We start from the raw sequence: 72,089 nt of genomic DNA, 5'->3' as shown, positions 1-72,089 counted from the left end.
CTGACCTCTCGGAGACGGCGAGAGATTCACAACTGAGAAACGGCGAATAGCGTGAAATGTTGAGCCACTTAGTCTGCTGCCACCACGACCCAGACCTGGATAAGCATGGATGAATATGAAATAGGTCTTTCCATGTGGTCATTATATACAAACTATTCATTCAGTTCATAGAAAATGTGCTACACTGTGATATATTGCAGGATGGGGCTATAAAATGACCTATGAGATTAGATTTTTGTTATATTGCACAGTCCTGGTGGCAATGCAGCTGTCCACTGTGTCCACACAAGTCAAACGATGATATGGCTTGTTTTTGGTTTGATTACCAAGAGTAGTGAAGACTATTTTCAAAGTCATGGCTGAAAATGTAGGTCATTTTGAAAGAAGTTTGAATCCATCGTGAAATGATCTTTTTTTTTAATATTTCAACCTTTCTTGAAAATTGCTGTCAGGAATATTTTGTAGTTATTGAATTGAAAGTCGCCCACATGGATGAAGTGAATATTGTTCTGTTGGACCTGACGGTTGGAATGCATTTGGAATGGATCTTGCGTAGTGTAATTACTGTATCTGGATGGATTGATAGCCAATATTTCCACCAACTTTCATCAAACCTGTGCAGAAAATTGTTATTCTTGGTGTGATATTTATGGGCTTTGTCTATTTGATGTTGTTTGTAGTCACTTCTGTATTCTTATAATCACTAGCCTGTTCTTTGTGAATGTGTTTTGTAATTAATTGTACAGTTGTGTGCTTTCAGCATGTCACGGCGGTCCTTTGGGCGAGTTGTACCGATGTGTTGAGGAGAAGATACGAGTCAAAGTTCACATCAGAACCTTTAAGGGACTCAGGGGAGTGTGCTCAGGCTTCATTGTGGCCTTTGATAAGTTCTGGAACATGGTGAGTTCTCGTAGGTTCATAGTTTGAAGCTGAAATACGATTAAATGCCAGTTTTACTGTCAGTGTTCCTTTTGATTTGTTGGTTAGGCGATGGTGGACGTTGATGAGACGTACAGAGATCCTCTCCTTGGAGAAGCATTATACCATGAAAAAGCACTCACTATTTCACGGGTATGTATGAGTTTTTCCTACTCTGTTGCAACATTTCCTACCCTGTAATAATTAAACTCAAGAAACATAAATATTGATTTTTGTTGTTCCTTTAACTACCTACCTTAGAAAATTGAGGTGAAAGCAAATAATGAATATGAGCTCAAACTGCAGACTCAGCAGTAAGTGTCCTTTTTTTAACATCTAAATTGGGTAAATGGCTTAGGAGTTACAGCAGTCTGTGTCTGCACAATGTTTTGGAGCGTTTGATTGAATAGAAGCAGGTAATATCGCCCCAAGTACTTCAAGATTAATTCCACTGCTTTTTGACAGCAGGTTACTCTTTAATAAATGCGAGGGAACCCATTTGTAAACTGGTTCACTTGCACGAGAAAGACTTAAGGAACAATACATTGCATACCAATTGGATTTAGTGAAAAGTCAGCAAAAATAAACGTATCCTCTTGCTTGCGTGAAAATGCGCTACATTGATGGTTATGGCACTTTACTAAGAAGTTTAGGGGAAAAAAAAAGATGCTGGGTGTGTGTGTGTTTTTTTTTTTTTCCTGGATACAGCTGCATGTGGCCACATGTGCTCCATTCTCATTTGGACAATAGAAACAAACAAACAAACAAAACTTTAACACCCAGAAAAGCACGTTATATGGACACGGGGCCTTAAAAGTCAACTACTCCATGGAAGATATAATGACTTCTTGAAGCATGAATGCGTCATAAAATCTGGAATTTGGCAACAGATAACAGGATTACACTTTGTTTCATTAAAGTTGAATGTACACCACTGATTAACTTTCTGCATCATGAATATGGACAGGGATGTGCTCTGTGTCAGATCATGGAGTCCGTGTCTCGTACCGCCTGTAATAAAGAAGACAGATGAGACACATAATTAAGTCAATTTATTTGACAAAGTCCAAAGTCAAAAGTGCTTAGAGCATCTGATGCAGATGGAAAAGCGCTATATAAATGTAGTCCATTTATTCCAACAAACTCCACATGTCCACCTGAGAGGTCCAGTGCCCTTCCACTTTCTGGTTCCTTCTCTGTGATCCTGGCTCATTTTTCTCTATTCATCCTACTCTCATTCAGTTCCACCTCAGGGTGCAACAGGTAACAATACAAATTGAAAATCAATTTCACAGTCATGATTATGATCACAGTGATACACGGACCCCTGAATCGATCTAAATGTGAATGAGTTTGAGTTTGACATTATAAATTGGTTGAGTGAAGCTGCTAGTTCCACATTTTCATAGTCTTGTAAAAGTGCATAGGATGCTGCAAGGCTTTTGCAAGGCTGGTCACAGGAATGGTAACTTTGGAAGGTAAAAACATTATCAAAACTAGAAGCACTCAGAGAGTGCAAACCTCCGCCAAGGCCATGGGGTCACTGACGCCATAACATCTACACGCCGTGGAATCATTGAACCTAAAAAAGTCTAACAATGATGTTTGGTCAGTAGTAAAAAAAAGTTTCATCTGCTGTGACTGGATAGCATGTATCCTTAGTGCTTGGCATCACAGTTTATTGCAACTTGCACCTTTCCCAGAAGCTACTGTCATCTGAGCACTGATATTGATATTGCATGTGCTGATAGACAAAAACAAATAAGAGACAAAATTCAATTTATTATTCAACTAAACTGCAAATATATGAATTTTTTAACATTTATGAAACACTTCTCTAAACAAGGCCATAGGGTCACAGACCCTAAAGAGATTCCCTCCTTGGCACAGTGATCTATTCAACAATTCAGAGTTACAACCTAAACTATGATACATACACTTTTCTTTCCTTTATATTTGGCATCCTTGACCATGAAAACATGCCACTAGAACTTGGAATCACTTTTATGTCTTTATTAGTTCAAAAGGTATTGTATAAAAACAATTTTTCGGTAATGGCGGTTTTCTTCTGGATCTAGCTCCATAACATTTGAAGCTGCATCAAATCTGATGACACCTTACTGAATCAGTACAGATTCAGCTACAATTTGGTGTTAATTGTGCATCTCTAGCTTCATTTGTCACCTCACACTGACACATTTTCTATTTTCCTTATATTTTTGCATATTCTGGATCACCAGATCCGTAATCCAGATCCGATCATCACCAAACTTTGTTGTTTGATACAACATTTGATTATGTTACACCTAATTTTTTTCAAGCCTTTCTGCCTTGTTTTTGTGGAGTTAAAAACTAGAATGTCAAAATTCCCCCTATCCTGCAATGGTGAAGAATCCTTTAAAAAAAATTCCTGGATCCGGATCATGATCAGGATCACCAGTAAAATTTAATCACTTGTTCCTCTTGTCATTTCCAACCACTCCAGAAAATTTCATCAAAATCCATTCAAAACTTTTTTGAGTTATCCTGCTGACAAACAGACAGACAGACAAACAAACAAACGTGACCGAAAACATAACCTCCTTGGCGGAGGTAATGACTGATAGTTGTAGGTGGTATATTGGATAAAGGTACCCATTCATTTCACAGCTTGTTAATATTGTAATTCTGGGTTAGAACAGGGAATTTCTGCTATGCCAGCAACATCTGGCTGCTTCTTCTGGGCTTGTTTTACGCTGCACTTTCTGTTACTATATATAGTGCTGCCCTCTGTGGTGAGCAGAAGCAGGGCCAGTGTGCCGCCGTCACACAGATTTGAAGAAGGTCCCAGTTTTTCATGAAATAGTAAGAAGGTAATAAGTGGCATTTTTGACTGTTGCATAGTGGCTCTATGCAACTCGTTTTTTTTTTTTTTTTTTTTTTTTTTTTTTGCTGTTTGTCAGTTTTTGGTCGCATTTTTCTCTACGGAGCTCCCCCTACAGCTCAAGAGTAGATATATCACAAAACTGTCATAAAAAAAATTCACTGCTGTGGAGCAACAATCCACCGATATACATGGAGAACAGAGAGTTTGTCTCAACATACTTACAAGTGCAGCAGCAACAACTCCTGGTCTGCATCCGTTTTCAAGCTTCTTTATGTTTCAGCTCCCAGTATTCCAAGAAAGCCTGACCGAGGTTGACCCGCGTGTGACCTCTTTTTCTCCTTCTCTCTTCCTCCAACAGTGTCCCCCCCCCGATGTGCAATTACCATGAACATGTGTAAGAAATAAAGCCTTGGCTTGTTCTCGAAGTTGCTACTTCACTGATGCCTCGATACGGGGGGTGTGTGTGTGGGGGGTGTGTGTGTATGTGTTGTTGTCGTGCCGTAAAGCAGTTTGTGTTTCTCACGAGACTCGAGACTCATTCAAAGGTCACTGGATCGGTGTCCCTAAAGTTGCAAGATGTGTGTGTGTGTGTGTGGGGGGGGGTTATTCTCCCCAAAACAAATCATTTAGTAATTACAATTCCTCCCAAATTGTACAGTTTAGGTAAAAATGTTGCGTAATGCCTCTTTAATTTATTACACACTGTATTTACTGCATTTATGCATGACAACTCTATTGTCTTACCTGTCTTATTGTCACCCAGTAGGTTTAATTTAGATCAATAAAACACTTTTAAAACCTGTTTGTACAATTTGACTTTTACCTTTAAAAAAGCAACAACAACAATAAACAAACTAATGTGCATTTTATAGTTTCTTTTCGTTTACTATTTAGGCATGAGAATACAGTGCATCCGGGAAGCATTCAGAGCTTCATTTTTTCCACATTTTTTGTTACAGCCTTATTCCAAAATGGATGAAATTAATTTTTTCCCTCAAAATTCTACACACAATACCACAAAATAACAATATGAAAAAAGTTTTTTTTTTTTTTTTTGAGAGAGAGAGAGTGAGTTTTGAAAATTTATTAAAAAATAATAAATCACGTGTACATAAATATTCACAGCCTTTGCCGTGAAGCTCAACATTGAGCTCAGGTGCATCCTGTTTCCACTGATAATCATTGAGATGTTTCTACAGCTTAAGTGGAGTCCACCTGGGGTGAATTCAGTTGATTGGACATGATTTGGAAAGACACACAGTTGACAGTGCATGTCAGAGCACAAACCAATCTTGAAGTCAAAGGATTGTCTGTAGACCTCTGAGACAGGATTGTCTCGAGGCACAAATCTGGGAAACGATACAGAAACATTTCTGCTGCTTTGAAGGTCCCAGTGAGCACAGTGACCTCCATCATCTGTAAATGGAAGAAGTTCAGATCCACCAGAACTCTTCTTAAAGCTGACCGCCCGTCTAAACTAAGCAATCAGGAGAGAAGGGTCTTAGTGAGGGAGGTGACCAAGAAGCCAATGGTCACTCTGTCAGAGCTCCAGAATTTCTCGGGAGAGAACCTTCCAGAAGGACAACCATCTCTGCAGCAATCCACCAATCAGGCCTGTATGGTACAGTGGCCACATGGAAGCCACTCCTTAGTGAAAGGCACATGGCAGACCACCTGGAGTTTGCTAGGAGTGGCTTCAGGACAACTCTGTGAATGTCCTTGAGTGGCCCAGCCAGAGTCCAGTTGGGCTTGAGACCAGAAGATCTTCGGTTCAAATCCCAGCCTGACTGGAAAATCACTAAGGGCAAGGTCTTTAATCCCTTATTGCTCCTGGTGTGTAGTGAGCTCCTTACTTACAACCCCAATTCCAATGAAGTTGGGACATTGTGTAAAATGTAAATAAAAACAGAATACAATGATTTGCAAATCCTCTACAACCTATATTCAATTGAATACACCACAAAGACAAGATATTTAGTGTTCAAACTTTTAAACATTGTTTTTGTGCAAATATTTGCTCATTTTGAAATGGATGCCTGCAACACATTTCAAAAAAGTTGGGATGGGGCAACAAAAGACTGGGAAAGTTGATGAATGCTGAAAGAACACCTGTTTGGAAGCAGGTGAGTGTCATGATTGGGTATAAAAGGAGCATCCCCAAAAGGCTCAGCCATTCACAAGCAAAGATGGGGTGAGGATCACCATTTTATGAATAACTGCCTGAAAAAATAGTCCAACAGTTTAAGAACAATGTTTCTCAACGTTCAAATTGCAAGGAATTTAGGGATTCCATCATCTACAGTCCATAATATAATCAGAAGATTCAGAGAATCTGGAGAACTTTCTACACGTAAGCGGCAAGGCCGAAAACCAACACTGAATGGTTGTGACCTTCGATCCCACAGGTGGCACTGCATTAAAAACCATCATTGTGTAAACCACTGTCAGTTAACACAGTTCGTTGCAACATCTACAAGTGCAAGGTAAAACTCTACCATGCAAAGCGAAAGCCATACATCAACAACATCCAGAAACGCCACCGCCTTCTCTGGGCCCGAGCTCATTTGAAATGGACAGACGCAAAAGTGGAAAAGTGTGCTGTGGTCTGATGAGTCCACGTTTCAAATTGTTTTTGGAAATCATGGATGTTGTGTCCTCCAGACAAAAAAGGAAAAAGACCATCCAGATTGTTACCAGCGCAAAGTTCAAAAGCCAGCATCTGTGATGGCATGGGGGTGTGTTAGTGCCCATGGCATGGGCAACTTACACATCTGTGATGGTATCATCAATGCTGAAAGGTACATCCAGGTTTTGGAGCAACACATGCTGCCATCCAAGCAATGTCTTTTTCAAGGACGTCCTTGCTTATTTCAGCAAGACAATGCCAAGCCATATTCTGCACATCTTACAACAGCGTGGCTTCATATTAAAAGGGTGCGGATACTAGACTGGCCTGCCTGCAGTCCAGACCTGTCGCCCATTGAAAATGTGTGGCGCATTATGAAGCACAAAATACAACAATGGAGACTCCGGACTGTTGAACAACTGAAGTCGTGCATCAAGCAAGAATGGGAAAGAATTCCACCTACAAAGTCTCAACAATTAGTGTCCTCAGTTCCCAAATGCTTATTGAGTGTTGTTAGAAGGAAAAGTGATGTAACACAGTGGTAAACATACCACTGTCCCAGCTTTTTTGAAACGTATTGCAGGCATCCATTTCAAAATGAGCAAATATTTGCACAAAAACAATAAAGTTTATCAGTTTGAACATTAAATATCTTGTCTTTGCGGTGTATTCAATTGAATATAGGTTGAAGAGGATTTGCAAATCATTGTATTCTGTTTTTATTTACATTTTACACAAAATCCCAACTTCATTGGAATTGGGGTTGTATGTACATGTGATTTCCTAGTTTTTAAATTTTTAATACGTTTGTAAAAATTAAAAAATAAAATAAAAATAAACTTTTCATCGTCATTATGGGGTGTTGTGAGTAGAATTTTGAGAGAAAAAAAAAATGTACTCCATTTTGGAATAAGGCTGTTTTGGAGAGTAAAACTACACATCTCACAACTCGCTCCATTGAGGTGTTTGTGATTTATGCATGATCACTCTGAAGTTGTAAGCATTATGGTGCCCATCAGTCAAAATCCTTGGATATTGAATGTTGGCATTCTAGCCTAGCCTAGATCCCTGACATACTGGCAGGTGTGATAAAAGCGCGTATAATTGTTGTTATCCTTTCAGCTGCTCCCATCGGTTGGGAGCAGGCTTCGACAAAGCAGACTGACAGAGCAAGCACATGTAATTCTGAACTTCATATTTAAAGGTGACAGCCAGTCCAGGGTCTGAATGAGCACATGGGTAAAATCCTTGCTTCCTGTATCTTTGCTTTGCTTCCTGTATGCTGAACTTCATCTTTGTTCTTTGTGTAATATAAACTACAACTTCCTCTGTCGGCTGTATTATATATTTATTGTGGTTCAAACCCACCACCCGACCGCAGCTCTAAATTCAACTGCTGGCTTCTTTTGATGTGCAGAAGGGGCGTCCTGTTTGGCTGAGTTGGCAGAGATGCACATCTGTGCATCAAAAAGTGTTGTTTGATTACCCATAATTCTCTCCTCTGCATCACCTCTGCCTGATACAGATGTGCAGCAGTACATAAACACTGACCTTTACCCTGACATTTCGTTCTGCTCCTGATCCAGTGTTGAAAGGTTTTCTGGATATTCTCTGATATATGGCCCAACCAATATAATTTCCTGGAAAATAGAAGCCAGTCCTACGTGAATGAATTGTTTTTCATATGGAAAATGTTCATAATACAGCAAAATTTCACATTAATTGCAACTGATTTCTTGTGTTTGGTTTGGGTGTGGCCCTGGCCTTCTCTGTAGTTTTCTTTAGCTGATTTGACCGACTGATGAACAGGAAATTCAGATAATTCCTTCGGAAATTTGGACAGGACTGTACTGTTCAGCATATTTCTGTGGAATTTAAGTATCCCTGAGCCAGGATCAGGGTGTTTGTGTTCTGTTGTGCAGTTTTGTGCATGTTTAAAAACCCAGAGTCATTGTGTTGCATCAGCAAATATTGTAGCTGCCGTGTTCAACATCAAGTCATGAGAATATTATTTCAAACAATGTTAACAAACGTCATCAGCATACAACAACATATTTACTGTATAAGTAATAATCGTTAAGTTAGCATGGCATTAGTGTCATCGTCATAACTTTATTGTTGCATCCACGTTTGTTGTAAATGACAAGAAACAAAATATGACACCATTTGCCGTCAAAAGCTAACAATGTTCAACTTTACCACCTGCCGCAGCCACAAGGACAAACCGGATGTTGTATTAGCTTTAACAAGGGGGGACGACAGAAAGTGAAAGACGGATTGTTTAAGTGCAGAGAGTCACCCGGTTTTAATCAGGGAAATGTGAATAATTTATGTGAGATTACAGAGAGGAATTAATCTGTAACTTCACAGAAGTTACATTTTTAAGGTACCATCAGAGCCAGTTTTATTTTTAAGAGAAGTCTTTCAAGTAGTAAATTATTGTCCATGTCATTAACAGTGAACCAAAGTGTCAGTGACACAGCACTTATCTATATATTAAAACCCAAGTGGCCTCTGTGCATGTGTATCCATGCGTGTGTATGGCTTTGTTCACAGAGAAATGGGAGCACTAACATCAAAACACCTCTTTCATAATGCATTCTCCTTCTGATCGTCTGGATAGTTATATATATTTTTAGAATGGTTTTTGATTTTATTGCTGCTATTTCAATGTATGTATTTAACTATGTGTTGTAAGGCGAGCTTAAGTTTCTTAAAAGGCATCCTTAAATAAAATGTATTATGATTATTTGCCATTTTTGTATTTTGAGTCAAGGATGAAACCCACCAAAATGGAACATTGATAGGACTAATATTTTTGGAGAAACTACGGATATCGGCTAACAACAGTGAACAGTGGATATTCATAATTACATTCTGGGCTCACACGCCATTCCAGCAGGGGGCAGTAAATCATCTATATATTAAAAGTGTAGTGGCTTCTGTGCACATGCGCATGTGTACCTTTGAATGTAGAGAAACTGTAGAGAGCTGACATTTGCCGTTTGGTATGCTTATGTATTTTGGGTTGAGGATGAACACCGTCAAAACGGAATGTTGATAGGACAAATATTTTTGGAAAAATTATGGATATTATGTAACAACAGTGAACAATGGACGTTGATAATTATATTCTGAACTCTCGTGCCATTACAAATCATTATAGAAACTTTGCATAATTTATTACCACCCTTGAAAAATGTCAGATACCTATTTTATAAACACTACCCAATCTAGAGCCCATGGATCCCCACGGGCAATACGCTAGTCTGGTTTTATTCTCCAAACTGTTTTCCCCAAACTGTGCAGTTGAAAAAATTGACATACTGCAAATAAAGTGGAGGAGGTGACGGTCTAGTGGTTAAGTGTTGGGCTTGAGATCAGAGGATCCTTGGTTCAAATCCCAGCCTGACTGGAAAATCAGTAAGGGCCCTTGGGCAAGCCTTAATCCCATAGTTGCTCAGGGTGTGTAGTGAGCGCCTTGCATGGCAGCACCCTCACATTGAGGTGAATGTGAAGCATTATTGTGAAGCACTTTGAGCGTCTGATGCAGATGGAAAAGCGCTATATAAATGCAGTCCGTTTAAAGTTTTTCAGCAGTCGCTGTCAATTTTAGCATCATTCTAGCATTTACACTGTTGTGTAAATACACTTTTGAATAAAACCTCGTGTTTGCTGTTGCAGGTGAAAGAAATTCTGCTGTATTAGTTTTTTTTTAATGTCCACATGTGAGCGCTGTTTAATGGAGGTTGGCAAACCTGTGAATACGTTACTGCCACCAAGTGGACAGGACAGGGTACCAGCAGACTGACAGAGCATCAAAGTCCTGGATTGAAACTGATATTTAAGTATACTATGGAAGTATTAGTATCAGTATACTTAAAGTACAAAAAGTTGTCCTTTACCTGTTTGCTACAGTAGTTTTTTTTCTTTCCTCACTTTCATCACAGCTGATCTGACCAGCTGTGTAAAGTCATGAGTTCTACACCACAAAATAATTTCAGTGGTCTATTCGGTTTGGTCTTCTGAACCTTTTTTGGGGTCTTGAGCTCAGCGGTGTGTTCTTTCTTATTGAGAACATCCCAAATGGTTAATTTGGACTACATTCATGGCCTCAGACACCAAGTTGTTCACATTTTCTATCACCACCAATACACTGTGGTGGCCAAGTGAAATTATTATTTTTTTTATTAATTTCCACACAGCTCTTCGAGAAGCTGAAGCTCCAGCAGAGTTCACCAGGCAAGGAGCCCGCAGCACAGCACAATACTGCAGAAGCCACAAAAATTCCCATTCCGGCTGGCACGAAAGGTGAGAGCTCCGCCGGGCCCAAACTATCAGACACACTTGAAACCAGAAGACAGGAACACGGAGCGCCATCGAAAGCCGAGGATCCAACGGCTTGTAAGAAGAAAGCATATGGCAAGGTGCATTCACGCCACATGAACCAGCTCTTCATCCGGGGTGAAAATGTCATCCTGGTTAACCTGGAGTCACTTTGATTGGTCTTTGTTCTCTTTTTGATGGTTGATCTGGAGATGAAAGCTCAGATATAAAGAGGACATTCTGCTTCAGACCAGCTGTCAGATTTGATTAGATTCAGAAGAATCAAACCGTTGTATCATATTGGTATGTTTCGTTTTTTTCTCTGCACACCAGAGATTTGATTGAAAAATTAAAGCTTCTATTCCTAATTTCTCGTTTCCTGTCGTCAGCCACAAAAGAAACTTAACTTTGACAGCGCTGCAGCTTTTATAACTGAGACTTTCCTCTTCCAGCAGGCGGCAGCAGCAGCCCGCTGGCACCATCTGCGAGCTCCTTGTCTCTTGCCGTTGCTTTTCCCCGTTAGTTTGAACTGGAACGACAGCGCAGTCTCAGCGGACTTCATAAATGCATTATGAATAATTGAGTTTGTGAAGCTCGAGATTGCAGATGGCACTCAAAAGCTGTCATTTGTCTTGACGTCTCAGATTGCTTTTACTCTTTAATGGGGACATTACCCATAAAAACACAATTTACTGCATCTCCTGGAAGTTATAAAGATGCTGCTGTTTTCTGTATGAACGGCAGAGCAGCACACACTACATTAGTAATTGTGCTCATGTGTCTGCTTTAAATCCGCATTTTAATTTCAATTAATTGACCCTCTTTCTCGATATTTGTACCATAAATGGGCCATTCTAGCAGCAGCCAGGTGGTTTGACATCTAATATACTGTTTCATATAATGTATCAAAGTATTATTAGTATAGCCCACTTAACCACCTTTGTCTCCAGAGAGAGAAAACGGGGTCAATTGTTTAATGTAAGCTGTGTTTTAGTCGTGTTTGTCACACGGGTGTGTTCTGACAAACTGTGCTGGAACAAGAAGGGCAGCACGCAGGAGGTAAAAAGAAGGGCCACACATGATAGAACTCCTCCTGTGTGTTACAACCGTGTAATCAGGCCAACCTCAATTTAAGCAGTTAAATTAACATTGATGTATACAATGTGCCTCTTTCTTTAAATACCACACCACCAATAGCCTCTCATCACTCATGGGTTAATACTCTTAGGTGCTTTTATGAACACTAAATGAATCAAGGAACATTACATACTGTTCTCTATTGTAACAGCCAAGTGGCCTCTGTGCATGTATGTAACTGGGAGAGGTGACATTTATGGAAGTGAATCTGTGTCATCAGAGTTTGAATTTTTAAGGTTGAAATTTTTTAGCATCAAAATCAGTTTGAAGTTGAATTTCTAAGGCTGAAGTTCTTTAGCATCAAAATAATCAGCCTCAAAAACTTCAGCCTAAAAAATGCACCCTAAAAAAACAAAACAAAAATTCACCCTCAAAAATACAAGCTAAAAAAAAAAAAAAAATCAACCTCAAATAAATAAATAAATAAATAAATAAAAAGCAGGGAGAAGCAATCGATTTAAGTAAACGTGTGCCATCAGAGTTATTATTATTTTTAGGTTGAATTTTTGAGGTTGAATTTTTTTTTTTTTGGTTGTATTTTTTGAGGGTGGTTTTTTTTTTAGGTTGAAGTTTTTGAGGCTGATTATTTTGATGCTAAAGAAATTCAACATTCCACATTTTGTTAAGTTACAGCCTTATTCCGAAATGGATGAAATTCGTTTTTCCTTCAAAATCCTACACACTGTACCCCATAATGACAATGAAAAAGTTTTGAGACATTTGCAAATTTATTAAAGATAACTAAGAAATCACATGTATGTAAGTATTCACAGCCTTTGCCATGAAGCTCAAACTTGAGCTCACTTGAGCTCAAAATTGAGCTCAGCTGCATCCAGTTTCTAGTGATCATCCTTGAGATGTTTTGACAGCTCATTTGGAGTCCACCTGGGGTAAATTCAGTTGATTGGACATGATTTGGAAAGGCACACATCTGTCTACATATAAGGTCCCACAGTTGACAATGCATGTCAGAGCACAAACCAAGCATGAAGTCAAAATAATTGTCTGTAGACCTCTGAGACAGGATCGTCTTGAAGCTCAAGTTTATGGAAGGGTACAGAAACATTTCTGCTGCTTTGAAGATCCCAGTGAGCACAGTGGCCTCCATCATCTGTAAACAGAACTTTGGCTCCACCAGGTCTCTTCCTAGAGCTGACCGCCTGTCTAAACTGAGCAATTGGGGTAGAAGGACCTTAAAAACTGCTCAGAGATAGGTGTTCCAAGCTTATGGTATCATATTCAAGAAGGCGTGAGGCTGTAATTGCTGCCAAAGGTGCATCAACAAAGTATTGAGCAAAGGGTGTGAATACTTATGTACATGTGATTTCTTTTTAAGAAATTTGCAAAAATTTCAAAAAAACCTTTTATGTTGTCATTATGGGGTGTTGTGAGTGCCTTTCATGTTGTCATTATGGGGTGTTGTGAGTGGAATTTTGAGGGAAAACATGAACTTGCTCCATTTTGAAATAAGGTGCTGCGAATACTTTCCGGATGCACTGTATATGTATATACAGGTGCTGGTCATATAATTAGAGTATCACGAAAGAGTTGATTTATTTCAGTAATTCCATTCATAAAGTGAAACTTGTATATTATATTCATTCATTCCACACAGACTGATATATTTTAAATGTTTATTTCTTTTAATTTTGCTGATTTTAACTGGCAACTAATGAAAATCCAAAATTCAGTATCTCAGAAAATTAGAATATTACTTAAGACCAATACAAAAAAAAAGGATTTTTAGAAATGTTGGCCAACTGAAAAGTATGAGCATGTACAGCACTCAGTACGTAGTTGGGGCTCCTTTTGCCTGAATTACTGCAGCAATGCGGCGTGGCGTGGAGTCGATCAGTCTGTGGCACTGCTCAGGTGGTTTGAGAGCCCAGGTTGCTCTGATAATGACCTTCAGCTCTTCTACATTGTTGGGTCTGGCGTGTTGCATCTTCCTCTTCACAATACCCCAAAGGTCAGGTAAGTTTGCTGGCCAATTAAGAACAGGGATACCATGGTCCTTAAACCAGGTACTGGTAGCTTTGGCACTGTGTGCAGGTGCCAAGTCCCGTTGGAAAATGAAATCTGCATCTCTATAAAGTTGGTCAGTAGCAGGAAGCATGAAGTGATCTACAACTTCCTGATGGCTGTGTTGATCTTGGACCTCAGAAAACAGTGGACCAATGCCAGCAGATGACCTGGCACCCCAAACCATCACTGACTGTGGAAACTACACTGGACCTCAAGCAACGTGGATTCTGTGCCTCGCCTTTCTTCCTCCAGACTCTGGGACCTTGATTTCCAAAGGAAATGCAAAATCTACTTTCATCAGAGAACATAACTTTGGACCATGCAGCAGCAGTCCAGTCCTTTTTGTCTTTAGCCCAGGCAAGACGTCAAGTCAGCAGTCTTCCCCATGATTGTGTAGCCTGCAGAACTAGACTGAGAGACCAGTTAAAGGCCTTTGCAGGTGTTTTTAGTTAATTAGCTGATTAGAGTGTGACACCAGGTGTCTTTAATATTGAACCTTTTCACAATATTCTAATTTTCTGAGATACTGAATTTGGGGATTTTCATTAGTTGTCAGTTATAATCATCAAAATTAAAAGAAACATTTGAAATATATCAGTCTGTGTGTATTGAATGAATATAATATACAAGTTTCACTTTTTGAAAGTTTTTGAAGAAAAAAAAAACTTTTTCATGATATTCTAATTATATGACCAGCACCTGTATAGCTTGGTGATGGCAAGCTATGAAAAAGACCTAGGCTTTGAAAATAAAAGCAGTCGACAAGCTTATTCGAGCTCCATGCAGTGTTTACCACAGTTCAATCAGCTACCTGGTAAATAAACTATTTTTCAACCGTTTTGGCAAAATTCATATAAAAAATTAGTTTGCTACAGCAAAGTGTTTTGGTGGTTCAGCGTTATCAGTTAATCTTTCAGTCAACTGATTTGGAGTTATTCAAGTTGGGTTAGGTGTGGCCTCCACTCGCTATGAGCAACTTGAAACCCACACAATGTTAAGACCTTGATAGAAGAAAGAAGCGTCGGCTTTGGCTACCTGCATGCAAAATCCTTTCTGCACAGTTGTGTGGAGGAATGACTCAAATATTGAGTTTTAGAACATAACAGCTTGTCGCAGTGTTGCCTTACTTCTGATTTCATACATTTCTCTGTGGAAACAGAATTACAAGATGACACCATTTAGATACTGCGCAAAAAACAAAACAAAAAACCTTTCAAAACACATCAGAACTCTACAGGGGGGAGATCATGCTGGATATTTTTTCCTGATATAGACTGGGTAATGTGTTAGGAACAACAACAACAGAAAAAATCAAAGGGAAGAAATGATTCGGCAGGCTTGTCCATCTTGCCAAAATTTCATTGCAGGAACTCAAAATGGTAGTAGTTTGTATGGCCTCCACATGCTTGTATTTATGCCTGACAGCATTGGAGCATGCTCCTAATGAAACAATGGGCCGTGTCCTGGGAGGCATCTCCTCCCAGATTTGAACCAGGGCATCATTTAGCTCCTGGACAGACTGAGATGCAGCCTGGTTGCATTGGATGGATTGAAGCATAACACCCTAGAGGTGCTCTCTGGCTTTAGTTCAAGTGAGTGCTGGGGTCAGTCAATGGTATCAATTTTGTCATTCTCCAGGAACTGCCTGCATACTGTTGCCACGAGGCTGGGCACTGTCACGCACCAGGAGGGACCCAGTACACCAGCACAGGGTCGAACAATGGGTCCAAGGATTTCATACCCAATAGCAGTCAAGAGGTTGTTTTCTAGCCTGTTAAGGTCTATGCTTCATTCCAGGGATATGCCTCCCCAGACCATCACTGACCCACCACCTAACCAGTCAAGCTGAATGATGTTGCAGGCAACATAATGTTCTCCACAGTGGGTCCAGACCCTTTCATGTTTGTTGCATGCTGATTAAACCTGCTCTCATCTGTGGAAAGCACAGGGCGCCAGTGGTGGACCTGCCAATTCTGGTGTTCTATGGCAAATGTCAATCAAGCTCCATGGTGCTGGCCAGCAAACACACCCTCATGAAGTTTGTGTTTGTTTGGTCAGAGACATTCACACCAGTGGCCTGCTGGAGGTCATCTGGTCAGCACTCATCCTGTTGCTCTTTGCACAAAAGAGCAGATGCCGGGCCTGCTGATGGGTTAAGGACCTTCTCTGGCCCTGTGCAGCGCTCCCAGAGTAACTGCCACCTCCTGGAATCTCCTCCATGCTCTTGAGACTTGGAAAACATGTCAGTGGCCTTCACCTGTAAAAACCATTCCTGTTTTGGGTGTTGCCTCATATTGTTGCGCCTCTAGTGCACCCGTGGTTAGTTTCATTCACACCAAAGCAGCTGAAACTGATTAACAGCCTCTCTGCTACTTAACTGACCAGATCAATATCTCAGCAGTAGAATAAACGTGATGCTTTTCTCTCATTAAAAAGGGTTCCTTTATTTATGTTTGAGCACAATAGTTTGAGGAACATGTTAAGATGGAGTAGATGTACTTAGCGACTCATTCACTGCATTTTATAGGGTACATGCCAGTGCTTTTTTAAAGAATAGGAACTTGGCCTTTCATTTGTCAGATTATTCATTTTTTGAAATTATAGAATTGCTTTTTTGTTTTGGGGGTGGGGGACCAAAACGAAACTGTAAACCCTTAAACAAAATGTAATTTTGCATGTTGAATACAGCAGCATCACTTTTGCTGCATGAAGCACTTTGAATGGGGCTAATGATACAGCACACCACATAACACACATCATTAACACATTCCAATCAGCTGTTTAATGTTGTACACGAAATCTTTATTTGTAAATCAAATTAAAATGGGAATACGGCAACATTTAATTTCCCAAAAAGATTTTTTTCTTCAGTATGTGCATACAATAGTGTTTCAGTAACAATGCAATCTGAGATCTCAAATGCAATTTGAAAGTAGAAAACAAAACATTAAATATGATTTTATTTCAGAAAAACAGCAAATGATTTGGTCATTGTAATGCTTCAGATTGGTGCAAAGCTACTACGTGTTACTGTGTTCATTCAACCTCAATAGCCCTTTGAGAGCAGGGAAGCACAAGTTTAACCCTCGCAGGGTTGCAGAATTCACAGCCTCTTCCTCAAGTCAACCAATCATTTCTCTCAGACAAACTAAAAGCAGCCAGGGTTAATCAGGCACTCATCACAGGGGGTAGGAAGCAGGCAGCACTCCAACCACAGAACAATGCTTCATATGTGCATGTTGAGAATGTTCCGTTTGTGCCATTTATTGATTTTGCATCACGCCATCTCCCTACTGTAACACATAGCACACAACAACTGGTAAAAGTGCTTCTTCTCACATATTCCAATGGCCCCAGCAAGCTATGAAACATACGGGTCGAGAATGACAAACGCAGGTCTTAAAGCAAACTATTTGTTTTGTATGCATGTGTGTGTACACACATCATACTGGTAAAGGCTGGAAAGCAGCACAGCCCTTAACAAGAAGCACCAATGACCATTTTTCGAATCTGTGCAGTTGTATCAGCACTGCAAGAGCAAAATAATTTGTTGTCCGAGTACTAAAGTTACTACCGGCCCCACACGTGCTCTGTGACATCAGTGAGAGAAACAAAATGGGTAAAGAGTGAAACTGTACAACTCCATCTGGTAACTGAACATGACTGTACACTTGGCTTGAGGAATAAGTAAATATGCATAGTTAGGTCCAAAAATATTTGAACAGAGCAAAGTTGTATTTCTCACCCACAAAATAGAGCGTAAAGATGTAAATAACCTGATATCAAGGTGCGTATCTTCAGCTTTGGTTTGTGGGTACTTGCATTATGTGTGAATCACATTTACGTATGTGGTCCTCTGTTTGTAAGAGCACAAAGTAACTGGACAATTAATCTGTTCAAATGCTTTATGACAAAAATGTCATTACATTATTACAAGTAAACAGATATCTGTCCATAGTATACTGTTGGAAAATAGGCTCAGGTCTTTCCAGTTTTGAGTCTCACTGATGTTTTTATATCTTTTGGTTACTTGGATGACATCCTGACTGATGACTCTTGTAGGGTGTTGTTCTTCTGGCCAGTTACCATGACTGTGTTTTTCAGCCATCGGGAAAAGAACTCACGTCAGTAGTTGATTTGGCCAGACATGCTTTGATTTCTGATAGGTTTACATTTTTAAGCCAAGGCTAAATGCTTATTTTTCTGGCAGTGACAGCTCTAAACGACATACTAACAGTTAACAAGATTCTAAATGCATCACTTCAAAAGAAATGATCAAGCTTTTATCTGTTTGCTTGTAAATGAAATGAGGTAGCCACGAAAGAACTGAGCACCCAACTGTTCCAACTGATCAGAGCAGACCACACAAAAAAAGTGCTCCGATCACTACCTTGTACAACATATTTTAATATAAACATCCACAAAGCTCAAAGTCTGCACTCTGAGCTCATACTTTGTGCTCACCCCCCCCAACAGGCTGTGGCAGACAAGAAGCAACTTCCAGCGTCAAAATATCAATGGACCCATCTCGTCGTACATGGTACAGCAGTTTCCTTGCGGTAGCTGCGCTTAACACTGCAGTCTCATCGTCTCCTTGGAAGAAGTTTACTGAAGATAAAAGGCAAAGGACCTCCAGGCACTCGGTGCTACAAGAAAGAACCCACACCCCCAAAGCATGATGCTTTTTCTACATACTGATTATCAAATTGGGAAACACACAGATTACACATTTCCTAGTATGAAAAATATCTATATATACACACACACAAAACAACAAAGGCCACAATTTATGGTCTTCTGATATAGGCACTCCAATCAACCAGCATATTTGACATGAAACCTCACTATTTTACACCTAACGAGTTATAATTTGAGCGTGTGGACAATTAGAAAGAAAAAAAAATGTCAGAAACTGGAAATGTGTTGTGTAAGGGTCTAAATGCATACCCGATTTTGGTCTGTGTGACAACTTTTTCCACATAGTCTCTGACGCTCATATAGGTACTTCATAACTTATTTTAAGAGTTACAGATTTCTATTTACAGGTCAAGGGAAGAGCAGAGAGGTAACTTGACATTCTTAAACACACATTAGAAAGTTAAAATGACTGTTCAACATATCTAGACTCATTCAGTAAAGTTATTCAGAATGTGTCTCAAATAATTATTCATCTACTGATAAATATATATAGTTAATCTGGTGATTTCACTTGATTGACGTTATAAAGCAAATCCCCCTGACATCATCATGGTGGCACAAAAAGTTTTCTTCTGCCTTAAAACCATCCAATAAGGCACAAAATCCGCAGTGTGCGTATGACCAACACCCAAGTCCAAACAGGCCATTGGTTCAAACGACACGCAATAATTTAGATTCATCACTACACAGCATTAATTTTAAAATGAGGGCTGCCGGGAGTTGGTTTATTGTATCTGATATTATTCAAGTACGCTTTGCTTACAGCTCACAATAATCCTTCACTAATTGACATCTCCATCACTTTCCAAAGCTGCCAAAGTCAGCAAAGGCATCCTGTTTAGGCTGCTGGACCATGACAGGGTTCATTCCCATAGCACCAGGCATCCCCATGCTCATACCTGCCTGAGGCATCCCCATGTTCATGCCCATTCCCATCATTCCCTGGTTTGGAATCATCCCCATGGTCATACCCATTCCCATACCAGCACCAGGGTGCATCATAGCATTAACAGGAGGTCTGATTGTTGTAGGTCCAAGATTCATGTTAGAGAATCCCGCAGAGAGCATGTTGGGTGCTGCCTGATTTCCTATATATAGAAAACAAACAAAAAAACAATCAATTAAACCGACAAACAGTAATGGAGAGTGCACCGTCTGGCTACTCTGTCACCATGTGTGCCAGATCAGCGAGCTTACCTTGTTGGAGGGTGTTGAGACTGGGTTGGCTAGGCTTGGGGGGGTGCACACCTGGACCCAGGAAGTCGAGACTAATATTAACAGAGGGATCTGACCAAGTGGAAGGGAGAGACTGTTTGGTTCCAGCACCTTGTGAATGTCCTGGCTGCACAGGCTGGATCAGGTTGACAGGCTGTGGTTGTAGAGGACCCCCTATGTTCTGCAGAGGCTGCAAAAAACACATTTCATGATAAAAAAAAAAAACAAAAAAAAAAACTAATGAAAAACAAACATACAGACATCCATATATCAGATTTATAACTGATACGGATAGAAAAAAGGTGAAAAAAAGGTGTTGTAACTCAACGTCCAAGCCACATACAGCAGCATTGAACACATCACCATTTTTTCTCAGTAAATACATTTTTAAAAGGTGCCACTGACATGAAATTTTCACCAGGTGTTGGTAGAAACACAAGTAATACAAAGAAATCAAACCATAGATCTCCATAAATAAAGTTATGTGCAATAATGTGAAAATTGCACAGGAAAAAGTACTGAACACCTGAGGAATTGCTGGTGCAAAAAGGCATGGAAAGCCAAGACACCAGGTGAAATGTATCAGTAATTGGAAAACAATGCTGCCCCTTGTCAGTGCAAATTAATATTAGCTGGTTCAGTCCCAACTGATGGCCTATTTAAAAAAAAAAAATATATATATATATATATATATATATATGAGCTTTGCAACCTTATTGTTGCAAAACATACTGATAGCACTGGTTACAGAAGGATTTCTAAACTTGTGAATGTTCCAGTGAGCTCTGTTGGGGCCATAATCTGAAAGTAGAAAAAACAACAAAAAAACATCATTTCACCATAAACCGGCCACAACCAGGGGCTCCTTGCAAAATTTCTGACAGAGGACTGAAAGGAATGAGAGCTGTCCAAGAGCCAAGGACCACATGTGGAGAGCTTCATAAAGGCCTGGAATTAACAGGTACAACTGTTTCAAAGTAAACAATAAATGATGCACTTAACCGCCATTGCCTGTATGCACACTCACTACACAAGACTCCATTGCTGAAGAAAAAGCACATTGAAGCTCGTTTAAAGTTTGCTGCACAACATTTAGATAAGCCTATGAAATACTGGGAGAATATAGTCTGGTCAGATGAGACCAAAATTTAACTCTTGATGCTATGATACACACGTTTGGAGGACAAATGCCAAAAAACACCATGCCAACAGTGAAGTTTGTAGGTGGGAACATCATGGTGTGGGGCTGTTTTTCAGCATATGGCACTGGCAAACATCATACAATTGATGGAAGGATGAATGGAAAAATGTACTGAGACATTCATGATAAAAATCTGCTGCCATCTACCAGCATGATAAAGATGAAACGATGGTGGACATTTCAGCAAAACAATGAGCAACAATACACACAGCTAAGGAAACACTCAACTGGTTTCAAAGAATGAAAATAAAGCTAACAGAATGGCCGAGCCAATCACCTGACTTGAATCCAATAGAAGTTCAAAGGAAAGAAGTGAAGATGGGAGTTCATAGGAGAGGACCACCGAAACTTCAGGATTTCAAGGCCGTGAGGGAGAATGGGCTAAAATCACACCTGGCCAATGCATGTGACTAGTTTCTCCATACACAAGGCATCTTGAAGCTGTCATTACCAACAAAAGCTTAATTATACAAAGTATTAAATAAATTTCAGTAAGTGTGTAATATTTTTTCCCTGTCATTCCATTTTATAATGTAATTTCTGTAGTTATTTGTTTGGATTTCTTTGCATGTATGGATTACTTCTGGTTGTTACAGACATCTGGTGAAAATTTCACATCAATAGCATCTTTAGAAATATATTTACTGAGAAAAACATGTTCAATACTTATTTTACCGGCTGTAATATTCATGCTGTCTTCACCTTATACAACAGTATCATTTTTAACACAAAGCATACTGTAAAGACTCAAATACAGGAGTTTGATGGGGGTGCTCTTGCTTTTTTTTTAAGTAGGTCAGCAACCTTTTAATACAGTCAGTCAATATGCAAAGGCTTTAGAGCTGAATGTTTGGCACTAAAACAGTTTTCTTCTTTGTCTTAAAGTGACTAATGAGGAGTGGTTTAGGGGGCAGTCTCTAGGAGACTAACATGGGGTGAATCTGCATGTTGACTCTTTGCTATGCTGGTCCCTCCTTTACCAATATCACCACATGCTCATCTTCATACAGGATGGTGTGAACCTGTGGAATGAATACGTATGTAACTTAACACAAATATACCTATATTCAGGTTTCATTGGAAATTTACACTTTATATAAACTGGAAAACTGTGCACTGTATCCTAACAAATATACCTGATGACAAAATGACAAAGGCAGTGGTGGTTCCATTCCGCTAATCTGCTACCTAGCAAAGTTAACTTGTTTATTAGCGGATTAGCTTTTCATATAACTTCGAAAACCATCAGAGGACCAATTAGCTTACGCTAAATTTAGTTGCGCTAACTTTTAGTCCGCTAACTTTTTTTTTTGCTGGCATAGCTAGTAAACTCTACCCCAGCAGAATGGGCCTGGCTGCCAGGCTGCTACAAAAAAAAAATTAATTTACAATTAACATACAGTGCCCTAGATGTGTGGCAGTAGACATGAAAAGCAAGGCAGGTTTGACATATGCACGGCCTCCCCGATCTGAACCCGAGTGGTGTTCAGTTGTTGGACTTCTGTGCTAGTCACAGTTTGTCCATCATGAACACCATGTTCAAGCACAAGGGTGTCCATAAGTGCACGTGGCACCAGGACACCCTGAGCCGGAGGTCGATAATCGACTTTGTAGTCGTATCATCTGACCTTCGGCCACGTGTCTCGGACACTCGAGTGAAGAGAGGGGCAGAGCTGTTGACTGATCACCACCTGGTGGTGAGTTGGATCCGCTGGGAGGGTAGGAAGCCGGTCAGACCTGGCAGGCCCAAACGTATTGTGAGGGTCTGCTGGAAACGACTGGCGGATCCCTCTGTCAGCGAGGTCTTCAACTCCCACCTCCGGGAGAGCTTCTCCCAGATCCCGGAGGAGGTTGGAGACATGGAGTCCGAGTGGACCATGTTCTCCACCTCCATTATCGATGCGGCTGCTCGTAGCTGTGGTCGCAAGGTCTCTGGTGCCTGTCGCGGCGGCAATCCCCAAACCCGGTGGTGGACACCGGAAGTAAGGAATGCCGTCAAGCTGAAGAAGGAGTCCTACTTATCTTTGTTGGTAGGTGGGACCCCAGAGGCAGCTGACAGGTACCGGCAGGCCAAGCGTGCTGCAGCCCGTGCGGTCGCAGAGGCAAAAACTCGGGTCTGGGAGGAGTTTGGGGAGGCTACGGAGGAGGACTATCGGTCGGCCTCGAAGAGATTCTGGCAAACTGTCCGATGCCTCGGGAGGCGGAAGCAGCTCTCCACCAGCACTGTTTACGGTGCGGGTGGGGAGCTGTTGACCCTGACTGGGGATGTTGTCGGGCGGTGGAAGGAGTACTTCGAGGATCTCCTCAATCCCATCGTCACGTCTTCCGAAGAGGAAGCAGAGACTGGGGACTCAGAGGCGGACTCATCTATTACCCAGGCCAAAGTCACCGAGGTGGTTAGAAAGCTCCTCGGTGGCAAGGCTCCTGGGGTGGATGAAATCCGTCCTGAGTACCTTAAGTCTCTGGATGTTGTGGGACTGTCTTGGCTGACACGACTCTGCAACATCGCATGGCAATTGGGGACAGTGCCTCTGGCTTGGCAGACTGGGGTGGTGGTCCCTCTGTTTAAGAAGGAGGACCGGAGGGTGTGTTCCAACTATAGGGGGATCACATTCCTCAGCCTCCCTGGTAAGGTCTATTCCAGAGTACTGGAGAGGAGAATTCGACCGATGGTCGAACCTCGGATTCAGGAGGAGCAATGTGGTTTTCGTCCTGGTCGTGGCACACTGGACCAGCTCTACACGCTCCATCGGGTGCTTGAGGGTTCATGGAGTTTGCCCAACCAGTCCACATGTGTTTTGTGGCTCTGGAGAAGGCGTTCGACCGTGTCCCTCGGGGCACCCTGTGGGGAGTGCTCCGGGAGTACGGGGTCCTTTGCTAAAGGCTATCCGGTCCCTGTACGACCGCAGCAGGAACTTGGTTCGCATTGCCGGTAGTAAGTCAAACCTCTTTCCAGTGCATGTTGGCCTCCGCCAGGGCTGCCCTTTGTCACCAGTTCTGTTCATTATTTTTATGGACAGAATTTCTAGGCGCAGACAGGGTGTAGAGGGAGTCTGGTTTGGGAACCACAGAATCTCGTCTCTGCTGTTTGCGGACGATGTGGTTCTGTTGGCTTCGTCAAATCAGGACCTCCAACGTGCACTGGGGCGGTTTGCAGCCGAGTGCGAAGCATCTGGGATGAAAATCAGCACCTCCAAATCCGAGGCCATGGTTCTCGACCGGAAAGTGTCCTTGCCTCAAGTGGAGGAGTTTAAGTATCTCGGGGTCTTGTTAACGAGTGAGGGACAGATGGAGTGTGAGATCAATAGACGGATCGGTGCAGCATCTGCAGTTATGCGGTCGCTGTATCGGACCATCGTGGTGAAGAGAGAGCTGAGTAGGGGGGCAAAGCTCTTGATTTACTGATCGATCTACGTTCCGATCCTCACCTATGGTCATGAGATTTGGCTCATGACCGAAAGAACGAGATCGCGAGTACAAGCGGCCGAGATGAGTTTCCTCCGGAGGGTGGCTGGGTGGCACGTCCCACAGGGAGGAGGCCCCGGAGAAGACCCAGGACACGCTGGAGGGACTACATCTCTCAGCTGGCTTGGGAACCCCTTGGGGTTCCCCCGGAGGAGCTGGAGGAGGTGTGTGTGGATCGGGAGGTCTGGGCAGCTTTGCTTGAGCTGCTGCCCCCGCGACCCGACTCCAGATAAAGCGGAAGAAAATGGATGGATGGATGGATGGATGGTTTGACATGTGTTGATTGATTTATAAGCCAAATTAATCTGGATAGTGTATCAACATTAATGTCAACTGTCAACTTTACAACTTGAAAATATAACATATCTTTTAGTTTTGAAGTAATGCGCCAATTCTGAAGATTTCATCATTACCACATGCAGATGCCAAAAGGCATTATGGGAAAATGAGCCTCCGCTCATCACTGGTTGGTTGGTTTATTTGTAAAAATCCACACACAATTTACTGTCATGTGTGTATTTGTTTTTAAAAATAAATGTGTATTTCTAAATGTCATTTTTTTATTTGTTAAAAAAAAAAGGCATTTACAAATTTGAAAATTCTGTCTGTTAGTGTTGTTCAGTGCAACAAATAGCAACTGTGTGCTATTTTGGCACTATTCACACTACTATCCAGTAGATGGCAGTGTTCTATGCATTTTGACACATCTGGGGTTGGCGGTGCTTAAACTCAAAACAGACTTGTCAGTAGCTAACAGTGTACCGGAATAAATACCAAAAGCTAGCGGCTAGCTGTTAGCTTCCACTAATTTTTTTAGTGGTCTATCGGTTTAGCATTATAAAAGTTAAGTTTTCAGTTAGCGGCTTTGCGGTTATCGAAGCTAAGTTTTTGGTTAGCTGTGCCCACCACTGGACAAAGGTAATAAATATATGCAATAAATCCACAGATGTTTAAATTAGCAATTCTGTTGCCACTGAATTGTAGGTTGTCAGTCACGAAGCCAAGCAATTCCATCACACATACTGGATGATATGACTCAATGCGCATGTCACATTCTTACAGTATTCTTTTGGTGATATGATCACTGCTCATTTGGTTACCTGCCTAAAGAAACTCTAACATCACGTTTCATCTTCAAACCGTGTTTACCTGTGATCTAGACTGGGGCAAAACTGTGGTGCTCATGTGTTGTGAGGTGCTCATCGTAAAGTTGAGACTCTGGGAGGAGGTTAGGGACTGTGGTGGGGCCATCAAACCAAACAGGTCTGCTGAAGGAGGACCAGAGACTGGAGCTGAGACTGGGGCAGGCCCTGCTGTCATGACTCCAAAAGGGTGATTTCCACCGGTGTCTGCCGACTGCACACCTGCTGGCATCTGACCTCCAGGAAAAGCATTCCATTCTCCAAAGTCTCCATTGCTGCTTGATGCTTGTGCTGACAACATGAAAACGGTGGTGAATGGGTGTGAGAAACAAGCATTTTCCATCTACTCTAAACAGTGACAGCTTCATGTAAGAGCTTTGAAAGTCAAGTTATCTAGAAGTTTTGCACAACAGTTATTGACATTTCATCACTGAATTTTGGTTCATTAGGGCAAAAGATAAAATGTAAATTGTTGCATTTTTGTATTGTGGTTTGTGTTCACACTGAGCTTTACAAATGAACCAAATGTGTTAACATTAACCACCATTAAAAATTAATTCATTATGAACCGACAAGTAAATAATTTACAGGTTAATCTTGATGACTGTACATTGTCAGTGAGAGAGAGAGCGAGAACTGAAGTTTGTTGTGACACAGCCAGCAATGGTGCTCTTAATGAATTTATCATTTTGAAATGGTATGGTAGTTAGTGTCATTATTGAGTCATACTGACCCTGAACCTCTTCCATTGTATATAATCACTGATAGCAAGAAATCAAGGGTCATGTACCATTACATCAGTGTAAAAGTATCAGGCATGTGCGAGACGAACAAAAATGCTTAAAGGGTCCTGGTTGGGGGGGGGGTCTGAGGGTTTTAGCCATGTTAATGCTCCCCACAACCATTTTCTGCAGTGAATTTGCAAGGAGAGACAGGGAAGATGGAGGCAGCTGTTTATCCAACTCTTTACAAGCTGGACAAAATCTGTCTTCATATGCCAGCAGCTTCTGTGCTGTGTGTGAGGGTCTCCTCCAAAACTGGAGAGAAGAGGAACAGACTCGAGCCTAACACAGCTGAAAAGATCTTGTTTTAAATAAAAATCTTTGAAGCCTCCAGTCCCTTTCAATTTGTACAACTATGGTCATAAGAGTCCCTAGTTGCACAGGCATTTCACAATTTATATCTGTTACATACAGTATTTTGTGAAGACACAATCACATTATAACACAAATATACGGTTTTATTGTTCCATGCAAGTGCTATGTTAAAGATTGGCCAGCAGATGTCGCCACATTTAATTGTATCAAATGCTTCAAAACACTGAACCATTTCAACACAATTGCTTCATATTGATTCAGTGGTTCAAAAGGCTTTGGTTTCTCTGTCACTAATAATAAGCAATAAAATGCATCAGCGATCAGTAATTATTATCGCATGTGTACGGATAGACTTACAATCATGAATACTTGCTAACCATGATGTTAAACAATGTGAGACATCTCCTTTGAAGTTTAAACACTAGCTTACTGAAGAAAGAAGCAGAGCAACTCACCTGAACGTCACAACGTCCAGTCCCATGGCTACCCGATGCCTGCTATTCTGTCAATGTTCCTGGCACCCATATCACCAGTTTTGCCACTTTCTATTGTCTTTCTGCCGATTTTGACTCATTTTGTTTTGCTTGGTGTCATTACAAAGCATGTTTTGTTTTTGTTTTTTTTTTTTTTTAGTTTGACTGCTTTACAGCAATTCACGCCCATTTACAGTAGCACTGTGTAAGAATATGATTGTGGTAAATTGTTTTTACGACATCTAACATGCGCTTTTAAACCATACCGATTTATAGCTCACGCAAAACACTTTGGCAGAAATGTAAAAATGTGTAAATATGCAAAAATACGCAGTTCTCACATGTCAGAGTATGCATCAGGGAGGATGGCTACATTGCATGCGTTACTGTGAAATATAGTATTTTAACATAATTGGGAACTACCTAAATACATGACAGAGCACTCAGATGGATCAGGCAAAACAGTCAAGTGTTACTATGGCTGCTCAGTAGTCTTAAATTCATTACATCTGGCATATCCACTTATTAGCACATTTTACACTTCAAAACAAAAAAGTAGAAGCTTCTTTGGAAGCTGATCCTCTCAGGTGGTCTTTCTAAAGTTGAACGGTCCACAAAATTTTAAACTAGACCAAACTCAAATGCAGTTTGTTTTGAAACAATAAATCAGTCAGCTGAGACAGCAGTGAGAGAATAAACACTCCAGTCTATCTTCATCTGGGGCCTTTTCAGTGACCACTGGTGCCACACTTTAAATTTGTATCAAATTGGCCCTCTGTGCCCCTCACTCAGCTTCCTCCACCCTCCAACTTCTTCCCATGTCTCCGTCTCCTTGTCATCCATAACAGGAGTTGATGTGTGTCTGTTCCTGTTATGCAGAGCAGGTAGCGAGCTCCATATGGCCAGGGCTCCCTCCCTGCATCCCTCTGAATATTCTAACAGTATGGCTGCAACACAGCACATATGTGCACACGCTAACCCACAAAGGGCGGGGGAAGGGGGCTGAATAACATAAAAAAAAGAGAAATAAAAAAATCTGAAAACCAACCAGGTCCAGAGAAGCCAGTAGATGCGGCAGGTGAAGAGAAGTCAGCAAATCCACTCATCAAGTCTGCAATGAGAAACACAAACACCAATTGTAAACAAAGTTCCAGGTGTCATTCTGCTGCAGTTAGCATTCCTTCAGTGTCCACAACTGCAGGAGGGGAGGGGAGGTGACAGCGGATAGGTGGAGGAGACCAAACATCTGTTCAGTGCTTCCACCCACTGCAATGGCCAGGGACTGCTCCAAAAACATCTGGTGCACTTAACTCCTATACATCAACTCCTTCTTACTGCCCCAAAAACCTCAAGTTTCAGTCGATACTCAGAACTCACTGTCCAATACTACGGGGTTAAATCCAGGCTTACCTTTGTACCCTCCTCTGCCTCAGCTCAGGCAGTTACTAGACACATTCCTCCAAGCGGTTGTTTTTTCAAAAGTACACCATATTTTGACAAATCTTAGGAAAATACACTTTCTTACTGTGCACAATAGGCATGGAACAACAACAACAAAAAAAGATCTAAAATTAGACATTTGTATAAGCTGACCAAGAATGTGGTGACAGAGATGCTTTTTTTTTTTTTATTATTTTGGACATGCTGCCGTCTTGGATTATTTGTTTTATTGTGGATTTGACACCACTGTGCTTGTTGCATTTTAATGTGTCATGGATGGCTGCAAAAGACTTTTAATGTCAGTGGTCCTTCCTAGTTAAATAAAAATACAATAAATACATAAAAAGACAACAAGGGGCCAATGAGTTATACAGTGGTCCCTTGCTATAACACGGTTCACCTTTCGCGGACTCGCTGTTTCGCGGATTTTTTTTAGTCCAATTTTGCATGCTTTTTTTTTTTTTTTATAACAGTGCATTGTGTTCCGCAGCCTCAACAAGCAGCCGATCGCAACACCGCGAAGGGAGAGCATGCACATTGTGTTCTGCGTGTCTGTTTATAAGAATCTTCTCGCCCAGAAGAAAAAAGAGCACCAACAACTACCCATAACTGTGTTCTACACTCGGAAAAAGACACCTGCAGCGAGGTGTGAGTCAGTGGAAAAAGACGTGACTGCGCAGCGGCGCCAGGACAAAGAGGCGCGATCAGAGGAACTGTGAAATACTGGTCAGTCACTATTAATAATTTCTTATGTGTCCAACCTCGTACGTTGATCGTTAAAATTAAATTTGTTAGTTCTAAAAGCCATCATAATTATTTATAGGAAAACGTTCTATTTTTATTTCTCAAACAAATGTTTGGGCCTGAAAACAGGTTGGTCTACTAAGGTTTGAACTTTGAGTGTTTACACACGAGAGAAAAGTGAGAAAATGTTAATGCCTGTTTGAGAAAAGTGTATAAAGTGTGTAGTGGGGGGTTTTACAGCCTTAAAACGTCTATAATAATTGTAAAAAATAACGCTGGCCACTTTGCGGATTTCGCATATCGCGGGCTATTTTTAGAACGTAACTCCCACGATAAACGAGGGACCACTGTATTACACTAACATGTGATGTAACAATTTTTGTTCCTGGCTTCTAAGTGTTATATTTCAACTGCTTATGTCTAAAGTCTATGGAAAAATGACTACATTCAGCACAAACTTTGATTTTATTTTATTTTTTTTTACGTTCTAGAAAGTTCTAAAAGTTTCTTGAAATTTCTAGATAATTCTGGAAACTTCTAGAAAATTCTGGACAGTTCTAGCAGTTAAAGAATATTCTAGAAGACTACTCAGTAGTAGTGAAGGCGAATCGAGAATATTCTTGAAAACAGATAAATTTCAAAATATTGTTCTGATCACAGATGCAAAGTTTCTGTGGAATAACAGCTATTTTCTATTTATTTAAGGCATAACAGGTTAGGAAAACACACTGTGTACCCAGGAACAAAACAAAAATAAAATTTTGTTACATAGTGTTATGGGTCTTTCACACTGCACGTTTAACGCCCTGAATGCGTGCAGTGTGGAAGGCCCTTCAGATAAGTATTGTGATGTTTCAGGAATATTGAGTACGATGAGAAGGCCAACAATTTTGTCTTATCTTGTTTACTCAATAGATCCACAATAAGGGGGGGGATATGGTTAAAAAACAAAACAATAATTAATAATAATTAATAATATAATTAATCACTTTTACAGCCAGTTTTCTTGAGACAAGCCAGGGAATGGACGCATGAACATTTCCAAGTGACTGAATATGTCCTGGACTTCATGTACATCAATCATAAAAGCTGATGTCACAGTGATGGAGTGAGGAAATAACGGAACAGGAGCAACAGTAACACAAGTAACAGAGGTGAAGTTTTGATATCTGTTCATATCCGTTTCTGTCCTGGAGAAATCCTTTTCTCTTTTGTTAAATGTTTGTCAGGCCGAATTGTTTTCTTTCACGCACCTCTTTATACAACAGGTAAAATTCTACATTATAATAGCCAAGTGGCCTCTGTGTGCGTATAAGCATGTGTGTGTATGGTGTTGATCATGGAGAAACTGTGGAGAGCTGACATTTGCCATTTGGCGTGTTTACATATTTTAGGTCAAGGATGGACACTGCAAAAATGGAAAGTTGATAGGACTAATATTTTAGAGGAATGAGCGATATTAGCTAACAACAGTGAACAACGGACGTTGTACTGCTATGCACCATGGAAGTTCTGGGTTTTAAATGTTATTGCGGTTCATGTTAGTTTAACGGTGATGTTAGTGTTGTTGATTTATTGTGTGTGTTTGTAGGTCAATTGCTTGAGTCAGTTTAGTTAAGTGTCATGTTTAATTAAGTGTCATGTTGATGTGTGGGTGTGTAAAAATAAAAGACAAAAAGCTCTGCATGCATGCATGCAACTTTGATTAGAGACAAACTAGGGAAAGGTGAAATTTGCCATTTGGTGTGCTTATGTATTTTGGGTCAACGATGAACTCACCACACAATGGAAAGCTGATGGGACTAACATCTTTGGAGACAGTATGGATATTAGCTTAATTTGCATGTGTGGATTACTTGGGTTGTTACAGACTGATGAAAATCTCATGTCAGTAGGACCTTTAAAAATATACTTACTGACAAAAATGGTGACATGTTCAATACTTATTTTACCCGTTGTATAGTGTGCTACCAATGTGTGAAGTTTACCAATTATTAATACCTGTGTGAAGCAGGTAGCTCTATGCGACAGGGGTGATATATAGATTATGGTTCAATCCCAGGTCTGTGCTTCACCCTTTCCGTCTGCAACCTTAGACAACAAACTTTATTTACATCAGTCCTTTACACATAACTGTAAATGGCACCACCCTTGGTTTGGGAAGTAAAATGTGATCGACTATCGTCTTGTGAGGGTGTCAAAATTTAGAATCCTTTCACCATCATTTCCCTCTGTGAGGTATTTGACAAAACCTGAACAACTCTTGATGTGGATGTATTCTGACAAATTGTGGCGCTAATGGGAGCCATTTTCCTGTTTTAAAGCAAAGCTGCCTTCATGGTGCACCTCAAAGACAAACTTGATTATTATCTCCAACAGAAAACAAGCAAGTCCAACTAAAAGAATTAACATTCATTTATTTTCTGCCACTTGTGTGACTCCAGATCAGTGTGGCAGTAGCACATGCCATGCTTCCCTGCACTCGGCCAAGTCCTGAAATCTTCCTGGGGATCCTGAGGCATTCCCAAGACAGCGTGTCCTGGATCTTCCTCGGGGCCTCCTCACACTTAGACATGTCTAGAAGACCTCCCTAGGGAGACGACCAAGGGCATTCTTACAATATGTTAGAACCAACCTCAGCTGGCTCTTTGCTGTAATTTATTGTATTATCCTTTTACTGACATTGTAGTTTTCATATGGGCCATGTTTTCAAAGTGGGCCATGGAAAAAAACCCTGAATTTTTTTGGCAAGGGCCAAGGGCTTGAAGCCCATGGTGGGAGGTCTGGGGGTTCTCCCCCAGACAAATCTGAAATCTCAGATCCATTTTGGTGCAATTTCAGGTCTACCCCCCCAATCAAAATTTTTTTGTTTGTTTGTTTTTGGGATCAGGTCAACTTTTCCACACAATTTGTATTGTGCTATCAGCCTTTAAGCCAAAAAACATACACTGTGGTTCAGAAAAGTACACAGTAAATGACAATTCAAAGAACTTAAAAATAATAATTCTCAGTATCAATTCAAATTAATCAATTGGAGTATTTATGTTATATTAATGCATCAACTTCTTCAACCTTAACGCACTTCTCAGTTTTTCTAGTTTTTGCAGGAGCTTTAGAGCTATTAATAATCTTTTTCAAATTCTTGGCCACCTTAAATCCTTATAAATGTGTTTTTATGTCAAGATTAGTTTCTGATTACTGTAAATTTTTAAGTTATTTTTTTTTTTCCTTACATCAGAAAACTTGCAATTAAAATAGTTTTAATAATTCAAAAAACGATTCTTTAGAAATATCTGATGCTCATCTGTAAATTAAAACCATAATTTATCTGTTGTTGAGATAATTTTCTGATTAACATAATTAACTGTGGGCATTTATTTTTAGACAGATAAAATAGCATGAAAAGTAATGTGTACATTAAATAAAAAATATGAAACTGCACTGTGCCATTTTCTTTGATTACTTAATAGTTTAAAAAATGTTTAAATAAAAAAATCTAAGTTATTTAAAGTTGAGACTTTTCTTGCAGTTATGGCAGTAATATTTATAAGTCTGTTAGCTTTATGTGGCAAAAATAAAAATAGGTTGAACAATTGAACAAATATAAAATGCTCACTCAGCTCGACAGTGATTGATTTAACCTGCAGCTAAAGGGCTAACATTAGCTGATAAACCTCAGCAGAGCACTAACGTCATGGATTATTTTCAATTACTCACTCACCTCAGACAAATTTTTGCCTGTTGCTTAAACTCAATCTTGTGGTTTTCGTCTGAATGCTAATTTTTAGCAGCTGGAAGCTTCGCCGTTAGCTCCACTTAATGTATCATTACTGGAAGAAATATGCAGCTCATAACTTTTAATGTCCACAACAAAGTAAACCGTTAGGGGAATCACTGCAAAGTTCCCAAAAATATAACTAAAACTCCCAAGACAAAATAACCCTTCTTATTTTGAGAACGGCGGCTTGCAAACCAACACAGTGCATTACTGCCACCAACTGTTTGGGCGTGGAACTGAATGAATGGATGCTAACACGTTACCAAAAATAACCCAGAGACGTTCACCACATGAGTAAAAACCCGGATTTCCAGTAATTTCCAGAAAAACTTTAATCACTGATAGATATATAATCATGCTAATAAAGCTGTTTGAAACTTCAAACTGGCTCCTTTAGCAGTGGCTCTATTCAAGTGTCTCTCCGGGATAGTGGAGCTTCTCACCATGTCCCGGAGTGCAACTCCAGATACCCAATGGAGGAATCTCATTCCGGCCACTTGTTTCCACAACCTTGTTCTTTCAGTCATCATGCAAAGTTCATGAACACAGGTGAGGACGCGAGTGGAAACAGAGAGTCTCACTTTCCGGTTCAGCTCTTTCTTCAGCACGACAGCCCTGTACAGCATCCGTAAAACACTAGATGCAGCCACAATCATTCTATCGATCTGACACTCCAACTTACCCCCACTCGTGAACAAGACCCTAACAAATTAAACTCCTCTACTTGGGGCACTAACTCTCCCCTGACTCAGAGGTTACAATCCATCCTTTTCCAACATAGGCTCATGGACTCAGATTTGGAGATGCTGACTGTCATCCCAAGAACTTCACACTCAGACTCAAACCTGCCCTATGATCATCAGAGGTCAGCCAACCGAATCACAACATTCACAAAAAGCAGACATGCAATTCTGTTCATAAGACAATGAGAGTGGTTGGTCATGCCCCCAAGACCTTTTTAATATTCTTACGAAGGTAAAGCGCTGGTCCACTATTTCATGACCAGGACAGAACACTGCTCCTCCTGATTGTGAGGTTCAACTAACAGTCTAAGTCTATTCTGTAGTACCCTGGCATCGGCTTTCCCAGGGAGACTGAGAAGTGTGACTTCTATGTAATTGGAACACTCTAGTCACGTTTTAAAGATGGGGACCACCACCCAGCGGTACTGTCCCAGACTTCCATGCAACACTGTATAGGCCATGACAGCCGATCCAGAGAGACAAGAACAAACGTATTTAAATAAAGTTATTTAAGGTTGGACACTGTACCTGTGGTAGCCGGCTGGCTAGGAGTTGAGTCTACCATTAGTAAGTCAGCCAGGCCTGTGCTGGAGGACTGAGAGGCTGTCATTTGTGGCTACAACAGAGAACAGATTCATGAAACTCAAGAGACAGTGGATAAACATCTGTACTAAAACACGTATACAGATACACCTACTTGTTTGGTGGTGTCAGGACTTTTGTCTCCCATGTAGTGAGCTGCAGCTCCCAAATCTACTTTCTTGGAAGGAACCCCGCCTCTTTTCCGTGTTGCTGTGGTCTCTGTTGCCTGGACTATCTGTACACTCTTTGTAGTAACAGTTTCCTCATCATCTTTGAACTCTTTTCCCGCCTGGCCATTGTGAGAAGAACGACTCCGATCCTCCTCATTGTCACTGTGCAGTGTAACAAACACACAAAGTTTGGTCGTATATACAAAAATGTAAGAGTGATTACAATCATGTACTGAATGTCAAGAAAACCAAACAAAGGTTAAATTCAAATCTTCATTGTGCCAAGTGTGTCAAAGAGTGTTTTTTGGGAGGGGGAGGTGGAATTTGTTGAATGTCAGATCTGAGAATGTGAAAGAGAGACTTGTCGATATAAAAATTGTGCCTCTCAACTATTTTTTTTTTTTGAAACCATAATCAGACTCAAGTTCACACTCAATGTACAAACTCATAATGTACAAATAGCAACTACCTCAGTACTGTTGCAACAACATCATTTACAGCAGTGGTCTCCAAACATTTTTTTGGCCACCTTTCTTCTGACATGGCCCAACATACATCACCCCTGCTATACTGTGTGGATACAGACTTGAGAAACTGACTGTTGTGTGTCTCTCGACTTGTGTCATTGGGAAATGTAGACAGTAAAAGGTTCAATTCCACTTCATTATTGAAAAAAACAGTCCATACAGTATAACAAGACTTTGTTTGTCTTCAGCTGCCTCTTCATGTGCGGACGTCTCTTTTCAGTCTTTATTTCACATATTAAAATGAGAACTGCTCAAATGTGACATCCTACATAGCTTCAGCTAACCTAAAGTCAACTAATCAAAAAATGTTTTTGTGCTCAATGATTTCAGAGAAGCAAAGTTTCAGAAAAATCAACATGATAAATCTGGAGAAAACGTTCAATGAGTTGCTGACTGTAAAGACAGAAACAGGAATCTCAAGTCCATTGGTCACTGAACCTTGGGAAGAAGCCCACACAAACGAGGAGATAAAACAGAAAAAGCTCAGCTGGAACCTAGGTCAGGACTTTCTCACTGTGAGGCAACATCATCAAACATGCCTCAGAGATTCAAAATGAATGCAGGGATCATAAAATGCTTTCGCTGTGAAGCGCATTCAAATACAATTAGCATAGAATAATATATTATAAAATGATGAAATAATATTTCAAAAACATTCATACATTTTTATCTTTATCCCACTTTCACCACCACTAAAGATATATTAGCAAAAACAATACCTGCCTTGCATGAGTTTTAACAATGTGTTTATCAGCTACGGACTTTCCTATTTATGATCATTAACCATGTAAACCCTATAGTCTTCGAAACATGAATGACTTACAATTTGATAAAAGGTTGTTAGTATATTTATTCAAAGGTTATGAAGTTTTAAAGACAGCAGGTACACTTTCTTATGTTCCGATAGTGAGCCACCCTTTGACCACATTTAGACAAGATTTTGTATATATAAAAATAACTAATAATAAAGTCACTGACATGATGGCTCTTACCTAGATCGGTCTGGCGAGTCATCTCGGTCCTTCTTCCTGAACCTGTTGAAGGTATCGTCAATGGTACTACCAATCTTGCCACTGATTTCTCCTAGCTTGTCACTGAAAGGAAACTGCCCTTTATTTTTGTCCCAGTCATCATCCCATTTTCCCCGGCTGTCACTGGAATCATATCGGTCTCCCGCTGGGGAACGGGGAATATTGCAATAAGAAAACAGGAGGACGAAGATGGAAAGAAATACAAAAATAAAACATTTGTAGACTTGCATATCATTTAATCAAAATTAAATCAAAGATTTAAGGACTTACAATATCCACGATACAACGAGCTGTCAGAGGATACACCAATGTATTTGTCTCTGTTCTTCTTTGCTTTTTTCCTCTCTTCCCTGAGTCTCTCATCATCCTGGACAAATTCGACCAGATCTTTCACCTTCTGACGTACATTTGTTCCTTGGTCCTTCCCATTTTCATCTAGAGAGATATCAATAGTGCATTTCTGAAAACTTCCCAGTACACCCAGCAATTCCAACAGCACTCTAAAACATACTTGGTTGGGGGCATGAAATCCAACAGGAAAAGTGGGTTAAGCATTCATTTTCGAAGCTTAATTTTCATGCATTGTGACATTGCAACTCAATAAAATTGTTCTTACAATACTGATATGCTGACAGCTTACAGAGTAAAAAGTAAAAGAAATGATGTGTAGTAAGTGCTGCAGCAAAAGATTAAGAATACACAGAACCTTACCTACAAAGTGGTAGCTTTCTAATGACCTCAGGTCATAAAGGTGTTCTCGGGCACTGGTAACAACCCTTTCTGAACCATTTCTGATCAGATGGGACAACAGCAGCAAAGACTGAGGATCAGAAACAACAGCGGTTACACCAGTTTTCCTTCCTGGGACCATTTTTGGTAGGTACTGCCTACTAAAGACTGAACAATGGATACTGATGATTAAATTCTGGATTTGTAGGCCATTCCACCAGGGGGTCGTAAATCATCTATATATTAAAAGCCAAGTGTGTATTTGTGTGCGTTTACCTTCCATCACGGAGAAACTGGGGAAAGCTGACATTTGATGTTTGGTATGCTTATGTATTTTGGGTAAAGGATGAACGCCATGAAAACGGAAAGTTGATAGGACAAATATATTTGGAGAAATTGGGGATATTACGTAACAACAGTGGGGGGGGGGAGATGATGTTATCACCATTAATCAGTCCCTGGTAACCAGACAAGCTCTGAACAAAGGAAATATTTCGACCTTGCCAGGTGTAAATGTGACGTCAACTAAACGCGCCAAATTTGTCAATTATTGGCAAAACATTCTCATTTTAATTTCCTGCACTTTCAGTTAAACTCATTATGGAAACTTTGAATAATGTCAGCTACCTATTTTATAAACACTACCCAATCTACAACCCGTAGATCCACACAGGCAACACGCTAGTGTAAACAATATTAGCTAAATAGTGTAAACAATATTAGCTAAATGCCATGATGACCTGGGTTGGCACTTGACTCGCCTTATTGTTGAACCACTGTCATTTATGTCAGGAAATATTCCACATGCAAAACAATTCCACACTTGAACTGGAATATTCCCAACAGCACAGCCTGTACTGTTCATGGGCTCAAATCGTCTGATCCACATGTGATAATGCATTGCCATTTATTAAACGAGAAGCTGCAATATTCCAAAACAGTACGCTTCATGCTGTGTACACAGACTCAAACTACAGCACCACGCTCGTACAGCGAAAACCTCTGCCAACACTAGTTTCTAATTCCACAAAGTTTTACCTTGAAAACAATTTTCAAGGTCAAAGTCCTGTTAGAAGTGGTTTTTCAGAAGCTAAATTAGAGGTGAGCAAATGTCAAGAGTATGTATTTTGTTCATACACTTGAATCAAAGTTGCTTTTGGTGTTGTCACGTTTTTTCCCCCCTTTCTCCCTCAACCTTTTCGGTTTCTGAATTCTTTTTAGATAATTTTCACAGAACATTGGTTATCTTTGCTATGCACAATTTCTCATCACTTTTTGATGCTTGGTTTCTGACTAAAAACTAGAAGATAGATAAACAGGCATAAAATTAAAACCTCCATCCAATTTTGGTGGTGTAGGTAAATCCATAACAGAAAAAAGAGGGACAGCGGCACTTTTGATTGAAATATAATGTATAAAGTACACCAAATGGGCTTTTCAATATTAAATTTACACCCACCCATCTTCAACCAAGGGTTGCGGGGAGATGGAGCCTTTCCCAGCAGTCACAGAGCATGAGGCAGGGTACACCCTGGACAGGACACCAGCCTGTCACAGGGCCACAATTTGACCTTGCAAATTGAACAATGAATTTAAATGTCCTCAAAAGCCGCAATCCATATCAGATCAGGATCAAACTTTGTCAGGTGATAGTGAGTGCCAGTCTGCAATCCACTTTCAAATATGAGGGTAACTGGGGCATCTTTGATTAAGATAGAATGTCAAATATATATTAAAAGGGGTTTTCAATGTTAAATTTAAATGGTAACAAAATCTGTCGATCGATACGATCCTACATAACACTCTTAAATATGAAAGAAATTCAATTTTTTTTCCATTCAATGTTAAAGATGGGGATTTTTTCCAATTTTTCAAGATTTTTCCTGGCTTTGACCTTTGATCTTGCAAATTGAATCAGTTCTTGCCTATCAGGATATGAATCTTCAGTAAAGATTTCATAATATATGAAAAATTGTGGGTTCCAGGCTGTTCACAAATACAAAGGCGAAAATGATCACCTCTTACTTCGGTGGCGAAGGTAATAAAATCCAGCCTTTCCTCCGATCACAAAATGGAGGCATCCCAAACAATTAGGCTAACGTATTAGAAGAGGTCATTATCTTTTGAAGAAGATCGATTCTTTATTCTGAAAAACCACACTCTTTAATAAAAGATATTTTTTTTAATCCATTTGGAATATACTCAACTGGACTGTGTGAAAAACAAGGATAGCTCTTTTAAGACTCCTGTGCAAAAGTGAATAACAAGAAAATGAATGTCAAGTTTATCTTTTACAAATGTACTACAGAAGAGTTTTCAAATGTTTCATTGCATTGTATGTTTACCTCACATATAGTAGTTTACTCACATTTTGTGCCTGGTATATTAACAGTATTTAGCTTGTTAGCTGCACTCCTTACTGATGTGTATGCCTTATAAATAAATAATGCAAAGATTAAATTCATTTTGCTTTTTGGTGCATGAAGTGGTAAATGCAACTTATACAGAAGTGTTCAGAATAATAGTAGTGCTATGTGACTAAAAAGATTAATCCAGGTTTTGAGTATATTTCTTATTGTTACATGGGAAACAAGGTACCAGTAGATTCAGTAGATTCTCACAAATCCAACAAGACCAAGCATTCATGATATGCACACTCTTAAGGCTATGAAATTGGGCTATTAGTAAAAAAATAAATAAAGTAGAAAAGGGGGTGTTCACAATAATACAACCCCTGGCCAAAATTATGGAACCACCGGCCTCGGAGGATGTTCATTCAGTTGTTTAATTTTGTAGAAAAAAAGCAGATCACAGACATGACACAAAGCTGAAGTCATTTCAAATGGCAACTTTCTGGCTTTAAGAAACACTATAAGAAATCAGGAAAAAAAAATTGTGGCAGTCAGTAACGGTTACTTTTTTAGACCAAGCAGAGGGAAAAAAAATATGGAATCACTCAATTCTGAGGAATAAATTATGGAATCATGAAAAACAAAAGATCGCTCCAACACTTCACTAGTATTTTGTTGCACCACCTCTGGCTTTTACAACAGCTTGCAGTCTCTGAGGCATGGACTTAATGAGTGACAAGCTACTCTTCATCAATCTGGCTCCAACTTTCTCTGATTGCTGTTGCCAGATCTGCTCTGCAGGTTGGAGCCTTGTCATGGACCATTTTCTTCATCTTCCACCAAAGATTTTCAATTGGATTAAGATCCAGACTATTTGCAGGCCATGACATTGACCCTATGTGTCTTTTTGCAAGGAACGTTTTCACAGTTTTTGCTCTATGGCAAGATGCATTATCATCTTGAAAAATGATATCATCCCCAAACATCCTTTCAATTGATGGGATAAGAAAAGTGTCCAAAATATCAACATAAACTTGTGCATTTATTGATGATGTAATGACAGCCATCTCCCCAGTGCCTTTACTTGACATGCAGCCCCATATCATCAGTGACTGTAGAAATTTACATGTTCTCTTCAGGCAGTCATCTTTATAAATCTCATTGGAACGGCACCAAACAAAAGTTCCAGCATCATCACCTTGCCCAATGCAGATTCGAGATTCATCACTGAATATGACTGTCATCCAGTCATCCACAGTCCACGATTGCTTTTCCTTAGCCCACTGTAACCTTGTTTTTTTCTGTTTAGGTGTTAATGATGGCTTTTGTTTAGCTTTTCTGTATGTAAATCCCATTTCTTACAGTTCGGTCACAGACGTTGACTCCAGTTTCCTCCCATTCGTTCCTCATTTGTTTTGTTGTGCATTTTCGATTTTTGAGACATATTGCTTTAAGTTTTCTGTCTTGATGCTTTGAAGTCTTCCTTAGTCTACCAGTATGTTTGCCTTTAACAACCTTCCCATGTTGTTTGTATCTGGTCCAGAGTTTAGACACAGCTGACTGTGAACAACCAACATCTTTTGCAACAATGCATAATGATTTACCCTCTTTTAAGAGTTTGATCATCCTCTCCTTTGTTTCAATTGACATCTCTCGTGTTGGAGCCATGATTCATGTCAGTCCACTTGGTGCAACAGCTCTCCAAGGTGTGATCACTCCTTTTTAGATGCAGACTAATGAGCAGATCTGATTTGATGCAGGTGTTAGTTTTGGGGATGAAAATTTACAGGGCGATTCCATAATTTATTCCTCAGAACTGAGTGAGTCCATATTTTTTTCCCTCTGCTTGGTCTAAAAAAGTAACCGTTACTGACTGCCACAATTTTTTTTTCCTGAATTCTTATAGTGTTTCTTAAAGCCAGAAAGTTGCCATTTGAAATGACTTTAGCTTTGTGTCATGTCTGTGATCTGCTTTTTTTCTACAAAATTAAACAACTGAATAAACATCCTCCGAGGCCGGTGATTCCATAATTATTGCCAGGGGTTGTAGTAGTGTGGCATTCAGTCAGTGAGTTCGTCAATTTTGTGGAACAAAGAGGTGTGAATCAGGTGTCCCCTATTTAAGGATGAAGCCAGCACCTGTTGAACATGCTTTTCTCTTTGAAAGCCTGAGGAAAATGGGACGTTCAAGACATTGTTCAGAAGAACAGCGTAGTTTGATTAAAAGTTGATTGGAGAGGGGAAAACCTATACACAGGTGCAAAAAAGTATAGGCTGTTCATCTACAATGATCTCCAATGCTTTAAAATGGACAAGAAAAAAAACCAGACGCGTGGAAGAAAACGGAAAACAACCATCAAAATTGATAGAAGAATAACCAGAATGGCAAAGGCTCACCCATTGATCAGCTCCAGGATGATCAAAGACAGTCTGGAGTTACCTGTAAGTGCTGTGACAGTTAGAAGACACCTGTGTGAAGCTAATTTATTTGCAAGAATCCCCCGCAAAGTCCTTCTGTTAAATAAAAGGCGTGCAGAAGAGGTTACAATTTGCCAAAGAACACATCAACTGGCCTAAAGAGAAATGGAGGAATATTTTGTGGACTGATGAGAGTAAAATTGTTCTTTTTGGATCCAAGGACCGCAGACAGTTTGTGAGACGACCCCCAAACTCTGAATTCAAGCCATAGTTCACAGTGAAGACAGTGAAGCATGGTGGTGCAAGCCTCATGATATGGGCATGTTTCTCCTACTATGGTGTTGGGCCTATATATCGCATACCAGGTATCATGGATCAGAGGTCATGTTGCCTTATGCTGAAGAGGACATGCCCTTGAAATGGGTGTTTCAACAAGACAATGACCCCAAGCACACTAGTAAACGAGCAAAATCTTGGTTCCAAACCAACAAAATTAATGTTTTGGAGTGGCCTGCCCAATCCCCGGACCTAAATCCAGTTGAGAACTTGTGGGGTGACATCAAAAAAGCTGTTTCTGAAGCAAAACCAAGAAATGTGAATGAATTGTGGAATGTTGTTAAAGAATCTTGGAGTGGAATAACAGCTGAAAGGTGCCACAAGTTGGTTGACTCCACGCCTCGCAGATGTGAAGAAATCATGAAAAACTGTGGTTATACAACTAAATACTAGTTTAGTGATTCACAGGATTGCTAAAAAAGCAGTTTGAACATAATAGTTTTGAGTCTGTAGTGTCAACAGCAGATGCTACCATTATTGTGAACACCCCCTTTTCTACTTTTTTTTTTTTTTACTAATAGCCCAATTTCATAGCCTTAAGAGTGTGCATATCATGAATGCTTGGTCTTGTTGGATTTGTGAGAATCTAATGAATCTACTGGTACCTTGTTTCCCATGTAACAACAAGAAATACACTCAAAACCTGGATTCATCTTTTTAGTCACATAGCACTACTATTATTCTGAACACTACTGTACTTTGGTGTGACTTGTATACGATTTTTCTCTTGAGGTATTTTTGGACAGGTGAAACTTTATTTTCTATACTCACATACTCCAATCAAGGGTCATGGGGGGGTAGAGGCTATTCCAGCGGTCATACGGCATGAAGCAGGGTGGACAGGATGCCGGTCTATCACAGGACCACGTATAGACAAACAAATTCTTGCACTCTCGCATGCACACCTACGGTCAATTTAAAGTTTAGAATTCACCTAACCTGCATTGCATCTTTGGAAGTGGGAGGAGGGAACATACGCAAACAAGGAGAGAACATGAAAACACCACAGGTGGGAAACAATCCCACCAGTGCAACTTATACTTTGGAAAATATAGTCCACATATTGCCCTTAGTTATTTTTCTAAATTTACACATTGCAAGCTTTCACACTGTTCAGGTTAAAACTCATGTTGGATTAAGTGGGGCCCAAATTTTTGACAGTCTTTAAAATAACGTCGAGCTCAAGCTTTCAACCCCTGTGCCACAGTTAAGTATGTCACATTTAAGTGATAGTGTCAGTGCCATGACAAACCTTGTAGACTCTCCTCCAGTTCTTTTTGTTGTCTCTCAACATGCGGGCCCACAACATGTTCATCACCTCTGGGAATTGCTCATACATGAAGGTAGCTCTGATTTCAGAAACATTTGCAAAAGAAAGGATAGGGAAGATATTTTCTTATCAGTGAAGTCAGTTAACATAACATGTCAGAGTTATAATCTTAAAACAAAAACAAAACTGTTCTACACATCTTTCACTCAGAAAACACAACACCTGCACAAACGAACCATTTAAACAGTCATTAAAAGTTAAGAGCAATGAATAAAATATTTCACGAATGTTAATCATTGGAATTTTGCATATTATGAGTTGTATTAGCTGCAACCAACAAAGACTTGAATGTCACTGACTTATTTAATAAACTCTCATGTTTGCATCACCAATGAATGATAGTTTTAATACATTAACTTGACCTTGTCTTCTAAACTAGAACTGTGATTAATTCTTCAGATTTTCACGTCATCCTGACCCGAGCCACAGCATGTGTACATCCATCAATTCGTATGATATTCTCTATATAATTTTAACCTCTTAAACCCTAGAGTCCTCAAATTTGGGGACTTGCCCTGTTTTGGAACATTTGAACACTCATAACTAACCAATGCTGACACCAACATAATGTCAAGCGAAGTCTCATCTACAAAAGTATCCACTTCAATCACATAACTAACCACAGCTGAAATGCCAAGGAAATAAAAGACATAAATCGGAATTCATTTTTTGGGAAAAGAATACCAAGTATTTACTTTAAATTTTTTTGCATCCACAACATCCCCTAGGACCTGTCTTTTAGCTGATCCAAACTTTCGCATTTTTGACCTTGTACAAGCTGAGAAATAAATCATAATGTATGTGTATGTGATTTTGGTGAAATTGGCTCTAGGGCTTAAGGGGTTAAGGAACACCACTCTGACCACTCAATGTCACCCAAGCACAACATCCCAAATACTTTGTTCTATTTGTCTTATTGCAATTATTTACTTACTGATACACAATAGTCTAATGGAATCTCAATGTGCAATATTATTAAACTGTATGCATTTATGTAATATCTAATCTGACTTGGCATGAGCAAATGTTCAATATTAGAGGCCTTCATTCAGATTGGTGGATTTTATAAAAAAAAAAAAACAAACAAAAAACAAAACAAAAAGGAAAACTAGACCACCACGCTCGTACAGCGCAAACCTCCACCAACACTAGTTTCTAATTCCACAAAATTTTACATTGGGAAACTCAAGGTCAAAGTCCTGTTAGAAGTGGCTTTCCATAAGCTAAATTAGATGTGATCAAATGTCAGGAGTATTTTGTTCATGCACCTGAATCAAAGTTTTTTGTAATGTCAGGTTTAGGTTCTGTGGGGGATTAAGGACTTTACCCAAGAACCCTTAAAGTAGACCTGCATTGAAATAAATGCAGTCAGATCTTTGGACCAAAAAATGACTTATATTTACACATAAGATCCTTCTGATGTAGTAAAGTAAATCTGCAAGCCCAGATCTGTCATTCAATGGAGAAATCTTCATTTAAAAATGAGAAATTTACAGCTAAAATTTAGCCCTCCGCAAAACTGTCATCACATCCGGGACGCTGCTGAAATGTCAGGGAGAAGACCCTATCCCAGCATGCATTGCGCGCGGCAACTGTAATTTGTGGATTTACGTTAGTTTGCATCTGCACCTTTTTCTTGTCTTATACAGAAAGATCTACTTTTTAAAACTTCATATTGTCTTGCGGTACGTTTGGTGAGTACACATTTCTTTTATTTGTGCTTGAAAATTATTTTGGGGGACTTTTTCATATGCCCGTTTGATTGAGTGGTGTCGCATTGAAAATCTACTGTCTTTCGCCTCCGGTGTTACCGTCGCGGGGTACGGAGGCGAGACCCGCAAAGAATCCAAGTCATTAAAAAGATATAAACCCCTCTCAGCGGCCACGGGGCTCTGCGGCTCCGATTACCGAGACGTGCGGCGCTGCGGATTTTGCCACAAGAAGTCTGTCCTTGCGAGCAACAGGTGTCACCGGCCGCTCCGCATCAAAACGGCGAGCGTAGTCTCTGGACTTGTGCCAAGTTGGCTGCACCTCCATTCAGTAGACAGAGTTGTGTCTGCGGCTGCACAGCAGACACGGGGGTGTGAGTGGCCCGCGGCAGAATTTAACAAGCGCATGCACTCGGTAAGCGCAATGGAGGCAGTGAGAGCGAGGCGTCGGGGAAGAATGGCGCCCGCTGTCGATGCCGCCGCTGATCTGAGCATGCAGAGCTGTATCACGCATTCATTGCAGCTTACTTTTGGATGTTGAAACCAGGATGTGTATAACAGTAACATTACTAACAGATAAAATCAATTTCAATGCGGGATCGGACTGAAGGCACGAGCGCGTCGTCTTGTCCCCGACGTCATGGAAATGATCCGGATGTACAAACTGTTTTCACGGAGGGCTAAATTTTAGCTGCAAATTTGTCATTTTTAAAACGAAGATTTCTCCGCTGAATTACAAATTTGGGCTTACAGATTTACTTTACTGCATTCACAAGGATCTTATAAATACATATCAGCTATTTCTTTCTGAAATCTGACCACATTTATTTCAATGCAGGTCTACTTTAATGATTTTCCAGTCAGGCTGGTGTTTGAACAGAGGATCCTCTGGTCTCAAGCCCAATGCTTAACTACTAGACCATCACCTCCCAGGAGTATGTATTTAGTTCATGCACTTGAATCTAATTTTTTTTTTTGGTCTGGGGGGGGGGGGGGGGGGGTTGTCAGGGATTTTTTTTTCTCAACTTATTTGGTTTCTGTATTCTTTTTCAGATCATTTTCACAGAACATTGGTTATCTTTGCTATGCACTTGGTTTATGACTGATAACAGGAAGATAGACAAACGGGCATAAAACTTGAACCTCCGGCCAATTATGGTGGTGTAGCTAAATCCATAACAGAAAAATAAGAGTGATTGGGGCACTTTTGATTGAGATACAATGCAAAATGTACACAAAATGGGCTTTTCAATATTAAATTCAAATGTCCACAAAATCCACAACCCAGATCAGATCAGGATCAAACTTTGTCAGGTGATAGTGAGTGCCTGTCTGCACCCCACTTTCAAATATGAGAGTGAATAGGGTAGGTTTGATTAAGATATAATGTAAAATATATATTAAAAGGGGTTTTCAATGTTAAATTTAAATGGCCACAAAATCTGTAATCTTGATCAGATCCAGATTACTCTCAAATATGAAAGAAATTTGATCATTTTGACAGAGTTATGAATTTTTTTTAAACTTGTTCAATGTTAAAGATAGGAATTTTTCCAATTTTCCAAGATTTTTCCTGACTTTGCCCCCTGACCTTGACAATTGAATCCCTTCTTGCCTATCCGTATATGAATCTTCAGTAAAAATTTCATAACGACATGACAAATTGTGACCTCCAGGCTGTTCACAATCAGGCAGACAAACAAACAGGGGCGATAACATAACCTCCTCCAGCTTCATTGGTAGAGGTAAAAAGACCACTGAGACATCCCTTTTCCAGTTAATGATTTCACAAGCTTTCAGCTGTTCTACTTTACTGACAAATACCTTGGAGCCTTTTATCAGAACAGAGTACAACGAAAACACCACAGACAGAAGAGTGAGCAATGATGTCGTCGTCTCGATCTTACCGGGCAATTTCACTCATCAACTGCCCTGAGGGTCCCCAAGGGTCATCATTGGTGGCTTCTCTGACTTTAGATTCCACTTCTGAGTAGTTCATCACTACATTTGTTCTGTAAAAGACAAAACAAATGTTACAACCACACCAGTTCACAGCCCTTCTGACGGAATCCTGTGTGGCATACTGACACGACATTTCAGTAAAAAAAATATATGCCCTTCACAAAGATGAAATAACTCATGACAACCACACCCATTCACCTGAATGAAACAACAGGCTGATTGGGAGTGCTTGGACACACACTGAACTTAATAATTACACAAAATCATAATACGAAGGAAACCTTTGCTCACTGGCCAGACATCAGTAAAGAATAAACCGAAAATGTGATGAAGGTTACTTGGGTTTTAAAAAGGAATAGTTTGCACCATGTGTCATGCTTAGTTATCACATTACAGAGTAACACATGTATGTCACATGTCATAGAATCCAGTGGAACATTGTTTGACATTCAACACGGTCAAAACTATTCCATTTATTAATCCTATTAGCTCAACCAATAATTTGCATCACTTTTTACCAAAATTGGAGCAACTTTAACTTTTGACCCATATACAAATTGAAATTGACCTTTGTCACCATTTTGGCTGTTTTTAACCCCATAACTCCATAGAAGTCAGTCATAGATAGTCCAAACTATACCTTATTGGAATCTTTATGATCAGACAAATAATGTAGTATACTTTTCAATATTATTGGTGCACTTTTAAAATTTGACCCCTTTGTAATTCTTGAATTGACCCCTACCTAGCTGACTATTTAAAATTCAAGTGGCTCATTGGTATCTCCAAGAGTAATGTCTAAGGAGTATTTAGTGCTTGTATCACCATTTGAAAGATTGTTTCAGTTATTTGCTGCACAATAAAACACACACACACAAATTAACTTACTTTTCCATAAAATTATGATTTGCCTTGTTTAAGGCAACATCATAAAAGTTATATAAAAGTCACTGCCAATGCAAAACACAGTAAAGTGATTTTTAGGTATCAACTGCCTGCTTGTAATTAAAAGCTTAAGTCAGAACTATTTTTACTGTTACATTCTTATAAGTATAACCTGAAACACTGCTTCATACTCCTGCCAAATCAGCAAAAGCACAAGGCCTGAAAGAAGCTCTGATCTGATTGGGAGCCAACTGCTTTCTGTGGTTCTGTAGAATGCAATACTGTAAGGAACAGTGGTAATGCCCATCTTTTAGTAGAAGTCAATAACTTCAAAAAATGCACTGCAATGTCGAATAATATTAACTTCAGAGTGTGCCATGTGTTATAGGAGTTTCATGTTCTTGGTTCATGGACAAAATTCAAATATAGATCTACATTAACCTTAAGTTTATTTCAGGACCAGCTATAATATATGTCTGGGAAAATGGTCCACAGGGTCTCTGCAGAGGCATATTTAACAGTCTCGCTAATAACTGCGTGCTTTGCTATATAGCACATACAGTTTTGGGTCTCTCACTTAAAATGAGGACAACATAGAAGAAACAGATGAAATGATAAATCAGCTTATCTATTTACACCACAGCAGCGGCCCTTGCTCACAAGTCTCAGCCAGATAAAACGGAAGTTGTGATGCTTTCTCATCATGACACATTATCACGTCGGCTTCTATAACACCCCATCTGTAACTCACTTCTTTCAGCATTATCAAACAAATTCTTTACATATTGCTACTCTAAAAATATGAAAACTTGTTAATGTTTTGCACAAGATTTTGTTCAAAGATCCACCTCTGAGAAATGTTGCTCCTAACTTCTGCAACTATGACTCAATCATAACAGGATGTGTTTTATGCCAGCTCATCAATGTAACTTCCAGCATAGCAACACTTTGTGTACATTTGGTTTGAGATGAAAATTAATTTTCTTGAATCTCCAAAAACAACCCTCCCTAATTCAAAACAAAAGTCACATTTAGCTCTTTTCAGTCTCCCTCAGCCAGTATCCCCTCTCTTGCTGAATTGAAAATAACCTACGTAAGAGGTTGCATTCCTGGGACACGAGTGCAAGTAACAAGAATGCATTCTTGGTGAGAACCAAGAACGCATTCTTGGTGAGAACCAAGAACGCATTCTTGGTGAGAACCAAGAACATGCTATTGTCCAAGTCTGAAAATTTGGCTGCTAGACTTTTGAAGTGAGTGAGTACCTGTATGAATGTGTGTGTGGGGAGCTGACCAAAGCTCTGAACAACAGGCCAGCATGTTCAGATGTACTCAGCTGTCATTAAAAAAAACCCCAACAATCCACAGGACAAAAGCATTCTTTAAAAAGCACGCCAAGTTACCATTCCCATTTAGCCTGACATTAGCTGGTAGTCTTTGTCTTATCTTTAATGGGGAAGTGAAAAATAACTAGTGTGTTACAGAACTAAAATCATCACTTAGCTCAGGGGTGCCCAGCCTTTTTTGAACCAAGATCTAGTTTTAAAGTTGACAGTGTATCGAGATCTACCAAACCATATTGAAAGCCATAGTGTAGCCACAATTTATTATGCACCAATATAATAAAACTTTATCTTTGTTCCAACAAATTGTTAACAATAATAATACATTATTGGAGTAAATGTGCATGGTGCAAAGAATAAACACAAGCAGGCCTAGGACTGGTCCATAACAACACAACAAGAAACAACCCAAATGATACAATTTTCGATGTCAATTTATTTTCATTTACATAGCGCCAAATAATAACAAAGATGCCTCAAGGCGCTTCACACAAGTAAGGTCTAACCTTAACCCCTAGAGCAAGCACCCAGGTGACAGTGGTAAGGAAAAATTCCCTCTGATGATTTGAGGAAGAAACTTTAAGCAGATCAGACTCAGAGAGGTGACCCTCTGCTTAGGCCATTGTAGCAACACAACTGACAAGAACAATTTACAAAACAAATATACAGGAAATTTTGCCGGTGCACAGGACAGGAGGGTTGCAGAAGTGGACACCACACCCATCTCTTTATGGAGCCACACCTCAAACAGAGAGAAAAAACAGAATCAGGCATCGGAAAGACAACAAATACAGGTGTTGCAGACCGAATGACCCCCCTAAAAATTGGTCCGCCATGCCTTCACTGTAATTTGGGACCACAACAGCACATCTGAGATGGACTCTCAACACCCAAAGCGATCAAAGGGGATTAACATGATTATTAACCATCAGATGACAAGGTACAACCTCTTAAATCATTCTACAGTCAGTTTTAAGCAGAAAAAAGGTCGTTTAAGCAGAAAATGAGGCGATAATCCATGAGGTGCTACTGACACTCTGAAATGACATAGGCACTGCAACAGCTGTAGCCCTCTGATCGGTCCGCCGTCTTTTATAATGTTATAATTCTGAATTTATGTGGAAATAATTGTTGTACAAAAGCTTCAGATATCTGTCGCTGAGACAGAGGAGGACTGGAGTGCAGTCTGAAGCAGAAACGAGGTGATAATCAGTGAATTGCTGGAGTTCCGAAATGACGCATGCGCAGTGACGGCAGGGCAGACCAATTTTTAAGGGGGACCCTTCAGTTGGCGACACCGGCGTTTCAAAGCCACGTAAACAACGGCTAGGGAGGATGTGGATGGTGTTGATTCTGCAAGTTCACGAGCGATTATGATAACACGTTCGCCAAAGTTGAGAGGGTTATCTAGAAGAGGTGTAGCACCTGTGATGAACTTCTGCTGTGCCCCGATGTTGTCTTGTTGTCCATACTTCACGAGGTGTGTTTATATTGTGCCCTAAACCGGAACTCTGCTGAAACCGACCTTTCACTTAAGTCACAAACTGCGAGACGGTGCAAGCTTCACAACTGCGAAACAGCAAATATTTTTTAGTGTGAGGATCTCATTCTCAATAACACAGATATCCAGGTTGAAGAGTGATGTCTCAGAAATTCTTTAATTTTGGGCAACAATTCAGAAAACCGTTCCAGTAATTTACCTCTGTGCGCAGCAGCAGATCTGCACGTCTCCTCCAGCTGCACACAGAACAAACACCTCTGCAGACTCCTGGCCTGAACAGAACACGCAATCTTGTTAGCCACATCCATCATGTCTAAAATATTTATGAACGGTTGTGCTGCTAGGCGACTTCTCAATTCCTGGACGTTTTGGGCATGCACAGGTGATTTAGCCGGTAAGTTTGCATCGTAGTTCTTGTGGCTCATTTTGAAATGCCAAGTCCAAATTCTCTTTCTTTGGAAAAGCTACATTTGCATTGCAGATCAGACAGATGGATTTACCATTCAAATAAATGAAAAAAAAAAATTCACGATTTGCAGCAGATATACACGTTTTAGGGGTCAACAACCTCATCCCTCATCTCAGTCAGCAGTCACCTCAAATGGAAACTAATAGTTATTCCACTCTCCACTACACATTATCACATTCAACTAGATCCACTGTCATTATTTAAACACCTGTAATCATTAATCCCAATAATTTTAGATAAAAGGTGAATCTAGATGTTACAATCATTAGATCATTTACAGGGTCCTATAAAACTACACATCCCATATAAATAGAAATACAGTGGGTATATATATATATATATATATATATATATATATATATATATATATATATATATATATATACACATATATACATACATATATACACACACACGAGGTCTATTAGAAAAATATCCGACCTTATTTTTTTCAAAAACCATATGGATTTGAATCACGTGTGATTGCATCAGACAAGCTTGAACCCTCGTGCACATGCGTGAGTTTTTCCACACCTGTCAGTTGTGTCATTCGCCTGTGAGCAGGCTTTGAGTGAGGAGTGGTCCAGCCCCCTCGTCGTCGTTTCATTGCCAGGAAATGGCGGAATGATTTGGGCTTTTTTTCCATCAGACTTTTTTCAGAAACTGTTAGAGACTGGCAGCTGGAAACCATTAGAAAAATTTATCTGGCTTTCAGTGAAAATGTTACGGGCTTGGAAGAGAATAAGGAGTGTTACTGTCGCTTTAAGGACGGCCCCCAGCGGCTGTGTGGGGCGCGCCGTGCGCTGAAGCCGCCATCGACAGGCTGAACGACCATTTCATTTCTAAACGGATGGCTGTCTGGATCCGTGACCATCATGTGCCATTTCTCTGGTTATCACAAGAGCTGGACATCAACCATTTTCCGGCAGATTTCACTTTTAACAAGAGATTTTGTCATGGAAAGCCGAGCGGAGGCTTCGCGCGTCACGATGGATTCGCTACTGGAGCGAGACAAAACCACCTCCGTTTTGGTCTCACAGGACGGCTTTGAGATGGCGTTCAGACAGCTGTCGGTAGTTGTTCCATCGAGTGATTATCTGAGAAATTGTGGATGTGCCTGGACATGCAAGAACATGTCCTGTGAGGCTTCATCACGGCGTTGCTTTGCGACATGCAGCACCGCTGCAACGCGCGAAGCCTCCACTCCTCTTTCCATGACAAAAACTCCTGTAACAGTGGAATGTGCCGTTCATTTCCAAACTGGACACTGTGTTTTATCCGGGACGTCGTCTGGCTAGCACAGGAATTGTGAAAAGACGTGGACATCAGCACTTTTTCGGCACATTGAGACAGACATGCGGAGGAATTCCGCGCGTCTACATTTTTTGCTAAATCAACTACCATCTGTCCTTGATACCATATCTACTCATTACTTCCTCATCACCTCTGTTCGCTTTGCCAAAATGCCCACTGAGGTCTGCTCCCATCACTGCTCTTTCATGCTTGAGCACACTCTCCACCACCTCATCTAATTCACTCCAGAAATCTTTCTCCTCCATCTCGCAACCTACCTGTGGGGCATAAGCACTCTTCAATTTCCAACTTCATACTCATCACCCTGTCAGACACTCGCTTAACCTCCAACACACTCTTCCTTTAAAAAGACCCCAACACCATTTCTCTTCCTATCCACACCATGATACAACAACTTGAACCCACTGCCATTGCTCCTGCTCTGGCTTCCCTTCCACTTGGTCTCTTGCACACGCAATATGTCTACCTTTCTTCTCTCCATCATATCAGTCAGCTCTCTCCCTTTACCAGTCATACTGCCAACATTCAAAGTCCTGACTCTCACTTCCTCCCTTCTAGTTTTACTCTTCTCCTGCTCAACTCAACTTTATTTATAAAGCACTTTAGAACAGCCACAACTGAAACAAAGTGCTGTACATGGGGGTAATAAAAAAAACAATAAAAACAGCAGAGAACAAATAAAACACGTAAAACAGGGCAAAATCTCATGCTACGTTAAAAGCCAGCGAATAATAGTGGGTTTTGAGGTTGGTTTTAAAAACAGACAGTGAGGCGGCTGTCTAGTGCGCACAGGTAAATCATTCCAAATTTTAGGAGCAGCAACAGAGAATTCTCTGTCCCCTCTCAGCGTTCACTTGGGTGAGGAGCAGCTGATCAGCTGACCGGAGGCACCATGCAGGGGCGTAGCGGTGAATAAGTTCAGAGAAGTACGGCAGGGCAAGGCCATTTAAAAATAAATAAAAGAATCTTAAAATTAACCACTGTCTGTGAACATGTTGTCCTCTTCTTCACCCAGCAGCAGCCCAATTTCTGCTGGCACCATGTTGCGCAACAGCACCGGTGGCGGTCGTCGATAACCCAGGCCTCAACTGACCCTGTATGGAAATTAGAATTTTAGTCTGCATTGTTGGGTTGGCTTGTCTTGTTTTATGCCCGATCCCCTTTCTGAAGCAACCCTACTCATTTATCCGGGCTTGGGACTAGCACTCAAGAGTGTACTAGTGTTAATCCTGAAAACGTGAATCAACTGCAAATCGTGAATTATCCGCAAACTGTTAATTGCAAAACGTGAATACTCAAAAATATCTCCCAAAACGTGAACACAAGTCTCACAAAACATGCTCGGAGTGCGCCGCGCTCTCAGACGCTGTGGGCGGTCTTTAAACAGGCTGGAGCACTCCTTAATCTGTGTAATCCCCATAAAATCGTCGCTGAAAGCCATATGAATTTTCCGAATGGTGTCCACCTGGAGGTCTTTCACAGTTTCTGGAAAAACTTGATGCAGCAAAGCTCCAAATCGTTCAGACATTTATTCGCAATAAAAATCAGACAAGAGGGGTGGACCACTGCTCACACAAAGCCTGCTCACAGGCGAATGACGCAACCGACAGGCGTGAAAAAACTCACGCATGCGCACGAAGGTTCAAGCTTGGCTGATGCAATCACACGTGATTCAAATCCATATGGTTTTTGCAAAAAATAAAAAGGTCGGATACTTTTCTAACAGACCTCATATGTTCTTGCAAAACATGAATGATATTAATGTTTTGCAAGACCTGCGTTCACGTTTTGTGAGATATTTTTTCAGTATCCACATTTCGCAATTAATAGTTTGCAGATGATTTGCAGCTGATTCACGTTTTGGGGGTTAACAACTGGCTGCAGACCCCATGTGGCTGGGATATGACAAACTTTAAGGCTAGCACCCTGCCTCCTTCTACCATCCTCATCAGGTGGTCGTGGCGTGCAATGACCTACTCGGCCGAATATCGGTCATTATGGGCGACTGGGCGTGGACGTCGGGCCTCTGAAAATGCATACCGCACGACAACTGCATATATACATTATTATCACTTACTGAGATACACATTAACAATATTTAATGTCATTTCAAAATGCACTACACCCAGCAAACGTATACATAAAAAGTTGTCTCACTTTAACTTTTGTCATGTTGGCTGGTACCGCGCTGTTCTCCAAATTCGTCAGGGCATCCTCATCAAGCTGGCTGCTATTCATTGTCGGACCATCCATGATAAAAATCATCCGGAATATCCATATTGGGACCAACACACACTTCTCACCTTTTCATGTTATTGTCTGCGGACAGTTCTTGGGTTGCGCATGATATGACGTCATCGGGCAGGTACCGACAGGTAGCATAAATGTAAATCTATGCTACCAGCCCAACAACGCCTCAGAAAGTGATAATAATGGAAAAATCTTTAGTTGCAGCCCTGGACAAGCTTAAATTCAATAAATGATGTTTCCAAATTCAGCCAGTAATTATGTTCATGATCTGAATAAATTATTTTTGTCACAGTTCATCAGTCCTAATTTGAGGAGACATTAACAAATATTACTGCTGTGATACATGTAAGAAGGTACAGTAGTGTACGAGGTCTGTCCATAAAGTATAGGTCCTTTTAATTTTTTTCAAAAACTATATGGATTTCATTCATATGTTTTAACGTCAGACATGCTTGAACCCTCGTGCGCATGCGTGAGTTTTTCCACACCTGTCGGTGACGTCATTTGCCTGTGAGCACTCCTTGTGGGAGGAGTCGTCCAGCCCCTCGTCGGAATTCCTTTGTCTGAGAAGTTGCTGAGAGACTGGCGCTTTGTTTGATCAAAATTTTTTCTAAACCTGTGACACACATCGAAGTGGACACGGTTCGAAAAATTAAGCTGGTTTTCAGTGAAAATTTTAACGGCTGATGAGAGATTTTGAGGTGATACTATCGCTTTAAGGACTTCCCACGGTGCGAGACGTCGCGCAGCGCTCTCAGTCGCCGTCGTCAGCCTGTTTCAAGCTGAAAACCTCCACATTTCAGGCTCTGTTGATGCAGGACGTCGTGAGAGAACAGAGAAGTTTCAGAAGAAGTCGGTTTCAGCATTTTATCTGGATATTCCTCTGTTAAAGGAGATTTTTTTTTAATGAAAGACGTGCGGGCGGATTGCAGCGTCGGCTCGCAGCCGCTGCGACGCTCCGCCACAGGAAAAACACCTCTGTTGGAAGCCTTAAGGACAAGCTGGAACATGTCCAGCTGTTAAACAATTTCTCATATACTCACTCCACTGAAAGCCATCAAAAGCCGCCTGGATTTTACAAATGGTTATCAACATGGAGGTGTTTTTCCTGTGCCGCCGCACTGCGGCGGCTGCGTCCCGACGCGTGGACCCATCCGCACGTCTTTCATTAAAAAAATCTCCTTTAACAGTGGAATATCTGGATAAAATGCTGAAACCGACTTCTTCTGAAACGTCTCTGTTCTCTCATGACGTCCTGGATCAATAGAGCCTGAAATGTGGAGGTTTTCAGCTTGAAACAGGCTGATGACGGCGCCTGAGAGCGCTGCGCGACATCTCGCACAGTGGGAAGTCCTTAAAGCGACAGTATCACCTCAAAATCTCTCATCAGCCGTTAAAATTTTCACTGAAAACCAGCTTAATTTTTCAAACCGTGTCCACTTCGATGTGTCTCACAGGTTTAGAAAAAATTTTGATCAAACAAAGCGCCAGTCTCTCAGCAACTTCTCAGACAAAGGAATTCTAACAAGGGGCTGGACGACTCCTCCCACAAGGAGTGCTCACAGGCGAATGACGTCACCGACAGGCGTGGAAAAACTCACGCACGCGCACGAGGGTTCAAGCATGTCTGACGTAAAAACATATGAATGAAATCCATATAGTTTTTGAAAAAAATAAAGAGGACCTATACTTTATGGACAGACCTCGTATAGTTTGAAAAATGTTATGTAAAAATATGCACATTTTAATTGTTGCACTTGTTCTTATCTTAAATAAATCAACACAGAAAAGTTTTGTGTGACTGATGTCTTTCCAAGGGCCCATGCCAAAAATAAAATGAACCATTTCATTTTTTTGTGATATGTCATTTATTTTGAAGAGATACGGTAAGACAAGCTCTCTGACCTGAGAAATGGCAGTTGTTTCAATAAAACAAAAATGCCCATCACGATGGTTTCTGAGCAATTCAATCAACAATCTTCATTTGACAAAGAACCATTTGAAGCCAGGGAGGTAATATGCGCTTGATTAAAAAAAAAAGAAGAATAAAAGAAAAAAGTTTAACATCTTCTACAGTTTGCTTAGAGCAGCTTAAAAGTAATAAAATACAATATTTTAGCTAGCTCTCTTCTCTTTATATATATATATATATATATATATATATATATATATATATATCATTCATACAACAAATCACACAAGTAAGGTCTAACCTTACCTACCCCCAGAGCAAGCACACAGGCGACAATGGTAACTTACTTGATTATCAACATTGCTGACCGATTAGCTGATTAACAAAATAATGACTTTAGGTCCAATGTTGTTTCAAAGAAAAGCATAACAAATGGTCGTCACAATCGTTGACATAAAAGCGTAATATATCTACAGGTGTCAGAACAAAAATGTCAGAAACTGACATAGTACCTTTATGTGTTTTTAAGGTGTTGAGTGAAATAGTCCCCATTCATTATCCAACCCAGCAGCTGTCAAGCTTTTTTTTTTTTGTTTTGTTAAAGGAGCTGTCAAACTAGATTAGCTGGCTAGCTTATCCTGTTAGCCTCATAGGCAGTAGGCACCATAATTAGCTTGTTAGCCAAGTAAGTTAGCTCAAATTGGCGGAGGAGAAACATGCAAAGAACCACCGGATAAAAATCTCATAACTCTGAAGATGTCACAATAACAGAGCAACTTCACAACAAGAGCTGTCAAAAAAAAAAGCACACAGTCGGGACAAATGCTGGCTGATGGACACAGCTAGCTAGTAGCATATAGCTAGCTAACATGTTAGACTTAGAGTGACGTCAAAGTTTTGGGTACGTGTCTCTTTCAAACAGGTAAACTCCACTCAGAAACAACACCAAATGTATTTTTGAGGATACTCACGCTTTGTCAACCAACTCCCGAACCTTCCACATGTTCAACATGTTGACGCCGTGTAGAAAAACTTTCTGCCTCGAGAAACGCTTTGTCAACACCGAAACCAATCCTTCAACTCTGGAAAGTAAACTCTTCACCTCTTTCAAGGAGGCGCACCAAAGGCAGGGATTGCGACACAGGACGTGCCGGTAACGTCAGCGCAAAGCCCCATGGGAGCTGTAGTTTCTAATGAATGAAACACACACACACACACACACACACACACACACACACACACACACACACACACACACACACACACACACACACACACACTTTTTTAACCGGCTCTTTTACTTGGCCAGCATTTTAGCTGTAAGCCATACACCCCTTTCTGCACACTTTCATTTGTAAGGGGCCATTATTGCAGCAAAAGTATTTGCAAATGTGTATTTCGGTCCACAAATGTGTAAAAATGGCCCCATACATTTGCGACTATTTATGGTGTTACATGACCAAACCTTTGGCAGTTGTAGCACCTGAGAACACATAACATATGTAGCAGGATGAAGTTCCTGGGTCCTGATTGAAAAGACGTTCCCGCTAGCTTGGCTAACGGGGAATTCCCCTTTGGCTGACCTGGTAGAGGAATGGTCTTTAGTGCGAGCCGTCTGGGGTTTGACCCCACCACCGTCCCGGCCACAAAGGTCCTACAGTCACAACTGCCGTTGTCGGCAGGATGTGGGTACTCACAGAACGTGCTTAAATGCACCTGTGACTTCGGGACGAAGTCAAAAATGGTGGGGAGATATGTAGCAGGATGAACTTCCTGGGTCCTGATTGAAAAGACGTTCCCGCTAGCTTGGCTAACGGGGAATTCCCCTTTGGCTGACCTGGTAGAGGAATGGTCTTTAGTGCGAGCCGTCTGGGGTTTGACCCCACCACCGTCCCGGCCACAAAGGTCCTACAGTCACAACTGGCGTTGTCGGCAGGATGTGGGTACTCACAGAACGTGCTTAAATGCACCTGTGACTTCGGGACGAAGTCAAAAATGGTGGGGAGATATGTAGCAGGATGAACTTCCTGGGTCCTGATTGAGAAGACGTTCCCGCTAGCTTGGTTAACGGGGAATTCCCCTTTGGCTGACCTGGTAGAAGAATGGTCTTTAGTGCGAGCCGTCTGGGGTTCGATCCCACCGCCGTCTTGGCCACAAAGGTCTTACGGTCACACATACATACACACATAAGGGCTGACATCAAAAATTCGACAACTGATGAACACCTTATCTGGCAGCACCATATTGTCAAACCTTGACACAACAGACCAGCTCTCCTCATCCATCTGCCCACAGTTCTTTTCAGTCATCTGTCATGACCACATTATTACATTTAATGTTGACATTAAACAGTTTTTCTGTGCCTGATAGTGAGACACTGGATATAATTTACTCTGTGTCACACACTGCTTGCCAGTGCCTGTATACTAAATGAGGGGATGTCAAAACGTTTTGAGCCTCACACATTTTTCCCAGTTGGATATTACAATGCATCACACCTGATCTACATCAATGCCTTAGCTGCTTATTTCATGTAGGATTATATTGCTCACATCAATTGTTGAGTCATAACACTGTGTGGAAGAGACATACCCTCCAGTGTCAGTCGTGTCTTTCTGCTCCAGGACAACGCACCAGTCCACACTAGCTGGGTTGCCATGGACGCTGTATGCGAGTGTGGCTATGAACCTCTTCCTCACCGACCCTATTCTCCAGGCCTAACCCCTAGCGACTTCCACCTCTTGCAAAAGTTTACATTTTTCATTGCCCCACGAAAACCACATTCCATCCATCCATTTTCTATACCCACTTACTCCAGTCAACGGTCACAAGGGGCTGGAGCTTATACGACAACCAAATTACAATACCAATCAGCAAAAATTGGGAAGAATACGGAAAATACAACTCTTTAAAAAAGCAGAGAGCCTTACATTAAGTCTGATTTCTGTTTCATTTCAGACAGCATACGCTCAAGATATTTCATGTTTTCTGTGGTCAACTTCATTTCATTTGTTAATGTACACCAGTTCCTGCATTTATGGCCTCCAACACGTTCCAAAACCAGAGTGCTATGAGAGAGCACAGTATCCCATCTGGCAAATGCTCCTTTACTCAAGTGCTTGCTACATTCTGATAGCATTTCAAGTTTCTTGAAATTCCTCCTAAAAACGTGGGAGGAGTTGGTTTCAGAATGCAGGCACCAAATCATGAAATTGGTAGTGTCTAGGTTTGTTAATCAAGGGCCATAACTCTGCCAAAATGTGTCAATGTAGTACAATATTACAATATTTGTATTATCAACGGATAACAAAGATTTGTACCAAGTTACATGAAATTCCCACTAAAAATGTGAAAGGAGTTGATTTCAGAATGCAGGCACCGAAGCATGAAACTGGTGGAGTGTAGTCTTATTAATCAAGGGTCATAACTCTGGTAAAATGAGCCTAACTGGAACAATATGAAAATATGCATATTACCAACCTATAACAAGGATGGCACCAAGTTACATGATATTCCTACTAAAAATGTGAGAAGAGTTGATTTCAGAACAGTTATACCCTTTTTGGGATGGACGGACAGACAGGCAAACGGATGGAAATTACCATGACATAATCCTCCTTTGGACCTTTGGCCAGCGGGGGATAAAAAGTTGGGATGTTAATGCATTTACCACTTTGTAATTTTGCCATTCCTTTTATCCCACCACTTAAAAAGATATTTTGGCTTTGAGGATACCAAGCAATGAAGTGTTTCATGTCTTATTTTATCCCATTCTTCTTGCAAACACTTCTTAAGGTTTGCAATAGTATGGGGTTGTCATTACTGCATTGTTTTGGTTTCAAAATTCTCCATACATTCTCTATTGGGGCAGGTCAGGCATGCTGGCAGGCCAATCCAGTACTCTATATTCTGTTCTTCCAGAGCCACGCCTTTGTAATCAATCAATCAATCAATCAATTTTTTTATATAGCGTCAAATCACAACAAACAGTTGCCCCAAGGCGCTTTATATTGTAAGGCAAGGCCATACAATAATTATGTAAAACCCCAACGGTCAAAACGACCCCCTGTGAGCAAGCACTTGGCTACAGTGGGAAGGAAAAACTCCCTTTTAACAGGAAGAAACCTCCAGCAGAACCAGGCTCAGGGAGGGTCAGTCTTCTGCTGGGACTGGTTGGGGCTGAGGGAGAGAACCAGGAAAAAGACATGCTGTGGAGGGGAGCAGAGATCGATCACTAATGATTAAATGCAGAGTGGTGCATACAGAGCAAAAAGAGAAAGAAACAGTGCATCATGGGAACCCCCCAGCAGTCTACGTCTATAGCAGCATAACTAAGGGATGGTTCAGGGTCACCTGATCCAGCCCTAACTATAAGCTTTAGCAAAAAGGAAAGTTTCAAGCCTAATCTTAAAAGTAGAGAGGGTGTCTGTCTCCCTGATCTGAATTGGGAGCTGGTTCCAGAGGAGAGGAGCCTGAAAGCTGAAGGCTCTGCCTCCCATTCTACTCTTACAAACCCTAGGAACTACAAGTAAGCCTGCAGTCTGAGAGCGAAGTGCTCTATTGGGGTGATATGGTACTACGAGGTCCCTAAGATAAGATGGGACCTGATTATTCAAAACCTTATAAGTAAGAAGAAGAATTTTAAATTCTATTCTAGAATTAACAGGAAGCCAATGAAGAGAGGCCAATATGGGTGAGATATGCTCTCTCCTTCTAGTCCCCGTCAGTACTCTAGCTGCAGCATTTTGAATTAACTGAAGGCTTTTTAGGGAACTTTTAGGACAACCTGATAATAATGAATTACAATAGTCCAGCCTAGAGGAAATAAATGCATGAATTAGTTTTTCAGCATCACTCTGAGACAAGACCTTTCTGATTTTAGAGATATTGCGTAAATGCAAAAAAGCAGTCCTACATATTTGTTTAATATGCGCTTTGAATGACATATCCTATGTGCTGAATGTGGTTTTGCATTATCTGGCTGAAAAATGCATGGATGTCTCTGGAAAAGATGTCATCTTGAAGGCAGCATATGTTGCTCTAAAATCTCAATGTACTTTTCTGCATTAATGCTGCCATCACAGAAGTGTAAGCTATCTTTACCAATGGCAGTGACGTAACCCCGTACCATGACAGACCCTGGGTTTTAGACTTGTTGCTGATAATAATCTATTTGTCCTAAAATGGTCTGGAATCCTGATTTGTTTGACCATAGTTCATTTTTCCACTGTGTGATAGTCCAACCCAGATGCCTCTGAGCCCAAAGAAATCAACAAAACATTGACTTCAGGCTTCTGTTTTGCACAGTAAAGTTTTAAATGGCATTTAAAGCTTCCCAAGCAGAGGGTCACCCCTTTGAGTCTGGTCTGCTTGAGGTTTCTTCCTCAGAGGGAGTTTTTCCTTACCACTGTTGCTCTGGGGGTTAGTCAGGTTAGGCCTTACTTGTGTGAAGCGCTTTGGGGCAACTCTGTTGTGATTTGGCGTTATATAAATGAAAATAAATTGAAAAATTGAAATTTATGAATGGAACTCCATATTGTAGTGCTTTACAAGTGGTTCCCACTGTAATCGTTTGCCCATGTGGTTATATCGGCTATTGATGAATAACAGTTATTGATGAAAACAGCTCATCCTACACTTCCTTATCCTCACCCAAGTTGTATAATTCTTCATTGGGGACTCTGACGTGTTCCTAAGCCAGCTGGAAGATATAATCCTTTCAGAGTGTTCTGGATCTTCTCCGGGGCCTCCTCCCAGTTGCATAGAAGACCTCCCTTTGGAGACGACCAGGGGACATCCACACCAGATATCTGAACCACTTTTGCTGATTCCATGGAAAAAAGTGTCCCTCACGGATATTTTCACTACTCACCCTGTTCCTGAGTGTAAGACCAGATACCCAACAGAAGAGTCTAGCATCTGCAACCTTCTTCTTTCGATCATTACTCAAAGCTCATGACCATAGGTGAGGAAAGGAACATAAATCAACTGGTAAATCAACAGCCTCACCTTATGGCACAGCAATTTCTTCACCACGATGGTGGTCCATCTCTTGAGCTCATGTGCTCTGTCTTATCCCTGTTACTGAACAAGACCCAGAGATATTCACACTACTCCACCTGGAGCAATAACTTTCCCCTGACCCATATTATAGTATATGGACAAACACATCCGCACTCTTGCACCTGTTGTCAATTTAAAGTTTCCAATTCACCTAACCTGCACATCTTTGGAAGTGGGAGGAAGCCAGAGCACCCAACAGGTTTAGAAAATGAATGAATGAATGATGAATGAAGAACTATATTATATATAGACATGTAATGCTGAAAACCCATAATTTAACATTTTTTAAATTATTTTTTTCAGTTTATGACTAAACCTAAATAAAACCACAGATTAAGGAAGTAAAATCTGTTATGACAGCTTTTCCTTTAACATTAAAATGTGATTTAGAGTCTGAGACATTGAGCAAGAAGTCATCTTTGATTTTTGCAAATCTTTGATTCATGCAAATTATAAAAATTGATCAAGGGTGCTGAGGGGACACCTAGTGGATTCTGATCCTGGTCATAAATACGGCATAAAACACGCTAAAATCAACATTTGGCAATGGGACTATACTAGTCAAATAATTTGTAGCACAAAACTATAATATTATGATTAAAACTAATTTCTTTTGGCTTCTGCAGCAAGTAATATTATAGGCATTATTAATGATGTATAGAACAACTCCAAATCATCCAGCACTTAGTTTAACTAACTGCTGTTTTATATCTATTGTATGTCAGCTGATCACACAGTCTGTCTACAAAGAAAACAAGTCCAGTGGAGCTCACAGTGCAAATCAATATGAGAGTTATTTTCAAGTCTGTCACCCCCCCCCCCCAACCTCCCACTACTCCACTACACCTGATTTTAGGGTTCACTGCCAAATCCCACTTTAACCCGTGAGTTGCTATGACATCCATGTTCACTTATTATGGCTATGGCCCTTTCAGCTGTGAGGAACCAATGCACACACACACACACACACACACACACACACACACACACACACACACACACACACACACACACACACACACACACACACACACACACACACACACACACACACACACACACACACACACCACTGTGCTGTCCACTGTTTCTCTACAAAATGCACAAATTATTTCACAAGAATGTACGTTTGATCAGCATTTGACCACACTTGCACAGGGAGTTGTATTGACACTGACATGTTAAACTCTGTCAGAACCATTGCATATCTTTAATGTCCAGCAGTAGAGGTGGGCGATACCGGGAATTTTTGTATTGATCCGATACCAAGTAAATACAGGGCCAGTATCGCCGATATTGATACCGATACCGATACTTTTTCATATTTAAGCTTCGTAGATCCAAAGGATCCAAAAGACCTAGGATAGAATTTCGCCAAATATTGTACGTGACAACAAAATACTTTATTATCACAATCAACATTTTTGTTTAAAAAATATCACTCAACACAACTTAAAACAAAATCTCCTGAGGTAGAGGGCTGACAAACCACAATACAAGGGTGCGCTGCTCCGTGTTGTGTGACACAGCGCAGCGCTGCTTTTACAGACAGAGAGTAGACTTTGATGAATCTGCGTGCGCAGCCGATATTATCGATATTAGGATCGATCCGCCCACCTCTCTCCAGCAGTGTTAAAACAGGGTGACCACATTTTGATAACTGAAAACCAGGACACTTGGCCCGGCAATGAGATACTCAAATGATACTCGGATGGCAGCAGGCACTAATCGGCAGAACCGGAATGGTTGGCAGAACCAGAATGATAATACAATTGATGGAATGATTGGCAGAACAGCATCTTAGTATGTCCCCTACTCTCAAGATATTGATAACCAATCTCAAGGTAATGTAATAAAATGTTATCATACAAAGCAGAAACCCCCCACCCCCAGTCATGTTCAAAGCACAAACGTATCCCTTTTCTGTCCCAATTAGCACTAATCACCGAACCAGAGCTTGCCATATAGGGAAAATTTACCCTCACTAACACTAGTTGGCACCACACAAGCTCCCATTCTGCCATTCTGTCGCTGTTCTGTCAAGAGTTTGGGGCTTCTAATGCCGACCTATAGCTTTATATAGTGGCTAAATAACTTGATTATTTAATGCTGAGACCTGATCATCTCATCAATACTTGTTTTGGGTGTGATATAAGCAAAATTGACCCATTCCACCGATTGTCATCCATTTTGGTAATTACCAGCTGTTCCACTTCCATTCCGCCTATAGTTCCGGTGATTAGTAGCTCCCCGAATGCCGGTCAATTTATGGCCCAATGACAAACACTGAAAACTAGGACATTGTCATCACTTTCTAAAAAAAAAAAAAAAAAAAAAAAAAAAAAAAGACCCAGGACGGCCAGGACTGGACGTGAAAACAGGACATGTCCTGGGAAAACAGGACATTTGGTCACCCTAGTTAAAAGGACACATTTTGCATTTCAATCAGTTCTTAACTATTTGATTAAGTTCTACACAATCCTGTTTTTGCTGAATTAATTTCTGTAGGTTTTACTCTTGATTTGAAACTTTGCCCTTACAAATGTATTTCAACCTCCTGAAAACTATCCTACACCATAGTCAGCAAGTCACCATCCCGTGTGCTCCCCATGCCTTCTTTCCTCATCTTGCATTCAGGCATGCTACGATGACCCCGTGATGCTGTGTGACAGGCCGGGCAGGCCACTCGCTGTTTGTGTCAAGCCAGATCAATCACTCCCTCTTCTGGACGGACAACGTCATCAACACTCACAAAGGTCACAGGGTGTACCCAAGCTACATGATGTGGTGAACGCGGAGCCAAGTGTAGTGAGCGAACACCCTAGAGTGACTTTGTGTTAACATAGTAATAAGTAATTCTAAAAGGGAGGGAAGAATAGAAATAAGTGCCACAAGTTCTTTGTTTAATCTGCCTTGAAATAAGATGTTTTCCAGATTCTCAAGTGACATATTGTATACAAAATTATGAAGTCACTAACTGTATTATATTGATTAATATTGCAGTAGGCGTGATAAGCCCTCAGACGCACTACATCGAACAGAGTCTCTGTTTTTTAATGATACGTGTAAATATGGTCCACAGATTACACTTCTATGAGAGAGCAGGAAGAAACAACACAATAGCCCAAATACAACCCTTTTTAGAAAAAAAAAAAAAAAAAAAAAACAAGAAATAGCACTTAACAGCCCAGAATGTGCTGCGCCCAAGGGAGCAACCTCAATTACTGTTACACGTTCAAAGAGGAGAACTCCCGGAGAAGTGATTGCTGAGATGGACATGGCTGTGTATGTGTTTGTGCATGTGAGAATGTGTATGTGTGCGGGTTACAAGAGGATGGACAGAAAAGCACTCAGAAAAAAAAAAGATCTTTCAGAAACACTTTGACTTCATGACGCTGACACCCGCTGTTGATTGACGTGCACTTCTTGTCCGAAACCAGAGCTATCAACCTATCTGCCACTCATTAGGAATGGCACGGTCCACAGGGAGGGGCCTAAGTGGCAAATGATGTTGCTGGAGACACTTGCTGTCAACAGTATGCGTGTATTTGAAAATGTGTGAGTGCTGAGGATGGCAAAGTATTCAATCAAAGCTCTGATTGACCCACCCCCACACCACGCCATCTATACACATCAGAATTCTCTACACTGATGAACACAGTATGAGTATCAGGGGTGTAGTCAAAGGGGTACTACAGGGTGTCTCAGCACCCTCCCTTCTCTTCCCTAATCTATCAAGTACTACATACAAAGATTAAAGTGATATTGAATTACTGGATAATTAGACTAAAAAGCAAACTACTCTAATATTTTTCATTTTCTGAGTAATCTTGTTCGAGTCATCCCTTCAAAGAATTCAAAACTTCTGTTGTTATGTCTTAACCCCTTAACGCCTATTGTCGCATATATGCTACAATATTTGACTCAAATATGCAACATACCAAATTGACCAGTATGCCTGTTGTCGCAAATTTGCAACACACCATTATTATTATTATTATTATTATTATTATTATTATTATTATTATTATTATTATTATTATTATTATTATTATTATTATTATTATAACATTATAACATAAATTATTACCAAAATACCAAAATTACTATTTATTTTTGTGCAAAAGTTAAATTAATAATCTCAACATTATTTACCATCTACTTAAAGGCAAAAACACACACAAGACATTTTTTTTATATACAGCTATATAAATTCAGGCGTTAAGGGGTTAATTCAGGGGCTGCATACTTTGAAGGTGGCAGTCATCAATCACATGCATCATTGTGGCGCAACTAGGCTGTCTGATTTTGAGAACTCCTTGGAATGCAGCTGACGAAAGCAGCCTTCTTTTCCCAGAAAATGAAGGATACAACCAGTGTATACTACACATCCCAAATGATCCCAAGAGTCACTGCATGATTTTTTTCCCCCCAAGATAAAATGATTGATCAAATAAAAACAAATCAATACAAAAAAAATTTTGATCTTCAAATGTACAATTATAAATAAGTAATGCTTAAAAGTAAAATATAAATAATTAGTGATGTGTGATTATTAGATTAGATTAGACAGAACTCTATTTAATCCCTTGGGAAGACTTCCTCCGGGAAACTGATGTTCCAGCAGCATTGTATAGCAGCACACAATTTCAATTTAATTCAATTTATTGAACTTATAAAGCACCAAATCACGACAGCGTCACCTTAAGGCACTTCACAGAAAACAACAAATTAAACCAAAAGATCAAAGAGCGTAATTAAAAGATTAAAAGCATAATAAAAGTAAAAAGAATAAAAAGCATAGTAAAACAATATCTTAATCATACACTCAACAAAAATATAAACGCAACACTTTTGGTTTTGCTCCCATTTTGTATGAGATGAACTCAAAGATCTAAAACTTTTTCCACATACACAATATCATCATTTCCCTCAAATATTGTTCACAAACCAGTCTAAATCTGTGATAGTGAGCACTTCTCCTTTGCTGAGATAATCCATCCCACCTCACAGGTGTGCCATATCAAGATGCTGATTAGACACCATGATTAGTGCACAGGTGCCTTAGACTGCCCACCACAAAAGGCCACTCTGAAAGGTGCAGTTTTATCACACAGCACAATGCCACAGATGTCACAAGATTTGAGGGAGCGTGCAATTGGCATGCTGACAGCAGGAATGTCAACCAGAGCTGTTGCTCGTGTATTGAATGTTCATTTCTCTACCATAAGCCGTCTCCAAAGGCGTTTCAGAGAATTTGGCAGTACATCCAACCAGCCTCACAACCGCAGACCACGTGTAACCACACCAGCCCAGGACCTCCACATCCAGCATGTTCACCTCCAAGATCGTCTGAGACCAGCCACTCTGACAGCTGCTGAAACAGTCGGTTTGCATAACCAAAGAATTTCTGCACAAACTGTCAGAAACCGTCTCAGGGAAGCTCATCTGCATGCTCGTCGTCCTCATCGGGGTCTCGACCTGACTCCAGTTCGTCGTCGTAACCGACTTGAGTGGGCAAATGCTCACATTCGCTGGCGTTTGGCACGTTAGAGAGGTGTTCTCTTCACGGATGAATCCCGGTTCACACTGTCCAGGGCAGATGGAAGACAGCGTGTGTGGCGTCGTGTGGGTGAGCGGTTTTCTGATGTCAATGTTGTGGATCGAGTGGCCCATGGCGGCGATGGGGTTATGGTATGGGCAGGTGTCTGTTATGGACGAAGAACACAGGTGCATTTTATTGATGGCATTTTGAATGCACAGAGATACTGTGACGAGATCCTGAGGCCCACTGTTGTGCCATACATCCAAGAACATCACCTCATGTTGCAGCAGGATAATGCACGGCCCCATGTTGCAAGGATCTGTACACAATTCTTAGAAGCTGAAAATGTCCCGGTTCTTGCATGGCCGGCATACTCACCGGACATGTCACCCACTGAGCATGTTTGGGATGCTCTGGACCGGCGTATACGACAGCGTGTACCAGTTCCTGCCAATATCCAGCAACTTCGCACAGCCATTGAAGAGGAGTGGACCAACATTCCACAGGCTACAATTGACAAGATGATCAACTCCATGCGAAGGAGATGTGTTGCACTGCATGAGGCAAATGGTGGTCACACCAGATACTGACTGGTATCCCCCCCAATAAAACAAAACTGCACCAGTCTAAGGCACACCTGTGCACTAATCATGGTGTCTAATCAGCATCTTGATATGGCACACCTGTGAGGTGGGATGGATTATCTCAGCAAAGGAGAAGTACTCACTATCACAGATTTAGACTGGTTTGTGAACAATATTTGAGGGAAATGGTGATATTGTGTATGTGGAAAAAGTTTTAGATCTTTGAGTTCATCTCATACAAAATGGGAGCAAAACCAAAAGTGTTGCGTTTATATTTTTGTTGAGTGTATATCTTCAATCGCGACTTAAAAGTCTCAACAGAGTCCAACTGCCTCACTTACACAGGGAGAGCATTCCACAGGACCGGGGCACAATAAGAGAAGGCTCTATTTCCCGACTTTTTATTTACCCTAGGGACACAAATCAAGCCTGCGTCCTGTGAATGCAAAGCCCGGGCTGGTACGTAGGGTTTAAGTAGATCAGCCAAATAGGACGGTGCCAGATCGTGAACAATTTTATACGGTATGAAACACACAGAGTATCAAAAGTAAAATTAAAAACAATTTGCAAAATTTAAATACAAATATAAATACCAGAAATACTGCCTGTTACTTGCTACTGGTTTATTGGCTACAACTGCTCCTCTCCTTCCCATCCTCTGTCTTCCTGTTACTCCTCCTCCCCCCCAAGTGAGGAGTTGTACCGTCTGATGGCCTGAGGGACAAAGAAGTTTTTCATTCTGTTGGTCCTGCACTTGGGAAGGAGCAGTCTGTGGCTGAAGAGCCTCGTCTGGTTGCTGATGACAGTATGCAGAGGGTGACTAATTACTAAACTTCTGGTTACATTAGCTTGTTGCATGCAGCTGCTAATGTTTCTAGGCAACAGGAGTAGGGCTGGGATAAGTTAATGCAATCTTAAAATGCTAGACCTTCTGATTTCAGAGCGTTTGGTTTGGCTTCTGCTGGCTCAGAAGGCCAGATGTTTGTAGAATGCAGCCTTTGAAAAATTGAGACACAGCCTTTGTCAAATATCACCCATTTACGGTTGAACCATGCCTAACCATACCATGCCTGAAGCTGATGCCTAACCATACCATCAATCAATCAATCAATCAATCAATTTTTTTTTATATAGCGCCAAATCACAACAAACAGCTGCCCCAAGGCGCTCTATATTGCAAGGCAAGGCCATACAACAATTATGTAAAACCCCAACGGTCAAAACGACCCCCTGTGAGCAAGCACTTGGCTACAGTGGGAAGGAAAAACTCCCTTTTAACAGGAAGAAACCTCCAGCAGAACCAGGCTCAGGGAGGGGCAGTCTTCTGCTGGGACTGGTTGGGGCTGAGGGAGAGAACCAGGAAAAAGACATGCTGTGGAGGGGAGCAGAGATCGATCACTAATGATTAAATGCAGAGTGGTGCATACAGAGCAAAAAGAGAAAGAAACAGTGCATCATAGGAACCCCCCAGCAGTCTACGTCTATAGCAGCATAACTAAGGGATGGTTTAGGGTCACCTGATCCAGCCCTAACTATAAGCTTTAGCAAAAAGGAATGTTTTAAGCCTAATCTTAAAAGTAGAGAGGGTGTCTGTCTCCCTGATCTGAATTGGGAGCTGGTTCCACAGGAGAGGAGCCTGAAAGCTGAAGGCTCTGCCTCCCATTCTACTCTTACAAACCCTAGGAACTACAAGTAAGCCTGCAATCTGAGAGCGAAGCGCTCTATTTGGGTGATATGGTACTACGAGGTCCCTAAGATAAGATGGGACCTGATTATTCAAAACCTTATAAGTAAGAAGAAGAATTTTAAATTCTATTCTAGAATTAACAGGAAGCCAATGAAGAGAGGCCAATATGGGTGAGATATGCTCTCTCCTTCTAGTCCCCGTCAGTACTCTAGCTGCAGCATTTTGAATTAACTGAAGGCTTTTTAGGGAACTTTTAGGACAACCTGATAATAATGAATTACAATAGTCCAGCCTAGAGGAAATAAATGCATGAATTAGTTTTTCAGCATCACTCTGAGACAAGACCTTTCTGATTTTAGAGATATTGCGTAAATGCAAAAAAGCAGTCCTACATATTTGTTTAATATGCGCTTTGAATGACATATCCTGATCAAAAATGACTCCAAGATTTCTCACAGTATTACTAGAGGTCAGGGTAATGCCATCCAGAGTAAGGATCTGGTTAGACACCATGTTTCTAAGATTTGTGGGGCCAAGTACAATAACTTCAGATTTATCTGAGTTTAAAAGCAGGAAATTAGAGGTCATCCATGTCTTTATGTCTGTAAGACAATCCTGCAGTTTAGCTAATTGGTGTGTGTCCTCTGGCTTCATGGATAGATAAAGCGTCCTAGCACAGAACCTTGTGGAACTCCATAATTAACTTTAGTCTGTGAAGAAGATTCCCCATTTACATGAACAAATTGTAATCTATTAAACAAATATGATTCAAACCACCGCAGCGCAGTGCCTTTAATACCTATGGCATGCTCTAATCTCTGTAATAAAATTTTATGGTCAACAGTATCAAAAACAGCACTGAGGTCTAACAGAACAAGCACAGAGATGAGTCCACTGTCTGAGGCCATAAGAAGATCATTTGTAACCTTTACTAATGCTGTTTCTGTACTATGATGAATTCTAAAACCTGACTGAAACTCTTCAAATAGACCATTCCTCTGCAGATGATCAGTTAGCTGTTTTACAACTACCCTTTCAAGAATTTTTGAGAGAAAAGGAAGGTTGGAGATTGGCCTATAATTAGCTAAGATAGCTGGGTCAAGTGATGGCTTTTTAAGTAATGGTTTAATTACTGCCACCTTAAAAGCCTGTGGTACATAGCCAACTAACAAAGATAGATTGATCATATTTAAAATCGAAATACCATGCCTGAAGCTGATGCCTAACCATACCATGCCTGAAGCTGATGAGGAAGATGTTTTAAATTCCTGTTTTCTGTTTCTTTAGCTCTATAAAACTTTGTAAAAACCTTGTAAATGTTTGCACGGCCTAACCAGTGGGTCACCCCTTTGAGTCTGGTCTGCTTAAGGTTTCTTCCTCAAATCATCAGAGGGAGTTTTTCCTTACCACTGTTGCTTGTGTGCTTGCTCTAGGGGTCAGTAAGGTTACACCTTACTTATGTGAAGCACCTTGAGGCATCTTTGTTGTTATTTGATG

General features: G+C 40.6%; 2 protein-coding genes across 3 annotated transcripts in view; one reads left to right on the top strand and one right to left on the bottom strand.

The window, feature by feature from the left end:
• The window catches only part of lsm11 (LSM11, U7 small nuclear RNA associated), a 14,557-nt gene extending 3,461 nt beyond the window's left edge, over positions 1–11,096 (top strand). Inside the window, exons 2-4 of the mRNA XM_034181368.1 lie at positions 761–900; positions 988–1,071; positions 10,616–11,096. Coding sequence (XP_034037259.1) covers positions 761–900; positions 988–1,071; positions 10,616–10,912 — 521 coding nt within the window. The 3' untranslated portion in view covers positions 10,913–11,096. The remainder of the gene's footprint in view (positions 1–760; positions 901–987; positions 1,072–10,615) is intronic.
• A 5,582-nt stretch (positions 11,097–16,678) lies between these two features.
• On the bottom strand, positions 16,679–57,841 carry clint1a (clathrin interactor 1a). 2 transcript variants are annotated; one of them, XM_034181183.1, is made up of 12 exons: positions 57,685–57,841; positions 46,985–47,089; positions 43,291–43,387; positions 36,916–37,024; positions 36,475–36,639; positions 36,166–36,349; positions 34,592–34,808; positions 34,423–34,510; positions 28,238–28,300; positions 25,627–25,910; positions 19,794–20,001; positions 16,679–19,684 (listed from the first exon to the last, which is right to left on the bottom strand). In XM_034181183.1, exons 1-12 carry the CDS (start codon positions 57,723–57,725, stop codon positions 19,395–19,397), a joined length of 1,851 nt encoding a protein of 616 aa, XP_034037074.1. In that variant the 5' UTR covers positions 57,726–57,841; the 3' UTR covers positions 16,679–19,394. The 2 variants fall into 2 exon arrangements, with proteins under 2 accessions (XP_034037074.1, XP_034037075.1); XM_034181184.1 differs by having other exon boundaries at positions 57,764–57,769.
• Positions 57,842–72,089: the final 14,248 nt, after the last annotated feature.

Source organism: Thalassophryne amazonica, chromosome 11, assembly GCF_902500255.1.
Source record: "Thalassophryne amazonica chromosome 11, fThaAma1.1, whole genome shotgun sequence".
NCBI lineage: Eukaryota > Metazoa > Chordata > Actinopteri > Batrachoidiformes > Batrachoididae > Thalassophryne > Thalassophryne amazonica.
Note: the sequence above shows the minus strand (reverse complement) of the source record. Positions and strands in the feature narration are given on the sequence as shown.

What these genes read in the sequence shown, in the direction of transcription:
- clint1a (XM_034181183.1), bottom strand. Translation starts at nt 57,725, where the DNA reads ATGTTGAACATGTGGAAGGTTCGGGAGTTGGTTGACAAAGC. An exon ending in AGAAAGCTACCACTTTGTAG is followed by an intron (nt 36,640 to 36,915) that starts GTAAGGTTCTGT and finishes ATATCTCTCTAG; the next exon opens with ATGAAAATGGGAAGGACCAA. An exon ending in GTCCTGACACCACCAAACAA is followed by an intron (nt 34,511 to 34,591) that starts GTAGGTGTATCT and finishes TCTCTGTTGTAG; the next exon opens with CCACAAATGACAGCCTCTCA.